General features: G+C 40.7%; 2 protein-coding genes across 2 annotated transcripts; one reads left to right on the forward strand and one right to left on the reverse strand.

Annotated features, from left to right (window-relative positions):
* Window positions 1-9,697: 9,697 nt before the first annotated feature.
* Window positions 9,698-13,651, reverse strand: gjd2b (gap junction protein delta 2b). The gene is made up of 2 exons (XM_074685519.1): window positions 13,581-13,651; window positions 9,698-10,535 (listed from the first exon to the last, which is right to left on the reverse strand). The coding sequence occupies exons 1-2, from the start codon at window positions 13,649-13,651 to the stop codon at window positions 9,698-9,700; spliced, it is 909 nt and encodes a 302-aa protein (XP_074541620.1).
* A 10,217-nt stretch (window positions 13,652-23,868) lies between these two features.
* LOC141802312 (NLR family CARD domain-containing protein 3-like) lies at window positions 23,869-34,059 on the forward strand. The gene is given in 12 exon segments (XM_074685850.1): window positions 23,869-23,978; window positions 24,986-25,096; window positions 26,104-26,214; window positions 26,562-26,665; window positions 27,059-27,068; window positions 27,303-27,363; window positions 27,504-27,729; window positions 29,548-31,342; window positions 31,427-31,600; window positions 32,466-32,639; window positions 33,352-33,398; window positions 33,485-34,059. Coding segments are annotated over 12 exon segments (3,498 nt in total).
* Window positions 34,060-53,058: the final 18,999 nt, after the last annotated feature.

Consider the following 53,058-nt stretch of genomic DNA (forward strand, 5'->3'; position numbering starts at 1 on the left):
CTTAATTCTTTTCCTGTGTGGATTATTTGAGTTAATTCTAATGTCTGGTAGAAATTTTGTTTAAATTGCAGCTTTGGAAATGAATGTGATGAGAAAAAAAGTTGACATGCTCAATGCTTGTTTTCCCCACTGTTTAGGAATGGGTACTTTTCACATTTGTAATGATATGGTAATGATGCACGGTACCTGGCAATCGGTACCGGTACATAACTGTACCAATTTTCAGTAATTTTTTTGGCTATTTGTGGTAAAAAAAAAAAAAACATAAATTTGTTTAAAAATAAAGTCTATATTTTTTCAATTCAACATAATTCTCCTTCATTATATAAACTTACAATGCTGTGCTCATGTCCAGTATGGAAAATCACCTTAAGAATAATAATAATAATAATAATAATACATTTTATTTAAAATCACCTTTCAAAACACCCAAGGACACTTTACAGGATGAAACAACAATTAAATCAACCAAACAAAAAACTATAAAATCAGCAAAATACAACACACAGTGATGGATATGTGGATGGGAGGGGAATGTTCATGGTAAGGAGTAAGCAGTTCGGAAGAGGTGGGTTTTGAGTCTGGATTTGAAAAGAGAGAGGGAGGTCAGATTACCGAGGTCTGGAGGAAGGTAGTCCCAGAGTTGAGGAGAAAAATTACAAAAACACTGAAATGTCAGCATTTTGATCACACATTAATGTGAAAAAATAAAAAGTATTGGTCTCGAGGATACTGGCCCTGTAGTTACTTGGTGTCAGATCGATACCCAAATTCCCAGTATCACCTACCCTTACCAACAAGATGCTGTACTGAATAGCTGGTGAGAGGGACATATGCAATAAACAAGCAGCGGAGGGACCAGAGACGCATCTGGTTGATTTCCGGTGTTATACTTATTTGTTATTGATTTAATGTCTCATCAGTCCCCCACTCTGACCATGGACTAGTTGTAAATCTGTGTGAAGAGGTGATAAATTAGAACCTGCTTACACACACACACACGCACACACGCACACACACACACACACGCACACACGCACGCACGCACGCACGCACGCACGCACGCACGCACGCACGCACGCACACACACACACACACACACACACACACACACACACACACACACACACACACACACACACACACACACAGTCCTTCTGGTTCCAGAGCTGTTCCTGTCACTGGATCATCAGCAGCTGGACTTCATCAAACCATCTCTACACGTTACAGACGAGGGGTTTAAGACAGCACTCAGGAGTTCTGGTCAGGACAGACAGAAGGAGCTGCTGATCCCTCAGCTGTCAGGGTTTAAGCTCCTTCTCTGCGTCTCCTCTGAGCTTCACAAGCTTCAGATATTACAACAAATACAGATTAGGACAGAGAAAGTGTGCCAAGAGAATCTCCTCCATACCATTAAACCACTATCCATGCTTTATGTTAACTCAGAATCAGCCAGCCATCTGAACGTGGAGCAGAAATCCAGACTCATCAGAACAGATAATATCTGTCAGTCTTCTTTTTTCCCGTTTTGGTGAGCCACCTTTAAAGTCCCTTAAATCACCTTCCTTCATTCTGATGCTCAGTTTGACAGCTTCACCATGTTTACATGACTAAATGCATTGAGCTGCTGCCTTGTGATTGGCTGATTAGATATTTGTGATGAACAGGTGTACTTAATATGACAATTACCTTCACATCTGATTTAATATAAGTACAGATGTGCAGTGATGTGGATCTTTCTCACTGCAACAAAGGTCACTGTGTGTTTTACATTACGTGATGCTGCATGAGCCTCTGTAACATGAGTCCATCATGTGCTGCTGTGAAGGACTCACACACACCGTCATAAATCAATGAGCTAATGTGGCACCAGAGGCCACACATAGATAAAGCTCCAGGGAGGAAATCTTGCTTTGTATTGATCTGGTGCACCAAAGCAGTACCTCTTGTATCTTTACAGAATGTATGATTTCAGTTCAAAAAAGGTTTGGAGGCAGTGTGAAATGTTAAATAAAAACAAACAAAAAAGCACAGTTTGATGGAAATCATTCAAAGGCTCTGTGAGTACTTTGTACGTGCTCTTGATAAAGTCTCACTTTTTTATATTTGTCTATACTCCACGAGTCAAAATGACATTACCAGCGCCAAAATTAGTTATTTATAAACACTATGTATAGGTACCTGTGGTCAAGTTAGATTTTTTTGGGAGAGCATGAATCCATTTACAGCACGTACACTTAGGCCTCAAATACGCCAGATACATCTGCAGTGTGACTCCGTTTTGCAGCATTATGACTGCCATAGGATTTGGTGAAAGGCTTAAAACAGGCCTATTTTTCCCTGAAAAATAGCCCGCAAAAAACTGTGTTTTTCCAAAAGTTGGACCTGAAACCAGGTTCTGAGAAAACCCCACTGGGGTTGCTTCTAGGGACCTCATGGACACACCCTAGAAGTTTTGGAGCCCTTGGGCTACGGCCAATTTGGAGAAAGACTTAAAAAAAGACCTTTTTCCTGCTGAAAAGTAGCCCGCCAAAAACTTTTTTTTTTTTTTTGAAAGTTGGACCTGAAACCCGGTTTTGAGAAAACCCACTGGGATCGCTTCTCGGGACCTCATGGGAGCACCCTAGAAGTTTTGGAGCCCTCGGGCTACGTTTTGTGGAGTTACAGACCATTTGGTGAAAGACTTAAAACAGGCCTATTTTTCGCTGAAACAAGCCCTGCAAAAAACATGTTTTTCTGAAAGTTGAACCCGAAACTTGGTTCTGAGAAAACCTACTGGGGACGCTCCTAGGGACCTCAGAGACGCACCCTAAAATTTTCGGAGCCCTCGGGCTACATTTTGTGGAGTTGAGGCCCATTTGGCGAAAGGCTAAAAGCAGGCCAAATTTGCCCTCAACTCACACCAAGCTGCATGACTGACAGACAGCTGGAGTCACAGACCGAGGAGTTCCCACTCTTCCCACTCCATTTATTAGTCTCTCTCCATTTATGTTGGGCTGTAAAACCTCAAACCTGTTGACTCCTGGTCTGACTCCGCTCATTATGCCTGTTTATCATTGTAGCCAAGCTGACTACGAACTGATTTTGACATGGTTTGTTTTATTTTGAAAGTCACTGAGTGTCATGACTTCCTGTCCAATTCAATCATTCCTACACTGAATTTATGCGTCACAGCTCCGTGTCTATCAAAAACAGGATGGCTGCGTATTACCTGCGACACGACGCATCAGCCACTCAGACGTACCGCAACAGAAAAGATCCAGTGTGAGTTGACACATCGATTTTAATGAAACCTATTTGATCCATTTGCGCTAATGGAATACACACTGCAGATACATCTGGTGTATTTTAGCTGTTACCCCTAATTCACACATACATTTGAGTGCAAGATGATGACCAGGATGCATCCAAGTTCTCAGTTAACTCAGATTTATTGATCACAGCAAGTCAAGAATATGCGAAAGAGCTCTGGGTTCTTCTTTAACTCCCCCTAACAGCCCTGATACAAGTCTCAAATCCTTCTTTTGGAGAAAGAACTTGGGTATCTGTCCCTTGAACCCTCATATAGTTGAAGATCTGCCCATTCTAGACATTCAGTTACTGATCTGAAATGTTATCTTCGAGGTGAGCCAGTGATGTCTCCTCTCATTACCCAGCATCATCCAGTGTTTTCCTGATAAAGATAGGTTAAATGTACACTCACACACATCACACACTTTCATGCTGCCTTATTAAAAATGCTGCCAAGGTACTTCATGTCCTACTCTCCTTCAGCTCACAGCCTGCAGCTGCATCTCCCAAGTTTCACATCAACACACACACACACTCTCAAAAACAGCAGTTATATTGTGCAGTTTTTTGCTGAAAACTCAACAGAGGTACTCTGTAGTTATTTGATAAGTAGATGGGTAAACAAGCTTTGAAACTAAACCTTTCTTAATGGTGTCCACTCTTCCTTCGTACTAAGGGATCTTTAGTCTCTCAGGAGCTCTCAACCTTCTGCAAGACACACAGTATTACATGGCCGCAATAAGCGCAAATTGATAAAAGAACTGGGAGAGTAACACTTCAGCACTTTCATGGCTTCTCCTTTCTGTTTGTGAGAAGATGAACTTTTCCTCGTCCAAAACCTCTTATTTCCCCTTTATCTGACCTGCTGCTGACTTCTGGCCTGTGGCGGACTGGGACTGAAATCATCGAACAGAACCGGCCTACTGTCGGCGGGGGGGTGCTGCTGCTGTATGATAGACTTGTAGTCAAGACAGCCTCAGCCGAGACCAAGACACTACCATGGCCAGAAGGTAACGAGACCAAGACTAAGACCAAGACTAAGACCAAGACAGAACAAGCCAAGACCAAGACTTAGTCAAACCGAGACCAAGGCCGAGACCAAGACCAAAAAAAAGAAGAAAAAAGTCTAGTGTTGGAGGTCATATTATATCATAATCTGCATGAGTTGAAGAGCAAAAGCACCACCCTGGGGTTCAACTGCATGGTATACATATGAAATTGTATTTCAGTACAGAGACAGTGCATGTCTTGTGTGTGAACTGTGAATTAATGTGTCCGTCGTGGTATGGCTGCGTCCCAGTTCAGGCAGGAGGCATATACTCAACAATTCTATATTTTCCAGATGCTGGAGCAGTGATGTGTTAATTTAACAAAAAGCAGATGGAGTGAGACAGGAAGTTGTGCACTGACACCACCCAAAAATGACCAGTGTCTTTTTAAATTGATCATATTCAACATATTAAACAAGGTAAAGATATTTATCAACAATTAGGTAGAACTACAGTTTGAAACGTGACAAGAAGCTAACTTTGTCAGTTTGTAGCATAGTTTAGTGGCTGGCTGTATTTATCTCTATTCACAGCCCGCTGCTCTGAGACGCGTCTGTAACGTGTAACGTTAGTGAATCCTGGTTCTGTCCTACCAGAGCTCATCTACCAACTCCAACCTCACCAAGCAGAGCTAACGTAACCTCACTCTTCATTTTATTGATAGACTCTCAAGTTTGAACAGACCACTGCAGAATAACTGCTGACTGTGGGTTGGAGTCAACATTAGCACAAAGTTTAGCCAGTGTTTGAGCTGACACTCTTTCTCTCTCCTGTTTATCTTTCTCCTGCATTTCTGTCCTTTTTCTGTCTGATAGTTAGGCTCCAGTGTCAAAGGTCAAAGGTCAAAGGTTTCTTTATTTATACCTTGCGGTAAATTTGGTTTGCAGGCAGGAACTCAGTAGTCCAGACAAGACACACAGATAAACAAAAATACAACAATCAAATACAATATGTCCACCATCACTACAAAGTAAATCACAGAAATTGTTTCCAGCAGAGGAAAAAATAGATCTCTCTTCTCTCTACTGAACTCTGTCAGTTGGCGTGGTGTTGTCATAAAGACTTCGGCATTCTGTAAATCAATCCAGTCCTGTCCAGAGCCCATCTGATCGTGAACTCTGAAATTTATTAATATAACCCACCGTATTGTGTCTCAGGAAGATATTATTTATCAGTCAGTTTTCTTTAATCCTCTGTTATATTGATTTCATGATGGTTGTGTTCAGTGTTTTGTGCTTTAAACTCACAGCGAACACTTTGTTACCAGATTAATGATCAGTTTCTGAACGATCCTCTGTGCCTGTCCTCAGCTCATCTTTTCCCTCATTAAACTCTGCTGTGTTTGTGAAGTTTCATGTGAAGTCTGAGCCGCTGCAGCGTCCAATCAGAGAGTGATATTCCATATGGGGGCGTGTCGGGCAGTGAAAAGACTTCCGCAGTCTCCTCCATCCTCTCTCCTCTCTCCTCTGAGCGCAATTATCGCTTTGGAACAGTCTTCAAATGGGGACTGGGAAAGTACTTCCGGTGTCGGGGAGGAGATAGGACGGAGGAAGCACGAAGTTAACGCATTGTGAGGCACCCCAGATCATCTTGGGCTTGACTACAACAACAAATGGACATCATGAGCAGAGCCAAGAGGAGAGAAAAAGTTTGAGGTTTTACAGCCCAACGTGGACAAGGAGAGGATCGATGTAGCTGTTTAAGCTAAGCTCCTGAGCCCAGATCTGCAGACAGAAAGTTAAGATCACAAATGTTTTTTTTATTTATTTATTGTTGAAAAAAAAACCTTCATGAGGTCATTTGTGAGCCACACATTAAATCACACAGCTTGATCATATGGCTTTATTTAATTGTTGGTTTCACATTTTAGTGTCATTTTCTGAATCATTATATATTAGAAACTTTAGCACCAGCAGCATAGATACTCTTTCTCTGACATCCTCAGTTATTAACACACAAGTATTAAATCATTTGAAGCATCACCTGGTTTTAAAAAAACATGAACTACCATGCTGCACAGATGGAGGATATGACGACAGGTGAACAGGTTACAATGTTTAATAATATTTGCATATATTTGGCACTTGTGGACAAAAAAGGATAGGGGTGTGTGTGTGTGTGTGTGTGTGTGTGTGTGTGTGTGTGTGTGTGTGTGTGTGTGTGTGTGTGTGTGTGTGTGTGTGTGTGTGTGTGTGTTGAAGAAGATGCCTGGTCTTCATGGGGTTTAAGGTCAGTGGTGTGAGCTCAGGCAGCAAAACAACAAATTAAAAACACACAAATACATTTGAATACAGTTGGTGCGTGACATCCAGACGAACACATCCATTGTTTGTGTTTACTGTTTATGGTTTGGCTGATAAGGACCTGTGACAACTCCTCATGTTTCTGTAAGTTCTTCTTCTCTTCAAAACTAAACACACTCTAAAACTAAGTAAAACAAAATTTGGAGCTTCCATCCTCAAAATGGTGAATTTCCAGAGCTGCACTGAAGATTGTTCAACCTCTGACACATACTCTGAGTATTTTCTCCACACAACAAAAGTTCTTTGGTCAATAACCTGAGTTTATGCAAAACAGCAATTGAAATACTGATCAGGGTGTCATAAAAATGTCTCTTTTATGGTTTAATTGGTAGCTTGCTATCCAAACACATACAGCTGATTAACCCAGACAGGAAGTCTAATAAACATGTTTAACCCTGATCAAAAATAAGCTTTGTAGTTAGTTATTATCATAGAGCAAAGAACCCACAAAACAATATCCAAATGAGCAGAAATTCACCCACAGATAGACATCATAACTTGCCTTTCTCTCCATATTGAACCAAGCTGCTCCTACCTGTACCACTCTCCAAACACACATCCTGTGTGCCAGGGCCTACGGGAATGAGTGAGAACTCCTCCAACATAGCTGATCTAAAGTTTATGACGCCACGTGACAACACTTTATTGTGGAAAGAGGGGAAAATAAAAACACTCTGGGTGCTCCACAGATCAGAAATATTTAGCTTACAGGCCCCGCCCCTCAAAGTTCCTGGGCTTCTGGAAAGTTCCACTCCCAGCGATAGATCAAAAACCCTAGGAGAAATTTTAGATCCTAGTTTCTGCGGTTGAAAAGCACCAATTCATCACATTCCCGTGGAGGCCGGTTTCCTCTAATGTGACACCGTAGCACATGATAGTACAGCTGTCAATCCAGTTTGGCCTAATGTAAACCAGAGCTTACCAGATCAGAGCACTCAAAGGTTTCACCCGGTGTGGGAGGTCAGAGGAAGAGAGCTGCGTTTTCTCCTCATACATATATCACCCTCTCAGCTGGTCTGCACAGAACTCAGACCTTAACCTCGTGCTGCTGCTCTAAACTGGAAACACTGACTAAAACCTGGTTCTCTATGGCATGCCCTCTAAGCATAAAATTAATATCAGTGATATCAACCATAGTTCAGCTCTACTGGAACTCAGTTTTAGAGAACATGTACTCAATTTTGGTTTACTAGTGCACATGTAGACCTGACTAATACAGCAAAATGTGTCACTGGTAGTACTGGTGAACTGAAAAATGTTCACTAGTACTGCTAGTGGACTGTTTTAAGTCTACTAGTACTACTAGTATACTTTATAATGATCACTAGTACAACAAGTAAGCCTTTTATGCTAATAATGAGGCGGGGAAACATAATTCAGCCCTCCCAGTGGCTTTTAACACTATAACAACCAATTAGGGAGCTGTATTTATTCATAATCCCTTCTACTTCATTTGCATCAGGCCTACTAGTACTACTAGTGACTCTTTTGGCTTTACTAGTAGTATTACTACAAAAGTCTACTAGTACTCCTAGTCAGACATTTAAGGTTGACTAGTGCTTCTTGTAAACCAACATTTTGATTAACAAGTAAAGGTTTTTGGCGCACTAGTGTGCCAGTAGACCTTACTAGTTAAGCAAAATTGTCTAATAGTGGACAATTTTATGTCACCAGAAGTACTAGTAGACTTAGAAAATGTTACGAGTAACATTTAGTAAAGACTCAAAGCTTCACTAGTACTACTAGTAGCACAAAATTGTCTAAAAGAAGACAATATTGCTTTACTATTAAGGTCTACTTGGGCACTTGTGTGCCAAAACCTTTACTGGTTGAATATATTTTGGTTTACTAGTACTACAAGTTAACTCAAAGATCTCACTAGTGGTACTAGTGGACTTTTGAAGTTTACTTGTAGTACTAGTAAAGCCAAAAGATTCACTAGTAGTACTAGTAGACCTGATGCAAATGAAGTAAATAGGAATATGACAACCTGATTGGTTGTCATACCCCCCCCCCCCCCCCCCACACACACACACACACACACACACACACACACACACACACTTATTAACATATGAGGCTAATTAGTAGCACTAGTGGTTATTTGAAGTCTACTTGTACTGGTAGACTTATAACAGTCTACTACTAGTGAGTATTTTTTTCAGTTCATTAGTACTACTAGTAACACTTTTTGCTTCACTAGTACTACTAGTGACACATCTTGCTGTACTAGTTAAGTCTACATGTGCACCAGTAAACCAAAATTGAGTACATGTTCTCTAAAACTGAGTACCAGTAGAGCTGAACTATGGTTGATATCACTGATATCAGTTTTATGCTCAAAAGGCTAGTCCTCACCCTCAGACCACTGGTGGTGAGTTCAAAACCCATGGACGGACAGTGGAGCTGTGCAGGAACTTTTGCTTTCTCCGTGACACAAACTACATCTAAAAAATGGTTACAGCATGGAGACAGCTCAATCTTTGGGAGTAAATAAGAGACACACAATGGTCAGTCTCTGAATGGACGGTTTGAGACCCTCTGGAGATCAGACAGAATTTGCAGTAGTGGCCAAAAACACTTATCTGAGGTGTTTCCTGTCATGTTGACCTTGATTTGATGGAACACTGTTTGGAGAGAAAAATATGCAGACTGAGATGAGATCCTGAAACTTCTCTTAACCATCATCAGACAGCAGTTTAGCTTCTTACTGATCTCTATAAACACAAATCTGCATTTTAAGGCAGATTATCAAATTTAAGAAATGATTTTAGACAAAGCAATAGCCTGTCTTATTTCCATCTCATGTTGTTACTTGCAACAGTAAAATAAAATTACAAAAAAAACTCAAATTCACTCAGGAAAGAGAAACCCAGTCCAGATACTCTGTTTAGCTGCTGGCTGCACCTGAGGACAGAAATAGTTTGTGAGGAGTATTTAGAGAGTCACCATCAGCAAACTCTGACAGCTCCTCAGTCTCACTTGTTCAACACAGAGAGATAAAATCCAGAAACCTTGCTCCATTCTGCAGCCCGGTGTGTCTGCAGCCGGGGTTCAGACGTAGGCAGAGTCACTGGACTGCGTGCGTGCAAAGCTCGGCATGCTCATCCTGGGCAGGTCTTTGTTCCTGATCTCATAGATGGACTTCCTGCGGGCCTGCACTCCTCTCACGGCGGTCTTTATCTTCCTCCAGCCCAGGTGGTTCAGCTCAGCCAGGTTCAGGACCACACAGATACCACTGACAGCAAACATGAACACCAGGAACACAGTCTTCTCTGTGGGTCTGGAAACGTAACACTCCACGTCTTTAATGCAGGGGTATCGATCACACTCGTACACTGCTGGCACATTGAACCCAAACAGGAAGTACTGTCCAACCAGGAACCCGATCTCCAGGGCGTTCCTGAACACCACCTGGATGATGTAGAACCTGGAGATGCCCTCCTGTCGCCTCATCTTGGACTTGGTGGTCTTGACAGGAAGGTTTGGGATGTCTTTGACCTCCAGACAGTCGGGCTCAGCCTCCTTCGTCGAGTTCTCTGTGTTCTGCAGGACTCCGTTCACAATGGTGTTCTTGATCTTCTTGTCATTCCTCTTTAGGTCCTGGTCTTTGTCCAGGGACAGGTAGGCGGTGGAGAATCTGCGCTCCTTGTTCTTGGCGGACTGATGGACCGAGTATGTGATGAAGCAGAGCGAGGGGCAGCACACCATGATGATCTGGAACACCCAGTACCTGATGTGTGAGATGGGGAAGGCCTGGTCGTAGCAGGCCTGGTTACAGCCTGGCTGGAGGGTGTTACACACGAACATGGCCTGTTCATCGTTATACACTGTCTCCCCAACGATGGCCACAATCAGGATCCTGAAGATCACCACCACAGTCAGCAGGATCCTAACGTAGCAACAGAGAAGAATGATGGTATCATTGGTTCATCTAATATAAGATATCAGATCAGTCCTCCTGGAATCAGACTGTTTCTGCTCATGGGGCATTTTTCACCTGATTCTAGTCTGTGATGACAAAGACTTATGATCAGAAAGTCAGAATCAATGTCATAATATTTTGATAATACACATGTAACGTTTTTTTAATGTTCATCTACCGATTCAACCTCACCAAGCAGAGCAAACGTAACCTCGCTCTTCATTTTATTGATAGACTCTCAAGTTTAAACAGACCACTGCAGAATAACTGCTGACTGTGGATTGATAATGGACATTAGCACAAACAGTTTAACAGTTAACAGTTGTTTTAGCCTTAAGCCTGTGCTCCATCCACTCTCTATCACATCTCCTTTTTCTTTTTGACAGTTCAGCTCCAGCATCCGACATTACTACAGAATAAAACCAAGAAGTTGTTTTCTTCAAGAACACAGACCTTGTTTACAGATATTGAAAAACTGCAATTAGAAGTAATCAGTTTTGGTGCTTACAATTTCATTTCTAATTGTGGATTATGATCAGTGACATATATATAAGAGTGAGATAATTTCAAGATCACTAAGAAAGCCCTCAGGGTCTTTTAGAATAGACTTAAAAACTTAAGGTAAAATAATATAAAACATGACTTAAAATATACTGAGACTCAATGAAAGTTTAGGGCCACTAAAAACCTTTGGAGAACTACAGGCAACACAACTATTTCTATCCCTCTTTCATACTTGTAATGTTGCAAGTTAGAAAAAAAAAGTTTTTCTCTATGTTTTTAGGTTTAAAATAGATCAAATGTACATCATGTAAAGATATTTGAAAAAATAAAAATAAAAAAAGAAAGAAAAAAAAGTTTTTAGGGGGATTTGTAGCCTTGATGGGCTCAGCAGTTTACAATGCCTACCACAAAACGTGTAAAAACTTTAAAAAATAACTCATTTTTCAGGATTTCACATCTAAATTGTGCCTGAATGCAACACTGTAGCACTGAGGAACAGCCTATTGAAATGAATGGATCAAGGGGTCGAAACATAATTTATCTACCTTTACAAGAACTATTTAACAAAAGACTTCGCTTCTGGGGCTTTCAGGAGACAGACGTTTCATTGTGGGAAAAATGTGTGGAGGATATGAGCCTGTGCTCTGTAAAGAAGGCTCACAAAGTTCACTCTGGTAGACCAGAGCCTAAAGCGTAAGCCTGAATTTTATTTAAAGTGACATCAAATTTATTCAGGTGGAAACTGAAGAGGTCCAAAGAAAAATTAATGACCAGTTTGTTTGTTTTGCAGGTAACCCCAAATTCAGTAACCAAAATGTTTTCATGGTGAATCTGTGATGGTACAGTGGTATCTCAGGGCAACATTTTCATTTTTACATGTTTCCTTCAATTAATTAGTAAATAAAGTAAACTAAACTGTTACAGATTGAGCTTTACTTGTCTATTTATTTGAAAATATTTTTTTCTAGACTGAGAGAGGCCTTGTAAGAAGGAGAAAAAAAAAAGAAGTTATATGATAGGTCTGAGGAGGGAAATTGGTTGGGTTGGTCCTTGCAAGAACGTCTGCAAAAAAGGATTCTGCCTAACCTCCACAGGGTCACACGACAAATTCAAACACTAAAAATATTTCATGACAACTGGGATGTATTTTGTGAGAATAAAAGGCCAAAAATGGGTATTTTGCAACAAAGTAACCACAGAGGGTTGAATATGATATTTGATTTTTTTTTGAGTCATCACAGATTCCTGGGGTTAAAAGAGAAACATTTTCGTCTGCATTACAACTGTTAAATTCTGAAATTGGAGCTCGCAGTTTTAACATTAAAGTGATTCTCCAGAATGGAACAAGTTGGGTCCTATCACAAGGTTTAGGGCAGAAATTACCCCTACAGCAGTGTTTTTGTGCAGCAGAAGCCCAGGACGCACGCACCAAACACCCCCTCCCTGCTCCTCTGACGGTTTCCTCTGCACTCAGACGGGTTCATATTTTACTTGACCAAAACACAAATAAATGGACTCCCACTGAAAAAGTCTGATATCTGTCTGCATTCACGCTTTATTTAGAGAATTTTCAGCGCGTTTATTTGTGTTTTTGGTCAAGTAAAATATGGCCCCATCTGAATGCAGAGAAAACCGGCAGACGAGCAGGGAGGGGGTGTTTGGTGCGTGCGCCCTGGGCTTCTGCTGCACAAAAACACTGCTGTAGGGGTAATTTCTGCCCTAAACCTTGTGATAGGACCTAACTTGTTCCATCCCAGAGTATCACTTTTATCTCATGTAGAGTTGGAAAAAAGTGAGAAAAAAAGACATTAAAAAACAGTATTTAACTGCTTAACCTTTGAAAAAGGAGAGAAACAAAGCCATTCTATTCTGTAGATTCCAATAAATAATTTGAAAATAATTCAGTAATTTTTATCAACAGTTTAAAGGTTGAGCTTTGAACTGCTGTGAAGGTCCCTGCTGTGAGAGAAACAAATGATTTACGCAGTTTTTGCCTTGCCACTTTGTTTTTAAACTGAAGTTTTCTTAACATGATTTTTCTTTCAGCTGTATGCTTCTATTGAAAATACTTAAGCAGCTGTTCGTGAAAGCTTGTGTTGAACCTAGTGTCACAGTTTGATCTATCAGTCTATGGAGGTCTGATGTGCAGCTGGGAGACGTGCCTTTGACAGCGGTCAGTTTGAAAGCGCATACTGGGGAAGATGCTAAAACAGGAAAATGTGGTAATTATTTTTGGTTCTGGTTAAAACCTGGCAGCTGGACTAGGATGACTGTGAGCGTCCTTGAACCCTTGACCCCTTCCATCCCGTACAGTGCAGAGCTGCAGCGGTGTTTCATTCAGACCATCAGGCGCCAGACTCTTCATCAAGTCTTCTTGAAGCATCAAACATTAAAACTCCTGCTCCTCTGATTCAACAAGCTCTTGTTTTTCTCCTTTTTCCAGCTCAGTTTGTTTAAAGCTGGACCCTGACACTCTTTTTTTTTTAACAGAGCGTGTGTCTCTCCTACCTGCCGATCATGGTGGAGTGCTGCTGGACCGCCGCCTCCAGGAGCCGCTCCAGGATGGTCCACTCCCCCATGGTTGATCATCCGGAGTGGGTCCACCTCACAGAGAAAAACAGGAAAAAAGAATCCAAATGCTCAGTCTGAGTGTGTGTGAGTGTGTGTGAGTGTGTGTGAGACAGAGAGCTGTCACTGCTTCCACTCTCTGAAGCTCACTGTGGGTGTGTGAGCTCCTGTCCTCTACAGCCACAGCACGGCTCAGCGTGTGTGAGCTCCTGTGTGTGTGTGTGTGTGTGTGCAGCTCAGTGATAATCCAGCTTTAAGTAGACTCCTCTGCGTCACACACACACACACACACACACACACATACACATACACATACACATACACATATACACACTCAGGGAGGAGACACACAGAAACACGTCAGTCATTCATCGAACTCATTCATTCACTGGAACACCATCTCTCCATCACTCCATTCATCCATCAATCCATCCACCGCTGCAAAAAGTAACACCTGGCTTCAAGAGGAAATTAAAGGACATTCTCAGGAAGTCTCTGATTTATATTTAATATGTTAAACTTAAACTGTGACTTTTTCCTTAGCCAACATGTAAATATGTATGTACTGTGTGCAGAGGCAGTCAGTAGAGAATAAGTGGGCGTGGCCACAGTGACATCACTGCTTGTTCTTTGGACTAATCCTCCTGAGGCCTCAGGTTTGGCATTGTGGACGAGAGGGTAGACACACATTGTTTGATCCAATGGGACAAGCAGCCTCGGTGGTGACCTGTTAATCCCAGGTATTCCCTGACCAAAGCCTCTCCTGCTCCCTGTCTGCCTCACTCTCAGTGGACTCAATAGACCTCTGCACTGTTTGTAAGCTGTTCAGGCTACGCACAGATTTTGGCAACAGAAGTACTGCAGAGTAAAATATTTCATGTAGCTACACAACAAAAAAATTAACCCTGGATCTAGGCCTGTCACGATAACAAATTTTGCTAGATGACAATTTTCCAAAATATTATTGCAGATAAACGATATTATTGTCAATATTATTTCGATTTTTTTTCCATTTTTTCATTGATGTAATTATGATAAATAGGATAATAAAGTGAGTACACCATATCAAAAGCAAGAAACTTTAATTTCTTAAGAGTATTTAACTGTAATTAAGAGGTCAGGATCTTTTAAATAAAATAAATTAAACAAAAAATGTAATAAATTAAACAAACAAGAAAGAGAAAAAAAATACAATGAAAATGAAATGGACTCTCTTTTGGAAAAAAATACATGTCAATGAAAATAATTTATACTGATCAAAAACAATAAAACATAGACCCTGTCTCTAAAGAAAAAACAAAATTCAAAAAAACAAAACAAAAAAAACAAAACAATAAAAACTATAGCCTAAATAAAAGGAAGTTTATACAGTTGCTGAATTGTTTGCAACATGTACTTTTTCCCAGCCAATCCGTACTGTCTGTCAAACATTCTTAACATTTCTGGCTTTCAACCGTATTGAAGGGCTGCATTTCTTTGGCAATGTAGCTGTCTTTGAGCGCCCACCATTTGGTGCTTTTATTTCTATTTACTTTGCCGACCAAAAGCCTCAGTAAGAGCGGATTGTCAAAGAACAAGGCTCCGCTGCACCTCCCTCTTCTTCTTCGTCGCCACTATTTTCAAACAAATGCGACATATCAGCTTCTTGGTGTTCATGAGCTCACACTTTGTTCATTCTGATAATAAAAAAATATTCCCACACTGGGACTGTGGCAGGCGGCTTAAGAACCTTATTTTTCGTGCCGTCACTCATATTAGCGTGTGTTTCCTCCTTACCCCTCAGGACGCTCGCTTCAGCTCTCTCCGTGTGTATGCACCAGCAGCCCCATCTTCACCCCAAAGATCGCATTTTTGACAGATGCTCACTCTGCTATAAATCCGCTAAATCCAGTACAGAACCTTTGCACCCCGATGTTAGGAAAGATAGACGTAGTGAGCCATCTTCTCATTCAGCCTCCTTGGTCGAAAGAGAGGAGGACAACAAACATCCATGCACGTGTCAGTTTATCGATGCTGGCAAACTTATCGAGGACGTTTTTATTTATCGTTCGGTTAATTGATTTATTGATTATCGTATTATATTGATTATAGACACTGCTGGTTCAAGCCTCGATATAGACCAAGATTGTGAATTGGACTGATAGCTGGAGAGGTGTTGGCATACAGTTAATTCCTGAGCACCAAGGTGCCCATGATCAAGGCACTGAACCAAGAGCAGGCCCTAACCAATTTGGTGCCCAAGGCAAGATTTCTTTTGGAGCCCCTTGTATTCCAGCACCAATCACAATTTTTCCATACTTAAATAAAACTATCACACACTTCTACGTTTAAGTGACTTAATTTTTATGAAAGAAAAACCTGCAAATAAACACTTTAATCAAAATTAAATATATACAAAACAAAAAATATATATCTAGAACTGAAATACAAAGATCTATAAATAAAAATTGAAGATTTGAAAATGTGTTCATCACAGGAACCTATAACAATATACAATAAATAAGAAATCAAGTTAGTCATATATATCAGTCAAGTTAGCAGTAGTAGTGAATATTTATTGATAATAAAGCAAACATTTGATATCTAAGTTATATAAAAGGAGCCAGCAAATTACATCCAGCTAGAGAACTTCAGCAAATATATTAGAATATAAATGAATTTGTATTTATGGATTGATGATTTTCATAGTTCATAGTTTGATAATGTACAGGCTCTGTAACACAGGACAGGTAGAAACTGACATCCATTTCCTCATCACCTGTCCAAATTATAAAAAAGACAGTGGAACTCATCATAGCTTTGACCACATGTTTTTTTTAATACTGTAAAACTGTGAAATCTGTTTATGTCGTTTAAAATTCCTCTTATTTTTTATTCTGCATATTGAGTCCTAAGTCTTGTATTTGGTCATAACCTCAACTCCAAACTGACTTTTTCATTACCTACACAATGTAAAAACTGGATTTAAGATTTCATCCGTCAATATTAACAATATACAAAATATATATTTTATAAAATATATGTATAACCTGTTTTGCTGAGGTTGGACACAGAAACACATTTTTTGGTTTGCAGCCACACATGTCTCTGATGTTCTAATGAAAAAGGAAAATTTTCTCATGGACTGCTTCAATCCTTCATTCTTTACAGCCAGCAGCGGCGCCCTCTGCTGGACATTTCAACTCATCTCTGCTCAGCTTCATGACATCCAAACAAAACAGAGAGTCTTACAGTATCATGTGGACTACAGAACAGGATTATATGTACAGCTCAGCAGCCTGTGTGTGTGTGTGTGTGTGTGTGTGTGTGTGTGTGTGTGTGTGTGTGTGTGTGTGTGTGTGTGTGTGTGTGTGTGTGTGTGTGTCAGATAATCTGTTTAAGTGTGTCTTTTCCTGTCCGCAGCTCCGAGAACAACCTGCAGACTTAAAATACACACACACATGAAGTCAAACATACTCAGAGCAGATTTGAACATGTTTTATTTCTTCATGAATATTCAACACACACATTATTTTATATTGACAAATAAAAAACAGTTAATAATTCACACAAAAAATAAATAAACTAAATACTAAACAATTTCAGGAGGAACAAACACACCTGACTATTTTTGAGACGCTCTATTTTGGGACAGTGGAGGTCTGAAATAAGAAAGGGATAATGTACAGGACTAAACACCATGATGTTAAGAGTCTGTAATCAGGATTTTTCAGGTTCTTCCAAAAGGGGAAAGTAAAACTACTCTAATTTCTGCATTAAAATTTGGATTTTACTGGTGAGCTGTGTGTGGATGTTGACTATGGCGTTGTACAAAGAGAAGACAGTGGGACGTTGGACAACAGTGAACACTGATTAGAGCACTCAGCTCTGAAATGAAAAGGAGAATAAGAGAAAACCTGTACCAGGATTCATCAGTGTTCATTCTGATAGAGTAAGGTGAGTTCTTGTGGAGGGTTTGGGGACACCAGCAGTCTTCTTTCATCTAAACATATCATCAGGATAGTGTGAAATGTAGAGGTGAGTATTTGCAAGAGCCTTATGATACGATACACAACAAAATACTTCAGTCACGAAACGATAGTATCACAATTTATTGGGTTCTCACAATATTGTGATTGTGATATTCTACAGTTAACTTAGAAAAAAGCAGAGATGATGTTAATGTAAATCACACAATTTTACTCAAAACTGAAAGGAAAAATTAAGTTAAAACTATTTGATTGTTTTTTTGAATACTGAAAATTAAATGCAGTGTTTCATCCAAGCATTTAAATCAAAAACATAAAGTGCATCAAGTTTGCAGCTTTAACTACTGTGAAATTAAAGTAATGTTGCAAAGAAATTATTGAGTAAAAGAAAGTTGGTGAAACTGACCAATGCCAATCGGTGTAAAAATTGTTTCTCATTAAAAAAAAGAGATATTGCATAAAAAAGTTACTATGATTATGATTTCATCAGTCTTCCGCACCAAATATGATCAACTTTATACCAACTGACCCCAAAAATAGAGAGACAACATTGATGTCTACAGCATAAATACCAATATGATCAAGTTTATGTATAAAATATTTTATATTTACCTGGGGATCATGTTTTTTTATATAGACTATGAGCAACATATAATGGAGTAGCTCTTCAGCCCCATCGAAGTGGAGTTGCCAATGTCATATTTTACTTCCAACGAGGCTAAAACATGAATTTTTATTCTTACAAAAACATTGATTCTAGTTGAAATATTGATATTGTATCGGCGGTCAGTATCACAATATATTGCGGTATTCATATTTTTTCACACCTCTGGTGAAATGTATGAGTTAGTAAGGAACACACGCACACACACACACACACACACACACACACACACACACACACACACACACACACACACACACACACACACACACACACACAAACACACACAAACACACACTTTACTCACTACAACTAATCAAAGAGAGAGGAGTTCAGGTCAGATGAGCTGGATTAGTTTACTGTAATATCACAGATTGAATTACACAGTAATCACACACTGACCCACATCATTCATGGGTGTGTGTGTGTGTGTGTGTGTGTGTGTGTGTGTGTGTGTGTGTGTGTGTGTGTGTGTGTGTGTGTGTGTGTGTGTGCGCCTTTGGTCATTCATGTGACCATCCTTCATAAAATAATTCCCACATTTACTGAGAATCAGGCTTGTGTCTCAGGAGGTTTTCAGCCAACATCAAAAGTATAAAACATGTATATGAATACCTATAAGGCAAGATGTCATACAGTTTCATTTGGTCTTTATGTTAGACAGTCTATTCACACCTGTGGCTCGTTTAGTTTGTTCCAATTCAGGGGCAAAAATGTTACAATTGTAGTGGTTGTCACTTGGTTTGTTAGTGTTCACAAGGCAAGAGTCTCTCTTGTTGGTCAGAGTTTCCTTATATTCATAGAGCATCAACAACGTGTGTGGCTAATTAGGGTTATAGCGTTTATGGTTCATGTAACAGTGTGTGCTATATGATCAACAAATGTAGTTTTAAGAGTCCTGACTGCATAAAGACACTTTATTTCTTTACTGCTCCACGTGAGCCCACGACTCATTTTCCTCAGTTCTTTGGTCTTCTCTTCTTCTGCTGCTGTGGTTGATTCTTCTACTCCTTCTTCTTCTACTGTTTTGACTACTACTGCCCCCATTACTACAGTGTGAGACAGTTTTGAGTCAGTTGTGACGGTTGCTGGGACGGTTGTGTTCTCACTGTAAAAGAACCGCTACAGGGCTCGAATGGAAGCGAGCCAAGACCACCTATTTTTGGTGATCTCGACTCGCTTGTTTTGTCCCACATCCGAGAGCGATTACTGAGTTCACATATGCCCAAACGAACTGGGGTTTCGGAGGGGGCTGCTCAATGTTTCGAACAACTACCCCAAACGATCTAGGTGTGAATACACCCTAAATTTCTCTCCTTATTTAACATGAGGACAAGCCCTGCTGCTTGTGATCTCTCTCAGACACACTTGCATTTCTTTCATGAATCATTCATTCATTTCATTTCATATACTTTATTGTCCCCACGGGGAAATTTGTCATGGGCTCCTTGCTGGTCCTGCAGTCATAAAAGAGCAGCATGAATTCATAGCACAAACAACACAGTCACAAACACATCACAATTGCATTCTGAACATCCCTATTGCACAGTACCAATAATTTAAATAAAATACATTAAACCAGTATGAAGGCCAAAGAGTCAGGAGAGATTAAGACTACATCAGTTCATTCATAATCTTAATAGATGTTGGGATAAAAGAGTTTTTAAAGCGGTTCAGCCTGCAGCGGGGGACTCTGAATCTCCTCCCTGAGGGTAGCAGGTGATACTCTGCATGGAGAACATGGGTTTCGTCGGACACAATTTTTTGTGCCTGGGTCATGATAGATTTTTCAAAGATGGTCTGGAGAGAAGTGTGATTTTTGACATACATAATTTTCATTGCTTGCTGTACCAGACAATCATTAATCTTTGATAATACGCTGTCATAAGTGAAACTTTGACCCCTGAGTCCCGTATGCTTAGGTCTTGTCTTATGACTGAAGGTTTTACTTTGACCGGCTCCTATTGTTACATGGATCTGTTCTCTGTGTGAAGGGTTTGGTGAGTAACCTTTTTTAAAGTGTTGTAGTAGTTTAGTGTGTTAAGTTTAGGAGATAAGGGGCGGTAAGGTAGCTGTTAACTGACCACAAAAGAAGAGCATGGAGCAAAAATTCTTCAAGCTTACAAAGAAGCTATGCTAACCATGCTAACAGGATAGGAAGGGACCGTGTTCATATCCCACAACCCTAGATGGCCTCACATGGTGCTACCTGAATAACATACAAACAACAATAGAATCTGACTGATGTTTAAATTATAACTTTCTAAACTACAGCGCAGATGTTTTGCTTCTGCTCACACTTATGCTTCTGCTCAGTGTTACTTCAATTTCAGTATTTACAGCTTTAAGTGAAGTAAAAGAATCGTCAAAAGCTCACAGCCTGTGTGTGCTATACCACAAAATTTTTGATAATATTTTGGTTGTTCATGTGTGCAGTAATTAACTGTGATTTGTGTAAACATGTATTCAGGGGTGGTGCAGTGGTTAGTGCTGTCCTATTTCAAGTTCCTGACTCTGCAGGAGCATTAATAACAGATTAAACTTTTATAATCCCCAGGGATCAAAGTGAAATTCTTATCTGATTGCAGCAATCACATCACTTCACTAACCTTACACAAACACTGCTCAACTTCTCAACAGTATCTTAGTCACTAACAATGACTTTGTGTAGAGATGGACGAGCAAAGACCAGACTCCCCTGAACCCAGCTGTGTGTCCGTGCAAAGAGACCAGTCTAAAGATTTCCATGTTGACTTTAAAGATGAACCACCTGATGGTGAAAGGTAAGAGTATTTAAAATAAATTACATTTTTATGGTTTGGTTTTGGATTGTTTCATGTGTTTTTGGATTTTCTGGTGTCTCGTGTGTTCTTCTATATCTTGGGTTTCTTAGTTATTACACGTTGTGATTCTTGTCTTGTGTTTTCTGTGTTAATCTTAGTTATACCTGTGTTCTTTTCCCTTATGATTACCATTCACTTTGTTATCCCCTGTGTTCGTTTGGTTCTCCTCGTGTTTTTCTCCTCGTTGATTGCCCCTCATATGTTTCACCTATGTCTTGTTTCACACCTGTGTTTGATTGCTCCTGTCTACATAGGCCATGTCCACACGTAGCCAGGTATTTGGGATTTTTTTTTTTTTTTTATCATTAGGCCTGTTGCAATTTTACATCACCAAAAACAATGTTTTCTGAAAACTCCGGCCAAAGTGAAGATTTTGGAAAAATCCAGTTTTGTGGTTTGGTGTAGATGCGGGAAAACAGACCCTAGCTGAATGTTGGAGTTTATCCTGATTGAATGGCACAGGTTTCATGTCTGAAAACACTGCCAAATATGGGTTTGGCATGCTTCAAACCACACTCACCGGCAGATTTGCCTGGTGTGTGTAAGTGAAAGTATTTTAAAGATGAATGAGGGGGGATATTAGTTTTTGAAAATACTCTTGAGTTTCTTGGCCAGTTCATTGTATCCAGTTGTGTCATATATCTGCTAATGTCTCCCCTGTGTTCCTGCTCCAGTGTGTCCTAATAAGTTTAGTCCTAGAGTTTTTTTTTTAAAGAGTTTTGTTTTTAAGGGCATATTCAGACCAGGGGGGTATTCCATGAAGCTGGCTTAGCTCAAAGCCTGGCTTATTTTGGTTATCCTCGCTAACTTTGGCGAGAGTTTGGTACCACAAACGAGGCTTAGGGCTAGTGTGGCTTGGTAACCATGGTAAATTAGCCAGCGCGACAAGCCTAATACTGCACCCTCTGAGGTCTCGCGATAGTTTGTTAGTGCAGACATTTGATAGAGTATCCCGGAGGTGCCTGGCCTGTGTTCTTGAGTTGTTGAGATACGGGTTATTTTTGTTTGTATTTTGCTCTTGCTCCTGTGATGTAAATCCTGTAGAAATGCAGGTGAACTTATGTTTCGGGTTTTAATTGGCACTTCGTCTCGCTAACTGCGGCACTTCAGTCTGTCTCTGAACCGTAGATGGGAAAGCTGATTAACATTTATTTACTTGGCTCGTTGCTGGTAACCGGTGTCTAGGAGTCCGGGCCAAAGTGAGGGAAAAGACTAAAGAGGAGGAAAAAAAGGTGCACCTTGTGCACAACCGCACATTTATTGAGGAAACGAAGACCAAAATGATGTACTCCCGCCCCACACACACCATGCATGCACTCAGACCGTCTCTCCTTCTGCTATGTCACACACACACACACACACACACACACACACACACACACACACACACACACACACACACACACACACACACACACACACAGCGCAGACTGTCATTTCGTTAAAGGGGCAGGGCTGGCCAGTAACAGTTTGTATCAGCAAATATGAGCAGTTCCCCGTATATATAACACACACAAAGAGAAGTTTCAACTTTAGCTGGCTGCCTGCCTCCCTTGTCATGGACCTCACCGCATGTCACTGCTGAATACGAACCACACCAAACGAAAAAAATAAAGTCCGCTTTTGGTCCGGACCAAACAGGTGGACCAAAGGACTTTCTGGTCTGAATACAGCCATAGATTTCTTCACTTTGTACTTTTAGTTTAGTTAAAATAAATATCTTTTTTGTTGAATCTGCAACTGGGTCCTCGATCTCCTTGTTTTTCCTTCAACATCCTGCTGGATTACTGACACCAATCTGACAGACCTGTAGTATTTCTAGTTTAGGACAGAGTTTAGACTGTATTAGGATTTATGTATAACACTAAGCTGAGATAGCTTTAACAAATTCATATGGTAAAACTCAATTCAGACCACTTTCCCCCCTAAACCCAAAATAAGTGTTAAAGGCAGGTGTGGCTCATAGGACATACTGCTCGTGTCAAAAAGAGCAGAAGCCTCTCTGGCTACTTTTACATGCAGTCAATATTCGGCTCAAGGTCAATATTCTGGTTTCTGAAACATTTAGAATAACCTGTTTACATGTGTTATCAAACAGGGTTATTCCTATTTTCATGGTATCTTGATCAGAAAGGCAATGCACAGACAACATTTCAGTGCATGGAGAACATCATGATGCAATGCCCGTCATTTCCACTTCTTCTTACTGTGTAACTATAGCACTGTATCCGAAATTTCTTAGGCCGTGTTTACACGACGCTCAAAATGGTCAAACCCAATAACATTTTGTTGCATTTTGGCTTTGCGATTAGATGATACCGCATTGCGTTTTGTCTGAAAACTGAGAATTTTGAAAACGCTTTCCAGAGTGGAGGGTTTTCGGAATAAAAAACAACATATGTCAAATTAAGATGAAAAATAAAAAGATGTTTTGTCAATTTGACAAATATCGGCCAGTGTATTTATGTTGATTACTCTAGCAGGTACAGCATGACCAACTTGATCCTACAAGTGTTGAGTGGGGTTGAGGTCAGGACTGTTGGCAAATTGTGCCATCCTCTCCAATCCAAAATTGTGGAGATAGTCTCCAGAAACCCTGCTCTGTGGGGGTCATTGTTGTCTTCTTGGAGGATAGAGTGGCACGCTGATTCTTGGCCACCTCCTGACCACTGTGGTAGGACCCCACTACATGGATGTGGTAGTGACATTAAGGCGTCTTAGTTTAAGTGTTGATGTTTTTTGTTCTAATCAGGATGGAGAAGCAGAGACCAGACTCCCCTGTACCCAGCTGTGTGTCCATGAAAAGTGACCAGTCCAAAGGTTTTCCAGTTGACTTTAAAGATGGACTTCCTGATGGTGAAGGGTAAGAGTTTGAATCTGATTTTCATGAACAGACTTTTGTCACATTCAAGAGAACTTGAGAGATGTACCTTCAGAAATTAGATAAAGTTAGTACAACAAGTGAGGGAATTAATGTTTGGTGGTTTATTTCTTTGTTGGATCAATGTCCCTTGGCAACAAATCTTACGCTGTGGTATAGCCTGCCTTTTTCTTTTTTTAAAGGTCCCATATTCAGCTCTTTTTCTGCAGTTTGATATGGATCATTGATGTCTTCATGAAATGGAAGTAACATGTTTTTGTCCAAAAAGCCAATAAATCAAGCACAGCATCATTGTTTCCAAGCTCTCATAGCCCCTCTGTTCAGAACGCTCTGATTTAGTGGGCGTGACCTTTATATGTAAATGAGCCACTGCTGATACCACCTTGCTCTTCAGCGTCACTGAGAGCGGTGCCACGAGCTCGGAGTGCACAATGTTTAGAAAACAGTGAAGCTTATTTAACGTAACATTACAGGCTAAAACAACAGGCTAACCGCAGCTAAAGTTAGCATCCTGAAGCTAACACAGAGACAGGGGGGACACTGAGGAAAAGCTCTTACATCTTTTCCACAACACACAGAATTTAAAAATACTCACATTTCCAGGGTCCAAGGTGGATTGGAATAAAAAACAACATATGTCAAATTAAGATGAAAAATAAAAAGATGTTTTGCCAATTTGACAAATATCGGCCAGTGTATTTATGTTGATTACTCTAGCAGGTACAGCATGACCAACTTGATCCTACAAGTGTTGAGTGGGGTTGAGGTCAGGACTGTTGGCAAATTGTGCCATCCTCTCCAATCCAAAATTGTGGAGATAGTCTCCAGAAACCCTGCTCTGTGGGGGTCATTGTTGTCTTCTTGGAGGATAGAGTGGCACGCTGATTCTTGGCCACCTCCTGACCACTGTGGTAGGACCCCACTACATGGATGTGGTAGTGACATTAAGGCGTCTTAGTTTAAGTGTTGATGTTTTTTGTTCTAATCAGGATGGAGAAGCAGAGACCAGACTCCCCTGTACCCAGCTGTGTGTCCATGAAAAGTGACCAGTCCAAAGGTTTTCCAGTTGACTTTAAAGATGGACTTCCTGATGGTGAAGGGTAAGAGTTTGAATCTGATTTTCATGAACAGACTTTTGTCACATTCAAGAGAACTTGAGAGATGTACCTTCAGAAATTAGATAAAGTTAGTACAACAAGTGAGGGAATTAATGTTTGGTGGTTTATTTCTTTGTTGGATCAATGTCCCTTGGCAACAAATCTTACGCTGTGGTATAGCCTGCCTTTTTCTTTTTTTAAAGGTCCCATATTCAGCTCTTTTTCTGCAGTTTGATATGGATCATTGATGTCTTCATGAAATGGAAGTAACATGTTTTTGTCCAAAAAGCCAATAAATCAAGCACAGCATCATTGTTTCCAAGCTCTCATAGCCCCTCTGTTCAGAACGCTCTGATTTAGTGGGCGTGACCTTTATATGTAAATGAGCCACTGCTGATACCACCTTGCTCTTCAGCGTCACTGAGAGCGGTGCCACGAGCTCGGAGTGCACAATGTTTAGAAAACAGTGAAGCTTATTTAACGTAACATTACAGGCTAAAACAACAGGCTAACCGCAGCTAAAGTTAGCATCCTGAAGCTAACACAGAGACAGGGGGGACACTGAGGAAAAGCTCTTACATCTTTTCCACAACACACAGAATTTAAAAATACTCACATTTCCAGGGTCCAAGGTGGATTGGAATAAAAAACAACATATGTCAAATTAAGATGAAAAATAAAAAGATGTTTTGCCAATTTGACAAATATCGGCCAGTGTATTTATGTTGATTACTCTAGCAGGTACAGCATGACCAACTTGATCCCACAAGTGTTGAGTGGGGTTGAGGTCAGGACATTTGGCAAGTTGTGTCATCCTCTCCAATCCAAAATTGTGGAGATAGTCTCCAGAAACCCTGCTCTGTGGGGGTCATTGTTGTCTTCTTGGAGGATAGAGTGGCATGCTGATTCTTGGCCACCTCCTGACCACTGTGGTAGGACCCCACTACATGGATGTGGGAGTGACATTAAGGCGTCTTAGTTTAAGTGTTGATGTTTTTTGTTCTAATCAGGATGGAGAAGCAGAGACCAGACTCCCCTGTACCCAGCTGTGTGTCCATGAAAAGTGACCAGTCCAAAGGTTTTCCAGTTGACTTTAAAGATGGACTTCCTGATGGTGAAGGGTAAGAGTTTGAATCTGATTTTCATGAACAGACTTTTGTCACATTCAAGAGAACTTGAGAGATGTACCTTCCGAAATTAGATAAAGTTAGTACAACAAGTGAGGGAATTAATGTTTGGTGGTTTATTTCTTTGTTGGATCAATGTTCCTTGGCAACAAATCTTACGCTGTGGTATAGCCTGCCTATTTCTTTTTTTAAAGGTCCCATATTCTGCTCTTTTCCTGCAGTTTGATATGGATCATTGATGTCTTCATGAAATGGAAGTGTGTGTAGGACCCCACTACATGGATGTGGTAGTGACATTAAGGCGTCTTAGTTTAAGTGTTGATGTTTTTTGTTCTAATCAGGATGGAGAAGCAGAGACCAGACTCCCCTGTACCCCGCTGTGTGTCCATGAAAAGTGACCAGTCCAAAGGTTTTCCTGTTGACTTTAAAGATGGACTTCCTGATGGTGAAAGATGAGAGTGGCTTGGATGCTAATTCTCTTGCATTAACTAAAGTTTGAAGGCTACTGCACAAAGTGTTCAGCAGTTACAAAAGTAGAATACAATGATTTGCAAATCTTTCAAAACATAACTCTTTACAATAGAATGTGGACAACATATCAAATTCATAAAGTGAGACATTTCTGTTTCATGCAAAATCTTACTGTATTTTGAATTTGATGGCAGCAACACCTCTCAAAAAAGTGGGACAGGAGCACCAAAAGGCTGAAAAAGTTATTGGTTCTGATAAAAAATGGCTAGAGGGGCAATTTGGAAGTCAGGTTTGTAAGCAAATGGTTAGTTTGCATGACTGGGTATAAAAAGAACATCCTAGAGAAGCTGAGTCTGTCAAAGGAAAGATGGGCAGAGGTTCACCCGTCCGTGGAAAACTGTTGAAAAGTTTTAGAAAAATGTTCTGCTCTGCCAGTGCTCAAACATCTACCCAATCCTCACCACCTTACCTCAACTTGTCTTTTAACACTCCAGTCTGATGATTTTGGTCTCATCAGCACAAAACTGATAGCAGTTTGATAGGGAGATAAGAATCCCCTTCACTCGTTGTTGTGTTATCAAATGTCTTGTATCTTAATGTTTTTTCCTCAGGGTTCAACAGGAGAGCTCGGAGGTTAACAGTGATCAAACAGACCAGAGCCCCACATTAAGTGTGAGTACACATTTTTTTTTAATTCACTTCATTAGCCACGACACTAATGCTAATTATTAATGTTTTCTGCATAGTTAGTCTTCAGGCTCTCAAGTTGAATAAAACTCATAAAACATGTTCTCTGTCTCATCCTTATTCAGCTGTTGGAGAAAAACATAATGAACTTTGTAAAGAATGAGATGAAAAGATTCCAGAGATTCCTGAGTCCAGATTACCCAGAATCCCTAAAGACGAAGAGTGAGGATGAAGAAGTCTCAGGTGGGAGTGATGAAGAGCAAAGGAGGAACAGAGAAGCATTTATGAATATCTATCTGAACTTCCTGAGGCGAATGAAGCAGGAGAAGCTGGCTGACTGTCTGCAGCACAGTAAGAGGATTTTATCAGACCTGTTGTAATGGAACAAGAAAGCAGAGCTTTACAGTGTCGGGCAAACTATTTGGAAAATGTAGTGAGCTAAGCAACCAGTTACTCGGTGTTAAATTAAACTGCGGTCACTGAAGTGATGACCCATAAACTCTGAACTGGCTCTCTCTCTCTCTCTATCTCTCCCTCTCTCTCTCTCTCTGTCCATCTATCTATCTATCTATCTATCTATCTATCTATCTATCTATCTATCTATATATATATATATATATATATATATATATATATATATATATATATATATATATATATATATATATATATTAGAGCTGTCATTTTAACGCGTTAATTAGATCAATTAATTACACTGCAAATTAACGCGTTATAAAAAATAACGCAGATTAATCTGGATCCAAAACCCGCAGGGCGTTCAAAGACACACTTATTTTCAAATGTCTGGAATTTACAAATGGTTTGTCCTACTTGGAAAAGTGGTGTTCTCATCAGATTTTCAAATTTCCGACGGTCCCTGAATGTATCACACCTTACGTCAGCAACATGCTTGGGACCGGGGGAAGCAAGAATGGGTCCACGTCTCTTTTATTCACACGTCCTTTTTGAAAATCTGCAGAAAATCAACCGATTGCTCTAGCTCAATTCTGTAAAAGACAGATAATTCTACACTCTTTACTGCATTAAACAAGCCCTGAATGATCGATATATATCCTGTATTTAAATCTTAAGAATTTTTTGAAACGTTCCTTCCATCTTCCTGGTGTCATGTTTCAGCTTTGGGCTGCTCTGCACCAATGAGCAACAGTTTGTGTGTTCAGAGCATGTTAAACTGAGAATACTTCACTTTTCTTTGATCCAAGACTTGAAAAAAGTGTTTTGTACATAGTTCCTCACAGTTTTTAGCCTTTAGCCCTGGTTCTCCTGACCTCATAGAAGTAAAAAAGTTCATATTGCAGGGAAAGTTTAGTCCACATCGAGTAAAAATGTGACAGAAGCAAAAACCGTGCTAAAAATCAAATCAGCTTATCTTAGGTGCAGGACTCTGTAGATTTTGTAAAGATAGAACCATAGAACTTTTTTCATGTGTTCCTTATGCCTCAGGGTACCTAAAAAATGTGTTGTATATATTCCCACCTTATTTTTTATTTCTTTATTTTGGGACCTTAAGCAGATATGAGATTAAAACGCATTACAAATCCTGTAATTAATTAGATTAATTTCTTTAATCGCCTGACAGCACATATAAAATAAAACATTTTTAATAATGTAGTGCTTGCATTTGCTACAGCACTACATGGCCAGTAAATCAACCAAGCTATGGAAACATAGTTTCATTTTCGAAAGCAACGATGCTACCATGCTACTAAAGAAAAAAGGAATGGTAAAATTACCATTTGCAGCCTAAAACAAGGTTAACATGATCAAGTTTTGATGTTTTTATGGAAGTAATAAGTTTCGGATAAGAAATTTTGCGGTCTTCCAAATATGCACGTAAAGATCTTGTAAAATCAAAAACAACATCTGAGCTGACCTTTACATTTACATTCAGAAATCCTGTATTTTCCTTAAACATGGTTGCAGTCTCTATTTTTGAGTTTCTGATGTCAACATTTTGAATTCCATTAGGTTAAGTCTTGAGTAAAGTCCTGCTGTGATGCTAAAAAATCAGCTCCTCAATGTGTTTTGGACTTTGCATAGTTATAATACAGAACATGATAGATGGTTTTTCTGCTTTAGGTTTTTAACCTTGACAAAAAGTAACCTTCTAGCATAGATTTCCTCCCTTAAAAGTTTCCTTTTTTTCAGGAACTACTGCTACAGAGTTCCAACAAAAACTGAAGTCTGAGCTGAAGGAGAGATTTCACTGTGTGTTTGAGGGGATCACTGAAGCAGGTCGCCCCACCCCTCTGAACCAGATCTACACAGAGCTCTACATCACGGAGGGAGGGTCTGGAGAGGTCAATGAGGAACATGAGGTCAGACAGATTGAAGCGGCATCCATGACACCAGTCAGAGCAGAAACAATCATCAGACAAGAAGACATCTTTAAAGGCCCACCTGGAAGACAGGAACCAATCAGAACAGTGCTGACAAAGGGAGTGGCTGGCATCGGGAAAACAGTCTTAACACAGAAGTTCACTCTGGACTGGGCTGAAGATAAAACCAACCAGGACATCCAGTTCACATTTCCATTCACTTTCAGAGAGCTGAATGTGCTGAAGGAGAGAAAGTTCAGCTTGGTGGAACTGGTTCATCACTTCTTTCCTCAAACCAAAGGAGCAGGACTCTGCAGGTTTGAGGAGTTCCAGGTCCTGTTCATCTTTGACGGTCTGGATGAGAGTCGACTTCCTCTGGACTTCCACAAAAACCAGATCCTGACTGATGGTACAGAGTCCACCTCAGTGGATGTGCTGCTGACAAACCTCATCAGGGGGAGACTTCTTCCCTCTGCTCGCCTCTGGATAACCACACGACCTGCAGCAGCCAATCAGATCCCTTCTAGGTATGTTGACATGGTGACAGAGGTCAGAGGATTCAGTGACCCTCAGAAGGAGGAGTACTTCAGGAAGAGGTTCAGAAAGAAGGATCAGACCAGCACAATCATCTCCCACATCAAGACCTCCAGAAGCCTCCACATCATGTGTCACATCCCGGTCTTCTGCTGGATTACTGCTACAGTTCTGGAGGATCTGCTGAAGACCAGAGACAGAGGACAGCTGCCCAGGACTCTGACTCAGATGTACATCTACTTCCTTGTGGTTCAGTCCAAACTGAACAACATCAAGTATGATGGAGGAGCTGAGACTGATCCTCACTGGAGTCCAGAGAACAGGAAGATGATGGAGTCTCTGGGGAAACTGGCTTTTGAGCAGCTGCAGAAAGGAAACCTGATCTTCTATGAATCAGACCTGATCCAGAGTGGTGTCGACATCAAAACAGCCTCTTGGTACTCAGGAGTGCTCACACAGATCTTCAGAGAGGAGAGAGGACTGTACCAGGACATGGTGTTCAGCTTCATCCATCTGAGCGTTCAGGAGTTTCTGGCTGCTCTTCACGTCCATCTGACCTTCACCAACTCTGGAGTCAACCTGATGGAAGAAAAACAAACAAGCACTAAAACATGTGCAGAAAAATCTACTCCAGCAAGTTTCTATCAGAGTGCTGTGGACAAGGCCCTACAGAGTCCAAATGGACATCTGGACCTGCTCCTTCGCTTCCTCCTGGGCCTCTCCCTGCAGACCAATCAGAGTCTCTTGAGAGGTCTGATGACACCGACAGGAAGTGACTCACAGACCAATCAGGAAACAGTGAAGTACATAAAGAAGAAGCTCAATGAGAATCTTCCTGTAGAGAAAAGCATCAACCTGTTCCACTGTCTGAATGAATTGAATGATTGTACTCTGGTGGAGCAGATCCAACAGTTCCTGGGTTCAGGGTGTGTGTCCATCGAAAAACAGTCTCCTGCTCAGTGGTCAGCTCTGGTCTTCATCTTACTGTCCTCAGACAAAGATCTAGACGTGTTTGACCTGAAGAAATATTCTGCTTCAGAGGAGGCTCTTCTGAGGCTGCTGCCAGTGATCAGAGCTGCAAACAAAGTTGTGTGAGTGAATGAGGGAGACATTTGAAATATTAGTCACTCAACTGTAGAAGCATTTGTTTGGTCTTCTTTCATTTTCTTCTTTAGGCTGAGTGGATGTGACGTGTCAGAGAGAAGCTGTGAAGCTCTGTCCTCAGTTCTCAGCTCACAGTCCTCCAGACTAAGTGAGCTGGACCTGAGTCACAACAACCTGCATGATTCAAGAGTGGAGCTGCTGTCTACTGGACTAAAGAGTCCAAACTGCAAACTGGAAACTCTCTGGTGAGGTTTTTGATGATTCTGCTGAAAATATGAATGAATGAATGAATGAAAGTTTATTTTGAAAATGTAGAAGAAAAAATAATGTTATGGAAACAGCCAACAAAAGAAAGAAGAAGAGAAAAGATAAATAAATATGTAATAATAATAATAATAGTACTATTTTAAATCCCTAAGTTACAGTCTTTTACATTTTCAAAAAGGAGTGGAAAGAAGTTTAACTTATTTTTTCCACCCCCTCTCCAGTTTTAATTGAATACTAAATGGTTAGTCAAGCTTGTGTCTATTTGAATATATACACACATAAATACTCACAAAAATACATACATATACACATACATATATACATATAAATATATATATATATATATATACATATACATACATACATACATACAAACATACAATTTTTATACAACCATGTGTATACCCCAACATATCTAAATACATTAATTCATGCACATAAGCAGCCCAGTGATCAGACAGTCCTATCATTCAGGGCCTCGAGAAATAAGTATGTACAAAAGTAATTATTATTCAACCTTTTCTTAGTTTCATTTTTTCTTCCTCCAGTCTCACAGAATGTCTGATCACAGAGAAAGACTGTTCTTCTCTGGCCTCAGCTCTAAGCTCCAACACCTCACGTCTGAGAGAGCTGGACCTGAGTAACAACAACCTGTGGGATTCAGGAGTCAAGCTGCTGTCTGCTGGACTGAGGGATCCACAGTGTAAACTGGAAACCCTCAGGTCAGGTTTCTGATTCTGCTATTACATTTGGCAGACACTTTTGTCTAAAGTGACTGATGATGCTCCTGGAATAAAATTTTTAATGAAAAAAGTTTTATCAATGGTCCTTTGCTTTCTTTAGTCTGTCTGGGTGTCTGATTACGGAGGAAGGCTGTGCTTCTCTGGCCTCAGCTCTGAGCTCAAACCCCTCCCACCTGAGGGCGCTGGATCTGAGCTACAACCACCCAGGAGACTTAGGAGTCAAACTGCTGTCTGCTGGACTAAATGATCCACTCTGCTCACTGGATACACTGAGGTAAAAAATGACATGAACTCTGACACTGAATGTGTAAAAGTAAACCTCTTATTTTACTAACAGAGCACCTTGTTTTGCTTATGGATTCTTATTTTGAATTTAAGATTACATTATACTGAAATTGTGTTTTAGGCACTTTGGTCAGCTGATGATTCCACTGGGGAACACAATTTTTTGAGTTCGGTCTGACAGCTGTTCAGTCAGGACCACTTTGTCAAAATAATCTTTATTAATTTGCACAGTTTCATTTGGTGGTATGGTTTTGTTCTGGGACATGTGCTTGCGTGGAAAGCCTGAGGCAGGAAGAGCACACCTTTTAGACTGCTCTGAATGCAATTTCCCGATAGGAGGCGGACACGGGAGTCAGATGAGCAATCAGCTAATCTGCACCGATGATGACAGCTTAGCTGTTAGAGCTTGACATTGTGGCCTGCCTGAACTAACGCTACGCTTGGGAGCTGCTCACACCTCTCTCAACACTGTCTCAGTTGTGACTGTACAAAGTAGTTGCCACGTAGCTGTAGATGAGTCCAATTGTAATCAGCTGGCAAGTCTTACTAGGGGGATGGGTACCTTTCACTTGAATTCGCTTGAATGATTTTGAGCATCTTTCTGTGTTGTAGGGACAAACTGAAGATCACTGCTTCATGTTGACCAGCAGCTTAGACTTATACTGAACAGATATTCATTCTGACTGTGTTTCTTCCTCCAGGGTGGACCATGGTGGACAGCAGTGGTTAAAACCTGGTCTGAATAAATGTAAGTGTGGTATCAGCTTGACTCCTGGTGAACAAACAGCAGACTTCAGGTGTGTCTGATAATAAACTGCTTTTTCTCTCCATCAGATTCTCGTGAACTCACTCTGGACTCGAACACAGCTCAAAGGAAGCTCAAACTGTCTGGAAACAACAGGAAGGTGACATACGAAAGACAAGATCAGTCATGTCCTGATCATCCAGACAGATTTGACTTCTGGTTTCAGCTGCTGTGTACAGATGGTCTGTCAGGTCGCTGTTACTGGGAGGTGGAGTGGAAAGGAAGGGTTTGTATATCAGTGAGTTATAGAGGAATCAGCAGGAAAGGACGCAGTTCTGACTGCATGTTTGGATGGAATGATCAGTCCTGGAGTCTGAACTGCTCTGATGGAGGTTTCTTTGTCTGGCACAATAAACGTTCAACAGACCTCCCTCTCTCCTCCTCCCTTGAGTCTCACAGAGTAGGAGTGTATGTAGACTGTCCTGCTGGTACTCTGACCTTCTACAGAGTCTCCTCTGACACACTGATCCACCTCCACACCTTCAGATCCACCTTCACCAAGCCTCTCTATCCTGGGTTTAGGTTGCGCTCTCCTGGTTCCTCAGTGAGTCTGTGTTCTGTGTCTGAGTGAGAGTCTCCTCCTCTCTACACAAACAGCTGCTGAAGAACAGTTCACTCTCTGCTCTGCCTGCACCTTTTAGGGACTATCAGTAAAACAAACCCTGAACTGTTCAGCAAAAGGCCTAACAGGAAAAAATGAGATGTCTAAGTGTAAGAATTGAAAAACACAAAAAACAAAAACAGACTGAGGAGCTAAAATACTGTACAGTTAAAAAAAACATGAAATCACATGTTACTGCAGCAACACACACTTTTTATATTGATCTAAGGTTTTTTTAATGCTTTTTTTCCCCTTGATGAGCTTTTTCCTCAGCTTGTGTTCAGACTATGATTTAATTTCAGTTGTACTTGAGTAGAAAAATGGATATATCAAAATATTCTGCTTCATACTTCAAATAATGTCATCTTGTTTTTGTCTGTCTAATGTTACTGTAAACTAGAAAACATTTTGTCTGTCAAAATAAGAGTCCATAAACTTTGTGGTTTTAGAGTTAGGGATGTTATTTTCCCTCTGTTTCCTACAAAATTCAGTGAGCTACTAGTTACCTTTTTTTCCATTATTATACTCTTTGTACAAAGAATGTCATACGTTTCCTCTGAATGGGTATGTGGTATGGTGTCAGGGAGCTGTGGCTGCAGTGGCAAACTTAGTCATCTGGGGGCTCCAGACGAACAGTCATTTTGGGGATTCTGCATCTACCAGTCTAATGTATCTCATATCTGTTAATGTTAATCCTGTATTTTCAATTCATACAAATAAACAAAAACAAATTTGTAACATTTGAGTGAGGCCTCTCATAATTTATGCTCACCTGTATCAGTCAGTGACCTTGTTGGGGCACCCCAGTCTTGTCAGCACATACCTAGTTGCAGGTATGTTATGTTACTTTCTCAACAATGGATGGATTTATGCTAAATGGAGGGATCAGCAGATGGAATAGAGGGAGTCACATAACAAGACAGGACTCAACTTTTTCCAGGTAAAAATCGAACAACTTCTTGAGCATTTCTGACCATGCAGTTAAAGTTGATGTGGATCAACCATCGTTAACCCGTCTCCCCTCTCTGCAGTCAAGATTTACAAATACAATGAGCGTGGGCGTTTGTGTTACAGGATACACAGGATTTTTTTTTGTTTTGTTTTTAAATTCTATTCTCCAGATTTATTTGGTACATTTTTTATATATTTGGAAAAATTCTTTTTGACAAGTATTTTTGGATTTAATCTTAGGACAAGTAAAACTTGCAAAACAACTGCATGCTTCAGTATTTTCTAGGTGATTTACTTAAAATTTTATGGGTGGGACATAAAACGTCCTCCAATCCTGGAATGACCCCTGCAGTGTTAGTGTTGGTGACATGCTAACCCCAGAAATTTAATTTTATAACTTAATTTCAGCTATTATATAAATATGGTAATACAAGACATGAAATGATTGAGTTAGTGTTCCACTTTTCTTTTCTTTTTTTTTTTTTTTTATTTGAACATTTATACCAAACCATCAGTCACTATCTGCATTTGTCTGGTTCTTTACACATTCAGAACCAACAAAAAATGTTATCTCATATATTCAAACTGATTAAAACAATGGATTACTTCCATGGTTCAGGTCACATGATTTTTTTTTATTTCATTTTTTTATTTTTTTATTTTTATTTTTTTGGTCTTGAGAACGAGAAGCTTAAATCTGAGCAACATCTTCAAAAAATGCAGCAAAAGGGGGTGTAGTGCTGAGGCAGGCTGGAAAGGTAGAAAGGGGCCTGGTTTTGGGGGGACCTTGTAGGTGAGAAGGAGGATTTTAAACTGTATTCGATGTTTGATGGGGAGCCAGTGAAGTTTTTGCAGAACAGGGGTGATGTGGTCTGGGGAGCAGGTGTGGGTGAGCAGGCAGGCGGAGAGCTATGGATGTGTTGCAGTTTGTTGAGTTATTTGGAAGGAAGGCTAGAGAAGATGCTATTGTAGTAACTGAGTCTGGAAGTGATTAAAGCGTGGATGAGGGTTTCGGAAAAGGAGAGATGGATGGAGATGGTTGATATTTTTTATGTCTGAAGAGGGCAGTCATGGTGAGTTGATCGATGTGACGTTCCAGAGTGAGAAGTGAGTCAAAAATGATATCCAGGTTGAGTTGGAGGTACTTCACTTGCATCCAGGATCTAATTTCTGCGAGGCAGTTGTAAAGCTGGATATCATCAGCGTAGCGGTGCAAGTGGAGACCGTAAAGACAGATTATATGTGTAACATTCATGTCAATGATTCAACATTTAAACTCCTTCAAGTTAAAACTGAACCTCTTACTTTGAAACGGGAGTAATACTTTGTGTTTGTATTTTGGCGCCCTCTTGTGGACACAGGGGTGTCTCACATGTCTCTGCTGTCCTGTACATGTGTAAGTCCAACAGAGGAGAACGCCCCTGAAGTGAGCCATTCACAGCTGAGTGAGTCGAGTCCACTGGTAACTCTGGTTGCTCTATTGAGCTGACCAGGAAAAACCAGGGGCCTTTTCCAACCCTCCAAACAGAGTGTGGGAGTGACTTGATGTGTCAGAGAGGTCTTATAACTATCCTCTGTTTGGATATTTCATTCTGTCGAAGGGGAGAAAAATTGTGACGCTACACAGAACATTGTTTGTGATGAAGTACATGGCATCACTGAACACAGCCAATCTACTGCCAACCTGGTTTAATAGCAGTAGTTTCATCATCATTATCAGTAGATGTTTCTTTCACTCTGTGTGTGTGTGTGTTTGTCTGTGTGTGTGTGTTTCTCTCTCTGACAAACACAAAGTGAAGTCTCTGAACAAACTCCGCCTCCTTTGCACAGCTCGGGGACATGACGGACCCGTCTCTCTGTGAGGATGTTGATGATGATGAAGATGCTGATGATGACGCTGATGATGATGACACAGTCATTTCTTATTGTGTGTGTGTGTGTGTGTGTGTGTGTGTGTGTGTGTGTGTGTGTGTGTGTGTGTGTGTGTGTGTGTGTGTGTGTGTGTGTGTGTGTGTGTGTGTATGTGTGTGTGTGTGTGTGTGTGTGTGTGTGTGTGTGTGTGTGTGTGTGTGTGTGTGGAGCTCTAAGGGGGAAGCTGCCTGATTGAATCCATCAAAGAAGGGCCAAACCTCATTCACAAACAGCCTCACTGGATGATGAGGATGATGATGATGAACATCTCTATAAGTTGTGGATATATATGTAGGTTTCAATCATAAAAACCTCCTCAAACTCTGGTTTATACCTGTGCTTCTGTACAAACAGGTGACATAAATAAAACACTCAGAGGATCATGTCTCTGATGAACCAGCAGGGGGCAGCAGCAGATCATTGAGGCCTGAATAGATCCTGAAGACGACACAAAGAGCAGTGAAGGTATGTTTATGTAATTTATGACCCAGTTAAGAGATTTTAAGACATTTAAGACAGAAGAAAATATTCGCATAATTTGTTTTATCAGTTACAAGGAACATATTTCTGGTTTGTGTATCTTCTTCTTTCTGTGTTTCTTCCTGTGGTCACACTCATCTCCTCTCTGTAAACTGGCCCTTGTCCCTCCAATTAATCCCTCCCCCCTGACCCGTGTCATGGCGGGCAGCGCGGCGGGCCGGGGCTGTCGTGATGGATGTGACATTAACGGGAAATGAAGCTGGGGAGCTGCGACCCCCCCCCACCCCCCTCGCTGCATTTGTCACTGCCGGGTCACACAGACTGTTCTGCTGACTGAGATTAATGATGACCACGGTCTGTGTGTGTGTGTGTGTGTGTGTGTGTTCCCACAACACAACATGACAATGCCTGCTCATAACAACACCCAGAGCAGACACACACATCACTCCCTCCACACACACACACAGCGTGCAGCCTCACATCAGAGTGTGTGATGAGGACAAACAGCAGCATGAGGAGAGAAATCAGCGCATTCTTTAAAAAAATCACATCTAAGGTTTTTACTTAAAGGTGAAGCTGCTGCCTCTGTGAGCGGAGTGCACTGGTGCATGCTGCAAGGAGCTGGTCCTGGTCTGTGATGGAGCAGAGGAGGAGGAGGAGGCTGAAGATTTCATTCCACTGCACAGAAACAGTTCCACTGATGGATGAAGGGGGGTAGACTCCCTGATCATCCATCATCCTGTGACACATCCACTTATATCTGCAACACACACACACACACACACACACACACACACACACACACACACACACACACACACACACACACACACACACACACACACACACACACACACTGGTAATTAAATTGCATTTTAATCTGGTTCAGTGTAGAAACCGTCTGAGTTTAAATAATGAAGATCTGATAGAAATCTAAACAGCTGCTTACCTGAACGGATAAAACACACCTGTGTTTATTTTCTGACTCAGCTTTGTCCCATCTTTAAAGGGAATTCCTCTTCATTCGTCCTTCTTGATTCTAAACTGTCTGGTACTCTTTGCTACCTGCACTTTCACATGAGCTGCCCCTCCTGTATGATACGTGTACAGTGGCCCACAGTGTGACATGAGGTCACCAACCAAACGCAGCAGATTCACTCCCTCAGGAGAAACAAGCTGCAGATCCACACACAGAGAGGAGTGAGGAAATATACCTGGGAAACAAAAAGGGTGTGTATCCAGTCGTCACAGTGTGTGTGTGTATGCTCCAGGCCTATAGGGGGAGCTCTGAAGAGAAGCTTATCATACTGCCAAATTATTGAGACAACAGACAGTTAGAGACAGAGTTGTGGGTTAAAACCGAAGACTGTAAAAAAATAAAAAAATAAAATCTGGACGTCATCTTGCTCAGCTAGAAGTGAAATCGCCACAAAAACTGCTCCCCCTGGTGGCTGGCTGCAGTACAAGTCAAAAAATGCAGCTCTCCAGTCATTCCAGATGGGCTGTGGTCAAACTTTAAAAAAATAATACTCCTCGTAGAAATGTTTCTCATGTCCAATTGTGATAATTTGAAGATATCATTTGGCTGCTTTGTATTCAAGTTCTCTTTTTTTCTGAAAAGTTTCATTTTCGTTATTATAAGAGGTTAAAAAAAAGGCTTTACAACCCGTTTAACGATGATTGACAGCTGCCGTTCTTGCATATTTTTTGGGGGGACTGTAAAATATGTAGGGAGGTAGAGTCAAGAAGTGATTCGACTCTCGAGAAAAAAAAAATATATATATTATTTTTGTCACCCAGCTCCACTCAGATTCTCCCAGAATCCCTTACAGGCTTTACTGCACAGACTCTGGCTGCAAACTGCTACCAATGGTAGATGGGGGAATTTTGGCTTCAAAACGGTAGAAAACAATAGAATAGAATAGAACTCTATTTTCAAAGAAATCAGTACAACAAAATCGAAGTCACAGCAGCAATCAAGAAAACAAAAGTAAGAAAGTGTATAGAAAGTGCAAAAAGGTCCATAAGAAAATAGATGATGAAAGCTTGTCCATCTTTCTCCAGTTCAGCCAGCCTCCACCTCCACAGGGTCCAGGACTGAGCTTCTTCAGTCATGCTCCATCTCTGTCTCCTGGATCCTGTCTGGAGTTCTCCAATGTAGTATTCATGTCCTGTGTTAGCTTCATTAGCCATGTCTGTGAATAGCATGATGCTACTCTGCCCTCTGTTATCCCCTCTGTTGCTGGGTTAGCACGGCTAGCTTGTCCATCTTATTGGAGATAGATCTTACGTTCCCAATAACGATGGATGGAAGGACAGGTTGATGTCGTCACTTCTTAGCTCACACCTGAGAACCAGCACGTAGTCCTCACCTCCTTCTCATCACCTTGTGGGGAAACATCAAGCCTTTCACCAGTCAGCATTAGCAGGAGCAAGATTAGTAAAAATATCACTGAAGACGAAACCAGTTTGGTGTCCACAACCAACAAATGAGCCATACAAAGTAATGATCCACTCCAAATGCAAAGATGACGAAAGAGATATTTTAAAAAGTTACAAGAAATGAACAAAGAAGGGAGAGTTGCTGCAACAGGCAGCCACTACCAACAGGGCGGCGCCTAGCAGATCAAATCTGATTCGATGATGATATTGTTGAACAAATCAAAAAGAGAGGGGGCAAAAAATTTAAACTGAATACAGTATACTGACACATGTTGACAACACCCTTCTTGAAACCATTGTCCATGTTTGGACATCATTCAGATTTGACCAAACTGTTTTGAAACCCACTGAACTAAGGGGCAGTTACACAACAACGTTTCACTCTATAGCGCAAAAAAAGCAGAGAAAAAAAATCTGTGTTTTATGGAAACGCTGAGGGACTGTAAATGGTGATATAACTATAAAGACACGCCCCCGCGTGACCACTACCTGTTCCAGACCAGAAGAAGTCAAGCTAGCTGCTAATAAACAAAAAAGAGGAGGGAGAAAGAAGGAACAGAAGGAACAGAACACAGTGGATGCTAAATGTGCGAGACTTGGGAGCTTTGTCTGGACAGATGATGAAGTAGAGCTCATGTTTCAGCAGCTTTGCTGAGAAAAACCACTTAGGAGGCCGTTTTCAAAAGTTTCTACTTTTGGTCGGCTATGATGATGACAGTCTGTGATATGACTCCAACGTGTGCAGTCCAGGATCAGGGAACACAACAGGGACAGTGACGGGAGGTTACATTACAAGTGCAGCACTGATGCAGATAGCTGCTTGGAGGAACCAAGGCTTAAAGTATGTGAGCAAGACTTTAATTACATCACATTACATTTTGTTACATTTTTTAAGCTGTGAAGTTCAATGACAGGTATGTCCGAAGTCTGACCTGAAGCCCGTTTTTATCCAGCCCCCAGCTTTCATCCTACAGTGCATAAATTATGGCACTGCAATTAATAATGTCCCAAATGATGTGTACATTTACATTTTCTGTCAGTGTCACAAACAAAACCAAAGCATATCTAAAAACGTCCATCTGGACTGTGTAGAGGTTACTTTTGTACAGCTAGAACTCTGCATTCTCAACAACCCTCACAGCTTGTGTCTTTAAATGAATGTGTTTATTATGGTGCAGGATGCAGGATGCAAGATAAGAAATATTTGGTGCAAAAAAAATGCTGTTTTATGTCAAAATAGTCTGAATATAAAAAAAAAAATTCTGATAAAATCCAAATCCTGATCCTGGCATGAAATAATCCTGATATATTTTCCTCCTTTTTCCCCTATTTTTCATTATTATTGTTTTATTTTTTTTATTTTTTTATTCAATTTTATGTTGTTTTATTTTATTTTATTTTACTTTATTTTTTTTATTTTTTTTTTTATCTTATTATTTTTAATCTGCTTTTTAATTGAATTTTAATTGTTTTCTTTTAATTTGTTTTCTCTGTAAAGCATTTTAATTTGCCTTGCTGAAATGTGCTATATAAATAATCTTGCCTTTCCTTGCCTTGCCCTAATGGAGAACATTTTCCTTGTTCAGAAGCAGAGTTTGTTGATGTTTATGCAGCATGTACCAGTGCAGAAAACTGACCACTGATCATTTGGTATCAAGAGTGACCTGAGGAACAGGTGAGGTTTGATTTCATAATATCTGTGATGATGACATAAGGATGTTTGAGCACAATGAGTGACTGATTGGCATAATTTAGACACCCGAGGAACTGTGGATTTAATGCTCTTTGATGTCGCCTTTAAAACTCTTCTCTGGAGGTTTCTGGCTACGAGCGAGAAAAGTACAGTTTTTTTTCTGCATAAACTCAGGTAATAAGAATAGCCTGACTGTGCATGAGGAAATATCCGAACACATAGTTTTTTTGTGCACAGCAGAGCTCTGTATTGGATTGTGGAAACCTCCAGACTCGTGGCTGCCTTACTCTGAAGCAGCACTCAAAGTCAAGACCATGAGGTAGATTTCCTTACAGTCATTTTTTCACAAATACAGACACTGGTAAGACTGTTTAAAAATGTTACTGTGGACTTAAAACTGTGCTGAAATATATTGAACTGATCTTCCTTTCTTTGTTTTTTAGCTAGCATTAAACAAAGCTCTTTGTTCTCACCGTTTTTGTTGGTCGTTGCATTAAACTCTTCACCTGTTCCTTTGTTTGGTGTGTTTGCTCTGAGCTTTACATGTGAACCTGCTCTGATTTATTTCACTCCGTCTGATCTCATGAGTATCTTCCTCCCTTTCTCCCTCTCTCTGCCTCTGTCTGGACGCTGTGTCTCTGTCTCTTTGTTTGGGAGGACGGGTGTCTAACTGGATGATGAATGACCCTGTTTCTCTCAGATAATTGGCTGTTGGCTGCTTGCTCTCAGACCGGCTGTGTGTCTGCTGGCCTCCTCCTCCGTCTGTCAATCACAGACCTGCTGCTGCCCGGCCGTCCTCTGATAGCGATGCTAATGCCGCGTCCTCGGCCCTCATTGGCTGAGCCGGGCTGGTCCAAGCTAATCCATTACAGCAGTGACAGTAATAATCTCCCCCAAACACAGGGTCCCTGTGCTAAACGTTATTTGACCGCAGCTGTCAGGTGGAGCTGCAGGGCGGAGTGGAGGTGATGGATGAGGAGGCCTTGCGTGCTCCTTCATCACCTGCTGACCATGTTTGTGAGCTGATCAGTCACTCAAAGAATCTGACTTTTTATCGCAGATCAGACTGGCCCTCTATTTCTGATGTAAAGAACTTTTTATCAAAGATAAAAAACATGTTACATTTTTGATAATGTTCTCGTAGACTCATATGGGAGCGGTTACACCGCGGATCAGCTGCGTGTTGATGTTTGGACTCATTTCACTTCAACACTGGCTCACAGTGACGGTAGTGATTAACTTAAACGTTTTCATGTGACAGAGTAAATACACACTCTGAGCTCTGTGCAGCTTCATGTTTACTCAGTTGGTTTTGTTTCTCATTGAGCAGCCTTGGCGTTCCCATCTCCTCACAAATATACAGGAAGATGTCCACCTGTGAGGAAATCATCAGATCTCTGTGTCTGACTGACATTTTATTCCAAATCCAAAGAAGTGATCCTTTGATTTTCACACTCTGATTTCCCTTCTTTTATTTTGATATAGTTTTGGTATTTTTTTAAAAAAAAAGCATCAGTGAAGCCTCTCCTACCTAATCAGCAACTTCTGGTCTTGAGGAATGAAGATAACCGAAGTGTTAAAAACTGCAGTTCCATGAGTGTCCACTTGAGGCTGGCTCCAAAAACCCTGCATGCTAAATACTCACCCTGTCTAAAAAGCCAGTCTTTACAGCAAAATTAACAAGTTAACAGCTTAATTAAAAAAAAAAAAAACTTTTTGGGGCTGAAGAGCTCATTTCCTTAGGGGCATGCACTACACAGGTCGTGGACTTTGTGGGTTTGGCTGAGTTATGAACACAGTCGACTGTAAACTCTTTGTCACAGCCCTCACAGTCTCATACTGGTGGATACATCTCCCATTATGACAGCATTAGGAGCAACTTTGATTCCAATTTCATCCCCCTTAAACATTCAACTACATGGTTCATGTGGCCCATTGTTTGTCTGTGTTTCCACATATGGAGAAAAAATAATAGGGTATTCGCAACCAAGTGGTTGAGGCTGGCTCCGGAAGTACCAGAAGTCACATACACACCAAGACAAAAAAAAGCAGTTTTCAAAGCAGAAATTCACCTTTTTACAGCCTGGTTCAAAAAACGTCTCCTGTCGGAATTGCTCATTTTTCTACCGGCACCCACTCTACTGAGTTGAATTTTTTTCTAACTCGGCCGTTCAGAGGATATTAAGATCACGAGCTTGCCCAATCAGAGGCTCAGCTCAGGGTCACGTGACGGACAGGCGTCCTATAGCTGTACGCGAAGCCCTTGCCACTACCAATATGGCCACTATAGCCGATGTGCTTCATTTTCCGTTACAGAAACAGACGGCTGACGTCAGGGATGCACGTTTTATACAGTCTATGCTTGCAACACATCACCAAATCAGTAGAGGGCAGTAGGACAACCTCAAAGGCCATTCAGAAAAAACTGATGGAGAAGACAGGGCAGCGCTGTTCTGTCTAGCATTGTAGTTAGCCTGTGAGCATGGAGGATGATCAGCCTGTGCCTGTGGTGGTTTTCTTGGTCGACTCTTAGAAGGAGACAACAACTAGTGGCAAAGCCGTACTCGATCAAAGTCATTTTCAAAAAGCCTCTGTGCTGGTACAGCTCAGCGCTCTGGGTTGCGCGCCCCATGAGGCGAGCCCTCCAGCAGGTGGCCTGGGCTCTAGCTCAACCTGTGGCCCTCCCACATGACACTGCCCACTGTTTCCTACTCTCTCCACTATTCTATCCTCTCTGATTAGAGACATAAAAAGCTCCAAAAATACCTAAAAAAAAAAAAAAAGGTCTCAACCAGCTTCAAAACACTGGACTACTTTGTCATCTATAGTATGAAGACGGCGTTGACAGGTTTTAGCTTAAAAAATGAGCCTGTCAGTTGAGGACTTTCAGTGGGTGGGTGCTCCACTATCAGAAACTTTCAGCTTTTTGGCCTGCCTCCCAAAGTTCTTGGACATTTGAAAAGTACTATCCCCCAGAGTGGGCTATTTTAAGAAATAGACCAGTTACCCCAGAAGTGAATTCAGACCCTAGTTCCTGCCTTCAGAAACCCATAAAAAATGTCCCAAGTTCCTATGGTCGAAAAAGGCCCTTAAGATGTCTCCTTTAAAACCTCATTGAATCAGCTTTGTCCTCTGTCAAACATCTGAACCTTACCGTCCTCTGGTGTACACACAGCACATGTAGATGAACATGCAGAGTCCCGGCTCTTCTGTGCTCATGTGTCTGTGAGTTGGTTCCTCAGTTTTGTTATTGTGTGAATGTGGGAAAATTCAAAAGAGTGGGATTAGGTTTACTCACTGAAAGTCCTGAGGGCTGAGAGTCTCAGGCTGAAAGGGCTGAGACAACATGCTTCAATTTAGTTCCAGTAGTTCAGCGCTGATTTTCAAGTGATGTCACTAGGGATGGGTACCGAATTTGGTACTTTTATAGGTACCAACCAAATTCTGTCAAAAGTACCGGGTACCATTTCACGTAAAAATTGAAAGGTACCGTGTTGAGGTACCTAAATGCATCTGTGTGACTATGAGGGAGTGGAAGAGTAGGTGATTTTCCATGCTGGACATGAACACAGCATTGCAAGGTTATATATTAAAGAATACATTTGTCAAATTGAAAAGAATTTACATTCTATTATAAAACAAATTATATATTTAACCACATAAAATGCACAAAAGTACCAAAAATTGGTACTGTTGAGTACCAATACCGATTGCCAGGTACTGGGAATCAGTACCATGTCATTTCAAATGTGGAAGGTACCCATCCCTAGATGTCACATACAGCACATATAGCTGGAACTGCCCCCCTTGAAGCTGGTTCCTTCTACATGCTGAGGGGAAATCACCTCACTCTACTTTCATCTACATCAGGGATGGCCAACCAGTCAGAGACCAAGAGCCACAAAAATTACCATGGTACAACAAAGAGCCACATCACACACGTGGTCATACAAACACACTTCCTCTCACACATATATGAAATGACATAAAATGAAAATCAATACATTTCTAATTTTCAAAGCAAGATTTATTGTGTTTGTACGTGCGTTGATATTTGCATTTGAAGCCGTTTCAGAGACAAATGTCTGTTTTACTGCAGAAGAGACAAAGTTCTATCTATCTATCTATCTATCTATCTATCTATCTATCTATCTATCTATCTATCTATCTATCTATCTATCTATCTATCTATAGATATAGATAAGGATAAAGCTGACTGAATGTGCTTCTAAAGAATCCCATCTGAGAAAGAAAATAGCGAGGGGAGGAGAAATTAGACATTCTGCTGTCCCCAAAACAATGACAACTACAAAAGCACTCAGAGAGCACAGACCACCCAAGCATATTGTGATTATCACCAACACTTAAATCCTACTTTAATGTTATACTCCCTTTTAGCAGACTGTCTGCTACAATTTGGTGTTAGTTGCAGGTTTGTACGATGATTTGTTTCCTGACAGTGTTGAAAATTATGAGAAACCAAGTACATATTTCATATTCTGGATCTTAGTATCCAGATTATTGCCAGGATCTGGATCAAACTTCTACATCTGTCAGAAATTTTGGTGACCTTGTCTTGTATTGTTTCGCAAAGCAATCCAACCATTTATCGTGGAGTTATAAACACATATGGTGAAAACTTCCCTATCTCATGATGATTAAGATTCCTTAAAAAATCCTGGATCCAGACAGTGATCCAGATCACCTCCAAAATTTTATCACTTCTTCCTCATCCCATTTTGAACATTTCATGAAAATTTCATCAAGATCAGTTTGTTACTTTTTGAGTTATATTGTCTTAGTCGCAGATATTTTGTGAATGTACAAGTACAAACTGAGTTTTTGAATAAATGTATGTTTGGTTGGTGATTGCTGAATCAGCTTTAAATAAGTTAAAATATGTAGAAGACAGCTTAAACTTCCTGAGTGCTGACTTGTTGAGTTTTCTCAGTTATTTCTCTAATAAAATCTCCTTTGATAAGTGAGTTTGAGGAACCTGAACTATGATATTGTCAGGGTGTGAACTTAGCTAAAGCACATCCTGAGCAGCATCCACCATCAGGGAAAGATTCTCACCGACAGACGTCACCAAGAGGAACGAGAAAGTGACAAATCTCAACCAGCACACCCCCATTTTCTGACTCCTCAGGAAACTTTATGTCTTTGCACATATAAACACACACACATATAAACACACACACACTGGACTGAGGATGTATCCTCTCTTCGGATGATGTCTCAGCTCGTGGTCACATCTGTCTGAGTGTCAGATGAGCTCTGCTGTAACATGAGGACAGCTGAGAGTTTATGACTCACAGTCTGACCTCTGACCTCCTCCACCATCACGACCGACCACCGACAGTTTGTGAGGAGTAGACGTTAGCCTGCAGGTCTGTAAAGAAGCTCAGAGTCAGTAATTCACTGTTTTTATCTTAATTTAAGTGGAGTAGGAAAATAAAACTTGAATAAAAGTGTCTGTTAGACACAGAAAGTGTTATCTGCAAGCTGAGAGGAAGTTTTCTTTCTCCAAGTGTCTTGCAACAAGGTCACGTCAAGGGGACTGCTACAGAAAAGTATTTTCTTCAGCTTTTTTTTAGTTATTTGTTTTGATTAAATTCAACCCAAGAGAAAAATGATCAAATGCATTCATAAGGACGTCACTGGGGACACTGACAGCTCAAAGTCGTAGCTCTGTGCTGAGAGGCCAAATGCCAACTCAGCTCTGTGTCTTTGTCTGTGTCCAGACTGACTGAAAGGCAAGGCGTCACTATTTCTGACACTCTGCAGCTTCAAAACAGCTCCACAGACAGCAGAGAATGGGAAAACTGAGGCAACAGACATGTTTTATGGTGGTGTCTGCATGATGGAGGGTGAATCAATGAGAAACTCAAAGGTCTCTGAGTCTCACTGTGATTGGTCAACTGTCTGATTATTGGTGACGAATCAGAGCTCTACTATCACTTTCTACTCTCAGCTTCAACTTTGGAAAAGTGAAGAGGATGATCTCAGAAAATGAAGGAAGAAGACAGAAATATGAAAGAAAAGAGTCCAGAGGAGAGAAAATCTGGAGGAGAGCCAACAGAGTGAGGAGGATGCATGAAAGGATGGAGAGGATGATAGTGAGGAGACTGATGAAGAGGAGGTGTAGGAAAAGACAGGATCAGTGTTATGAGTCACCTGTTCCAGAGAAGCATGTTGAATCACACGTCTTTAATGCAGCAATGAAACACATTACTGTTGCTGACTCAGGCCACGTTTATATGACAGCGTTTCATCTGAAAATGCTAAAACACAGAAAAGAAAATCTGCGTTTACACGGAAAAGGTGAGGGACCGAAAAACACTGTAGTAAGCATGCCAGGCCTGAAGGCGGCGCTACAACTGTCGTATCAAGAAGCCGCTCTTGATAGACCTCCGCTGAAGTAGAGTTGAGCTGATCATCTGGTGTGCACTGCAAAAAACTGAAATCTTATCAAGTGTTTTTGTCTTTTTTTAATTAAAAATTGTCTTATTATACTCGATATGAGCCACTTTCAACTTATCAATCCAGAAAAACGTTTTTTTCTAAAGTTATTTAAGGACAAAAATGAGGTCTGAATTGCCCGTAACCAGTAAAAAAAATCTGCCAATGGAACAAGAAAAAATTGCTTGAAAATTTCCTTGAGACTAGAACAATATCTTAATACAAGTAACTTTTCTCTTGTTCCATTGGCAGATTTTTTAAATGGTTACGGGCAATTCAGACCTCATTTTTGTCCTTAAATAACTTTAAACAAGACATTTTTCTGGATTGGTCATGTGAATTTGGCTCATATTGAGTCTAAAAAGGAATTTTCTACTGAAAATAAGACGAAATCACTTGATAAGTTTTTAGTTTTTGCAGTGTGTTGGTGAATGCTAAGAGCAGAAGTGGAGCAATAGATGCACATTTTGTATAAAGACAGTCAGCAGATGCAGCAGATTGAGCAGCACAAGCACAACACAGTAGTCTACAGTAATGATGATCGTAACAACGGTACTGTTGTCTTGTTGTATGCGCTCGCACAAAGCGAAGTGTGACATCAGATTTTCCACTGAAAATGCCGGCTTACTGTTTACACAGCAACGGTGTCAGCAGCATTTCAGAAAAATCCCACTCTGGAGGCCGTTTTTTAAGAAGTTTGTGTTTTAGTTCGGCTGAAACGTTGTTTCCGTGTAAACACGAGGCTGAAACGCAACAAAACTTTTGCGTTTTACCCTAAAACCGTTGTCGGCCCTGGTAAACAGCCCCTCAGTAAGCCCCCCATAGTTCCTGGGTAAAGTTCCTGCAGTTGAAAAACACCTTTAATGTCCGTGTTTTTCACATAAAAACAAAATCTAACTCACTTTTTCAAACAGCACCACCTGACACTATCGGCACAGGTTTACCTTCAGCCTTTATTAAACTAAACTCATTTGAGCCTTCTCTGGCTGACATAAAATCGTGATCCGTTTTGACCGGCACGTATCAAAGTCTCCAGAAACTTATTTTGCAGACTGACGACTGATTCTCTGAGAGCGGAAACTCCTCTCATTTCTCTCTCAGCTTCTCTGAGCCTCATGTCAGGTGAAGAAACACGATATAAAGAGGAGAATTTCACAGACGTGCTGCTGGATGTGTCTACATGAGGAGGAGAAGGAGGGAAGAGGCGGTTCAGTCGGGTCAGGGTCTGCAGAGATGTGCTAACTTCAGAGTGAGGGGCTGTCACACAGACTCGACAACAGTGGCACCCAAAACATCAGGTGAAAAACCTGCGATGACACGTGTCACTTTGATTTTGGAGTCGACGAGGCACTGAGAGTTCAAAGTCCAAACGTCCATCTGAATCCTCCTCCAACCCCCACCATCTCAATCCACCCCCCTGTCCTCCTCTGACCCCCCCTCTCCATGAAGGAAACTGTGGATCCAGAGCGAGATGGACAGAGCTGCAGGCGCTGACACAAAACAGCAGCTTCAGTCTCAAACTAAAGCAGAGGGACACTGAGGGTCTCAGATTTACGCCACCTTCATTTCATCGATGGACACAGACTCAAACAGAATGACGTCTGGTCCACAGGAGAGACTTTAAAAATCCGCTTCTGAAAAAGTGGTAGAGGCCCCTCATGACGAAAACAATGAACAATCTCACACTTTTGTTCCTTTAAACCAGGGATGTACTGACATTATTGTCCATGAAAAGAGTTTTCTGCAGTGTTACATGCTGCGTAAACATCAGTAAACCCTTCTGATCGAGAAAGTGTTCTCCATGAGGGGGCGATGTGGGCAAAATATGTCAGGATCTTTAAATGTCAGGATTAGAATCTGGGTTTTATCAGGATTATTTCCAATACTTGGACTTTTTTGACCTGCAAAGCACCAAATATTTATTATCCTGCAGTCTGAACTATTTTATGTGCCACTTTTTTTTCTCTTTTAATATCTATTCCATAACTTTGTTAATGTACAGAGCTTTAGCTTTATACATCTAGCCTTTGCACCATCCAAATGTAGTTTAGTGAGACCTTACTAGATATACTTCTGTTAAGTTAGTGTTGGAAAACAAGATGCTTTTTCCCTCACCTTGTTTCCTGGTGTTAGTTTATGATTAAGAGATGACGAAGAACGACTCAGTTTGATACTGAGATTTATTGATTACAAGCCGAAAAATGTGAACAGATCTGGGTTCTTTTTTATCTTTCCCTCCTCACAGACATTCACTTGGTAAAAGAACCCCTTCTCTTCTCCCTTGAACCACTTTGTACTCTCTTGCTCCACCTAATGTAGACATGTCATTTCCTAGTCTGAGACGTTGTCTTCTGGTATGCGTCACATCACCGCCTCTGTGCTCGTTCACGTTGCTGTTCTCTTGGGGCGCAGCACAACCGTAGATTTACTGGAAAAGACTTAAAGGTACAAAAACCGTGCAGATGTATACACTCATGACCTTTGTAAAAACAGACCTTCAACTTCCTCCATTCTATCTGTTTTTCTCAAAACCACAGTTTCATTTATGCAGTTGAACTTCCTGTTTTTATCCCTTACACTTGCAGATAATAAAAATCACTTTTCCACATCTCAGTCTTCCTAATTTTAAAACTGAAAACACATCATTTATATGAAAGACACACAATCATACAAGAATAGTTCTTTGTCACTGCTCAAAGCTTAATTCCTCATATTATTTGATTTCTTTTTAATTCTGGGTGATCTGTAGCCTCTCAGGAGCTTAAAACCATCTGTAAAGAAACTTGTTAATTTATGAGTGTATATGAGCACATTTTGATAATATTTTAGCAAAGCACATATACACAAGCTAGATATTCTAACATTAGGGCAGAGAACCTGAATGAGGAGTCAGGGACCAGGAAGCAATATTTGTTCCCTCTTTGCCAGGCTGCTCTTCCTAAATTTCCAGCCCTCCCTTAACTGTCTTAAAGCTGGTAAAGGTGAGCATTTCATCAACAAACTGCAAAAGACGAAGGGTTTATTCCGCTGTATGGTTATTCTCTTAAACTTGGTATGTAGTCTAACTTTCAGACTTGTTTTAAAGTTACAGTGAGGACCCTAAAGAGATCTTCAAATAGTCTCACTTTTAGATATTTGCCTGTTCATAGTCCATGGCTTACATGAGATTGGACTGTCCAAAGAAAAAGGATAGAAGAGCAGAAGAAAGCTAAACAGGAGAGTGATACAGCCCGAACTAAAGGCTGACATAGGGGTTAATCTGTTCATAATAATGTTCATGCCAACCCACAGTCAGCAGTTATTCTGAAGTGGTCTGTTTAAACTTTAGAGTCTATCAGTAAAATAAAGAGCGAGGTTGTATTAGCTCTGCTTGGTGAGGTTGGAGTTGGTAGATGAGCACTGGGCTGTGAGGGCACTAAACAGATAGTCTGTTCACCCTTTGGACCCTAAACTACACCTGAGTTTACAAAGTTTGATCGTTGTCATGTTTTAAACAAAAGCGCTACATACCTATGAATAAATACAGTACCTTGTCATTTTGCATTCTGGGAAAAGTTGTCTTGAACAAAGAAAAGTGGTGTGAAAAAGAAGATCTGCTCTGCGTTCCTTTGCCTCAAAACAAACACACCGTGGCAAGAGTCACTCCTTTATGACAGTGGGTGATGGTGCTCATGGGAAACAGAGTCTTTATCCCCAAAAACAGAACGGATTCTAGCCTGAACAGGTAGTCCTCATACCTCCTTCTCCATTTCAAGAATTTTATTAAGCAGATGATTTTGTCCAAAGCGACGTACAACACAAGCAAGAATTAAGATAGAAGGAAAAACCTTAGTTAGAGTACCAGAGGTGCTGCCATGAGGTGCAAGAAGATTTTTCCCCCTCGTGTAGAATAATGTAGCCATAACTAACCCCAATTAATCACTGCAACAATATTGTTTAACCCTCAGCAACATTTAATGATTGTTGCTAAAGATTGACTATCATAGACTTTTTGATTCATTCTACCCCTGAGGACAAAGAAGAGAAGGGTCAGATTGAGGGCCTAAGTGTTCACTGAACAGATGATTTTTTCTCTTTAAGTAGAAAGGGACTCTGTGGATTGTAGAGAGTTAGGTAATTCATTCCACAATTTGGAAACAACAGAGGAGAAGAGTCTGGCTAGTGATTTAGAGCCGCGCTGGGCTGGGAGCGCCAGGTGTCCTTCACAAGCAGAGCGTAGTGGGCCAGAAGGAGGGTAGACCTGGATGAAGGACCCCATGAAGGCAGGAGCCGTTCTTGTCAATCCTTTATGGGCAGTTTTTGAGTATTTTTTTTTAATATAACCTTATTCTCATCCCTGTGTCATTCTTCCTATATTCTCCATTCTTCTTTTTCTTCGAGTCAGCCTTATTCCTCCATCTTTCTCTTCCTCATCCTGTTTCTTCATCTGTCATCCCCTCCATTTCTCTTCCATTATCCACATCCATCCTCTTGCATGTCTTATACCCTATTTTTAAATTCTGTATCCAGCTTTAAACCCTGTGTCCTTCCTCTTACAGGCTTGGTTCATCCTCATCATTCTCTCCTTATCTACTGTCTTGTTGTTCTACTTTTCTCCCTTTATTTTCCTCCATCATCCCACACCCTCAACTCACTCCCTTTGTCTGTTCTTTCTTCCATCCTTTGTTTTTCTTTTTATCCTCTTAGATCATTGTTCCCTATTCCACATTTGCCATCCTCCATCTTTTATCCTTTGTCCTTGATCTCATATCCTTTACTTCCTTTATTATTTCTCCATATATATCCTCCTTTCCTTTAAAAAAAAAAAAAACACATCTCCTCCTTTCCACCCATCTGCACTCCTCCTTCACTGTTTTGAGTCAAACACATCAACTTAGGGTTATTTTGACCATGCCAAAAAAAAAATCATTGAAATCAGCTGATAACATGAAGCTCCACCCCTCCATATCAGACAGGGGGGCTTGGGGGCCTCTGTCAGCAGTCAGACTCACCTGTTGTGCTCAACATTCTCACCTGAAGATGGTCACTAGGGGTTTTCTCTGGAGAGTGTTTAAGTGTGGGAT

Source organism: Halichoeres trimaculatus, unplaced genomic scaffold (genome assembly GCF_033239565.1).
Source record: "Halichoeres trimaculatus isolate MK-OKI-2021-1 unplaced genomic scaffold, fHalTri1.1 fHalTri1_scaffold_13, whole genome shotgun sequence".
Taxonomy (NCBI): domain Eukaryota; kingdom Metazoa; phylum Chordata; class Actinopteri; order Labriformes; family Labridae; genus Halichoeres; species Halichoeres trimaculatus.

Excerpts from the sequence above, each read along its gene's own strand:
- gjd2b (XM_074685519.1), bottom strand. The coding sequence starts at position 13,651 with ATGGGGGAGTGGACCATCCTGGAGCGGCTCCTGGAGGCGGCGGTCCAG. Across the intron at positions 10,536-13,580 it reads CACTCCACCATGATCGGCAG|GATCCTGCTGACTGTGGTGG; the intron begins GTAGGAGAGACA and ends TTGCTACGTTAG.